At 28.1% G+C, this 72,089-nt stretch overlaps 2 protein-coding genes and 1 long non-coding RNA gene across 3 annotated transcripts; 1 reads left to right on the top strand and 2 right to left on the bottom strand.

Moving 5' to 3' along the window:
• Positions 1-21,165: 21,165 nt before the first annotated feature.
• On the bottom strand, positions 21,166-24,650 carry LOC136084633 (uncharacterized). Its single transcript, XR_010640700.1, has 2 exons — positions 21,412-24,650; positions 21,166-21,333 (listed from the first exon to the last, which is right to left on the bottom strand). It is a non-coding gene; the product is annotated as an uncharacterized LOC136084633 (long non-coding RNA).
• A 976-nt stretch (positions 24,651-25,626) lies between these two features.
• On the bottom strand, positions 25,627-63,421 carry LOC100203960 (cilia- and flagella-associated protein 36). The gene is made up of 8 exons (XM_065805008.1): positions 63,237-63,421; positions 48,094-48,158; positions 44,091-44,195; positions 39,373-39,487; positions 30,907-31,084; positions 26,489-26,576; positions 26,070-26,357; positions 25,627-25,973 (listed from the first exon to the last, which is right to left on the bottom strand). The coding sequence occupies exons 1-8, from the start codon at positions 63,334-63,336 to the stop codon at positions 25,704-25,706; spliced, it is 1,209 nt and encodes a 402-aa protein (XP_065661080.1). The 5' UTR covers positions 63,337-63,421; the 3' UTR covers positions 25,627-25,703.
• A 281-nt stretch (positions 63,422-63,702) lies between these two features.
• LOC100206590 (glycine N-methyltransferase) lies at positions 63,703-68,210 on the top strand. The gene is made up of 5 exons (XM_065805009.1): positions 63,703-63,980; positions 64,153-64,280; positions 67,032-67,288; positions 67,463-67,572; positions 67,702-68,210. Exons 1-5 carry the CDS (start codon positions 63,766-63,768, stop codon positions 67,862-67,864), a joined length of 873 nt encoding a protein of 290 aa, XP_065661081.1. The 5' UTR covers positions 63,703-63,765; the 3' UTR covers positions 67,865-68,210.
• Positions 68,211-72,089: the final 3,879 nt, after the last annotated feature.

The raw sequence follows: 72,089 nt of genomic DNA, 5'->3' as shown, positions 1-72,089 counted from the left end.
GTATTATTAATTTATGTCATTTTATAATATTTTACATATGTATATATTACTTTATATTTATAAGATAATATCATTACATACACAAACTAAATGTCGTTAAAATCTAAATTGACTTTATAAACCTGTAAAATGTGCTGGGCTATGCAAAATGCTAATTCAACAAAGGCTTCAAATATTTGGAAAATTGGTTGAGGATTATGCCATAAATGTAAATGTTACACGCCAACTTTGACCCTAATGTGAAATAAAAGTAAAAAATAAAATAATGCATTAATAGATAATGAACCTCTCCCTCCTACTTTGCCTGTTATTTTGTTAAATAAAGATCATTTACTAGATACTGCATCAAATATTGGTGAAATAGTTGTTTCATTGGAATGACAGATAGAACAGAGAAAGAGAATGATAATTAATTCTGGAGTTGCTTTAACACCAATTGAAAACCAGGTGCGTATTGGCAAAAGGTTAGGAGAAGTAGAAAAAGAAGCTAGTCTGGGAAAATGTCTTGAATCAATTTATAGTTAAACATAGAAAAGATGTAGAATTGCAGTATAGCATACAATCAAAACTTTCAGGAAAACTAGGTCTCCCGAGTGGATTCAGCATACTCCCAATTGAAATTACTGTTGAAATGAACGCAAATCCAATTACTGAAATGACACGACCAGTGGCTGTTGTTTTAAAAAATCAATGTAATAATATTGATCAAGCAACAGGTCGTCAAATAAAAATTATACAAAGAATGCCAACTTGAAAAGTTAATATACGAGAAAAAAAATTAAGAAATGTTCAATATGGCTGACATGGTAAAAGTTGAAGAGGAAGAGTGTAATCTTTATGATTCTCGTTTTGGAATTGTTCCAACACAGCGTGGAAGAAAAAAATGCGAGCAAATGGAGCAGTTACAGAAGCTGTTGCTAAAAAAGCTTTTTCTTCTGCCACAAAGTTAGCTCATATTGCAAAACAAAAAGCTCAATAAATGCAGTATGTTCCTGATATAGAATGGTGACAATTCTACTTCACCAAAAGATTTTGATAGAGAATTAATGCCTGGTGAAGAGCGCTTTATAAAAATTACTCGATTAATAGAGGACTCCTATGTTAAAGATGCTCTCTGTACCTCCAAAGACAATGTACCTATGCCTATATTTTTCACAAAGAAATAACTAAAAAAGATTTGAATGCAGCACTAATGAAGAGTGATGGGTTATTTCAACAAATGTAACTACAGATCATTATGTAATAGTAGTTGAATTGATATGTAATAACACACGTGTCAATATGTCCTATTCTTTATATTAAACTTTAGTTTAAATGGTTATATATTTAATTAGTATTTATTCCTCCATTATGATACATTCTTACTTAACAGGTTATGTGCCAAGAAGCAAATATCAAAGTTTATTATTTGATAGAAGCGAAAGAAAGTTTAAAAAGAATTTGTTACTTGAACCAAGAACGTCAACCGGGGTAACTTTGGTCAATTGCTGGTTTTTTTTTAAATTCTTAAAATTTAACAAAGATAACATATGTTTTAATTTTATTACAGATACCAGCAATATATATCATCTATTATATCAACAATTCATATCAACAATTTTGGTAAAAAAAATTTTGGTATCAAAAAATTTTGTGAATATAGCACAGTTCGTAGACTACATTGATATTATTTTGGCGTTTTTTGACATTTCTGATACATTTATTCAACTATTTGGATTCTTAGCCGGTGAAAATACCGAGGAAATATAAGCGAAAGCCTGGTTCAAGACCATATGCAACTACATACAGTCAAGAAGCGTCGTCCAATACTATTAAAGAATGTTTAACTGGAAGAATGAGCGTGCGAAAGTTTTGAATTCCATTGGGCACACATCAGAACAAGTGTAAAAATTGACATTCGAAGAAACTAGGGACACCGTTCCGTCTGAGTAATGAGACTTAAACACATCTTGTAACTCCGATCAACACCTTCTCCCACTGGAAAATTTGATTGACTTCAATAGATATCAAACTTCTAGTGAAAGATTACTCGGATCGATCCGGTGTCCATGATTCACGGTATAAAAACAACGTTTTTGGCGACGACTGGTTCAAATCTTTTATAAAACAAAACAATTTGACCCAGAGGTTGGCAGACAATGTGAAACCAGCACGTGCCGAGATCAATGCATTGAATGTCAACCTTTACTTTGATGAATTGCAACATGTAGTTGAAGATGTACCTGCTAGTCATAGATACAATTATGATGAAACAAATGTGACAAACGATCCCGGAACAAAAACAGTTGTATATCAAAGAGGTCTTAAGCGTGTTGAGCAAAAAATACAACATTTTAAGTCCGCAACAAGTATCATGTATTTTGGCAGTGCAGATGGAACTTTTATTCCACCAATGGTGGTTTATAAAGCGCAGAACTGCTAAGTCGAATGGACAACTGGTGGCCCGGCAGGCTGCATTTACAAACAAAGTCAACAATTATTAAACAAAGTCTGGCTGGTTTGACTGTAGATGTTTCGAAAAATGGTTCGTAGAAGTTTTCTTGGTGCATGTAAAGGATAAGAAAGGCATTAAAGTGGTAATTGGAGGCAACCTAGCTTCACTCTTTACAACCAAGGTTGTGCAGTTGTCCATTGAGAACAATATTCGTTTCGTATGCTTGCTGCTCAACGTTACCAATTTGCTTCAACCCCTGGACGTTGCAGTTTTTCGTCCGCTAAAGATAGAATGGCAAAGAATACTGGAAAATTGGCGAAGGGATCCGCGCATCAAAGGACCAATACTGAAAAATCAGTTCCCCGTTCTCCTTGCTCTACTGCAACGTCAATTGAAAGGCGATAATTTGATATTTCGATTCAAGGCTAGTGGAATATTTCCCCTCGATAGAGAAATGGCCATGAAGCGTTTACCACAGGGTAACAAAGACATTTGAGGAGGAACCGTTCGTACTGTTAAGGAAGTATTCAATGAAGCTATAGCAGGTCTATTAGTTAAACATTGTGGATCGGATGGGAAAACAAAGCGCACCAGGTTAAAAAAGATTACACCTGGCAAAGCGATAACATCGCAAGATCTGGTAAATAACACAACTCCTACCACATCAAAGAATAACGATAACACCAAGAATAACAAGAAAGAGGAAAGAGTTGAATAAGTGTCATCATCCTCAGATGACGATGATGACCTACTAGAAAATAACTTTTAATGATTTTTGCACAATAACAGGGAGCTAGTTGCAAAATTTTTTGTTCATTTAAATGTTTATTTCATGTTTCTTTAAGTGTTTAAGGAGTGATGATTTTTTAAAACTTCAAAAAGTGACCAATGTTACCCCATAGCAGGGGTATTATTGATCAAACATGATAAATAATAAATGACCAATGTTACCCTAAAACCTGGGGTAACATTAGTCACTTTTCGACGTTTGAAAAATATTTGTAATAAAAAAATTTAAAAAATAAATATAGAGGCCTATAGCCAAGATCTATAATGTTATTACCGCAAGAGAAAACTGTAAAAAAAATTAATAAGATTCAGAGATGTTTAAGAAAACTGACCAAAGTTATCCCAGTTGACAGTATTAATTTATGGACGTTTAACTCATTGTTTAAGCCACTATCAATTGTTTTAAATAACAACAGCAATACAATAGGAAACATTTGCGTCACGTGGAAATACCTTTATACATCAAAATGGCAATTGTGTCATCTATCCAATTAAGTAAAAAAACTTATAAAAAGTATTGTGATTATTATATTTTACTATTTTTGTTAAAAAGTATTCAGTTACCCTGGTGGTATGGTGCCCCATAAAAATCTTGGGATACGCCAGGTGGTTAGAGTTTAATATATATTTGTACCCCATTTTTATACCTATCTATTAATACCAAGCTATTAGCATTTCGATTAAAATCGATAAAGTTATGACAAGTTTAGTCAATAAAATTTTATTTTGACAACAGTTTCTTTTACAAAACTTTATATCAGTACTTAACCGTCATAACTTTTTTTAGTGAATGTTCGAATTTGATAACTCTTTTATTGATCTTCTTCCTTATGATATATAACAAAGTAATATTTATATATATTATATCTCTTTAAAATTACATATCTTTAATGCTAGATAACTATCTTTAATGTAGAAATCAATGTCACAATTAAGACGTTCTTTAATAATAGTAGAAAACTTTCCACGTAACAATTAATTGAGTTAAAAATATTTGACTTTAAAAATTCACAACAACATTAATAAGCTTTCCTCGCTTTAAAGATAACACTTTTGCTGTAAAGATAACACTTGAAGTGAAATTTTTCCACGAGCTTTCTTGATTTATAATTATTAGTTGTAAATGCTCCGACATTTGAATTTACAAGGAATGTTGACGACGCAATCAAAAACAAGAGCAATAAAAACTCGAATAAATATTAATAAATCAGCCGAACTGATTATAAACTTTTTTTTTTTTTTTAAATTTTCGTGTAATAATATTTACAATGAGATATTGTATAATAAGTAAAGTATAATTATGTACCTATAGTTAAAAAAACTAGCCAGAAGAAGATATATACTGTCTTACGGACGAGCCGCGTTTTAATTATCGCCGTTAATTAATATTACTATTAAAAATTAAAAAACAAACAAAAAATTTAAAATAAAGAAATGAAGTAAATTAAAACTAGTGTTGTTATCAACTTCGACTAAATCGACTTTAAAAAAATGGAATAGTCGATTTAATTGACTATGGATTTTCAACTAATCTAAAAGTCGATTTAGTCGAATAATATTCTTAACATCTTAAAATATCTTTATTCTATTTAATTTTTTCAATCTTTAATTTATATGTGTTTATTTGATAACTTTACTTAGGGCTGCCGAGAGCCTTTTGCATAGCGTTGAGTAGTAGGGGAAAGGCGCCTATGATGGCATAGCGCCTATGATGGCATACCGGTCATATTTCCATTAAAATTGGTTTTGGTAAAAAAATGATTAGACCTACATGACTATACTGACTTTACATTAGTTTTAGTGAAAAAACGTCCCTTGTGCACAAATATTGTTTTTATAATCAACAAAAATCGATTTTGGGATGTGCTGTTGTAGTTTTATTTCCTTCATATATTTAAGATTGTGATTTTACTATTAACTGTGCAGAAATGAAATTTTCATGCATTTTATATTCAAGTTTTGTGCATTTAGTGGAATAATTACTTTAATTTTATCTTTTGAACAAAGCAGACATGGCTTGTTTTAATGAAAATGATGACTTTCACCCATGATGGCATACTGACGAGTTGGGGGTGTTGAAATATTGACGAGTTGGGAAAACCTTTTTTTTTATAAGAAAAACTTATTTTTAAGTAAAGTTAAAAGAAAGCGATGCTCCGACATTTTTTTTTTTGGTCCAAAAAATACGTAAAACACAATATATCCTATGCGCGTGCGCAAAATTTTACAATGCTGGTGTGTAGCATGAAATGGTAAATTAGGATGGTTTCGAGTAATTTCTGGCTTTTCTGAGGGAAGACTCTAAGGTTAAATGAAATTATTAAGTTACCCTCGATCCTAACTAGCCCCATCCTCTCCTATGCCATCATAGGAGCCGTGGTTGCCTATGATGGCATACTTGTACTTTTTTTTACAATAAGAATAACTTATAAAAAAAATAAAACTGATGAAAACTCCCAGGGTAATTATTGTTTTAGATGTAACAAGGAATGTATCCATATCAAAATTTTTATTGTTGGTCTTCAGGATACTGAATAATGAAGGTTCAAAGTTAAGTATACCATCATAGGCGCCTTTCCCCTAGTAGCGTTGAGTACAACTTTAAAAAAATTCGTTTTGAAAGCGCGTGCTTTCACACGCTTTTTTAAATTCAATTGTATTTTGCATTTTTTGTGTTTTCTAAAATTCAATTGTATTCATTGTAATTGTATTTTTAATTCTCAAATGTACTCAACATAAATGCACGACGATGCAATAAAACCGCACGGGTAAAACCACAGATGTCCACTTTTTGAAAATTTCAAGTTTTATATATTTTTATGATATTTTAGTACTAAGCTATTTTAATTTGAAAATTCATAACAAAAAAACTGTCTTTAGGTTCTATGGTCATTTAAAAAAAAGGACAACTTTGTAACAACCACTGTTGTCTAATGTTAACGGCGTAAAAAACACAGTTGTCACATGACTAACTTTTATCCTTAAGAAAATACGTCGGATGAAGTAAACAACATTACGTTAAATCTGTTAATTTCATTTGAATACTTCAAGCAAATTATTTAATCTATGTAAACGAGCTTCTCAAAATAAATCTAGTAGTTTTCATTTTATATAAAATTAAATAAAAGAAACTTTTATCAATTTATATAAGCATTAAAAGTCAAACTAGTTAGTGTTACTTAAAGGGACAGAAATAAACGTTGCTTACGTAGCTTACTAATAACCATAACAAACAGATTTTTTAATATGAAAAGTTAAAGAACTATCAAATAATTTCTATACATCAGCAATACATTATATGACATATATGTCTATAGACATATATTTCTGAATATTATATCTGTATATTACATATATTGTTATGAATAAACATATTACATATTTCTAGACATGTAATATAAAAAACTTTGTGTGTTTAATATTCATCATAAGCATCAAGAAAGATAATTTGTCATCTATTTTTTTTTTCTTAGCATATACTTCTTTACTCCAATTTTATAATTAGCTGTAGCATTCTAAAATAATGATTAAAAATAAGTAAAATTCAAGTCTAAAGCCTATTATATTGTCTATCTTATATGCATCCTAATTTTATACATTTTATAAAAGTTCAAAAAACTAATTAAAAAAATGCATAAAGACCTGTATTACCATTTTTTTTTTTTTTTTTACAACTTTGATTTTTAGTGTTGTTGTTTCTGACTCAAAGGAATATCGTTTTGTTTGTAGGCAATCATCAAAAAAAGGAAAAGTAATGAAAAGTGGAAATCCCTATTACATAATATCTCTTGTAGATTTAGCTCACTGATTCTTCGATGAATATGGTCAGATAAAATTAAAGAAACTTGAAAATTTGGGTTAGTATATGAAACTACGTAATAGAAATTTTCAGCATTGTTTATAATAGCCTTTCTGGTTAAAACCTGATTAGAAGCAATTATTTTAACAACTGCTCATAAGCCATCTATAGGTCCCTTTCCATGAATAGTTTCTCTATAGTTCCATTTGATGGCAACTCCATATATTTTATGGAGCTTTTGAGTACCTGCAATAATAACTCTGTTCTAAAATTGGCTTGATGGACCATCTGTCCTAACTCTTGACTCAAAAACATCCTTTGGTAGGCTTTAAATTAATTTATCAAAATATACTAATGGTGCTTCTTTATCAGGAGTAGTAGAATCACTAACAATTGTATGACAGTTTTTCGTATTTTGAAACCAAGTCACAGAACTAAAGATAGTTACCTGCTGTTGATACCAGTGTGCATTTTGAACCTCATCTTGGGAAAGACATATGCAATTTTCTGCGTAATCCATTTGCGTCACTGCTATTCCACTTACCTCTTTTGTGCTGTTTTTTTCAGATTCTAAACTTTTGTGCTGTTGTCTTTAAATAAAAACTGTGAGTTAAAAAGCTAGGCATCAATAATCACAGATGATCGTAAAAGTGAACTACTGAAGCGCTTTGAACTTATTGCTTTATCCTTCCATTATCATCTTGCCACTGTTTCTACTCAACAATTTTTTCCGAAGTATCACTATTATACTGCAATTGATACTTTGTTCTAATCACGAATTTTGGTTACTAGTTATAAAAAAAAACTGGAAGTTTTTATTTTTTTTCTAAACATCAAGTTTTGGCTAAAAAAGGCCTAAAACTGAACACATAGATAAAACAAGAAAACTCAAAGATGAAATATATTTTTCTCACAAAACTTTGCACAAGTATTCTTGATAATATCATCTAGTTCTTGAACTAAAATGAAGCTCATTGCATGGGTAAAAAAGTCAAAATTTAAATTTTATTATCACTATTAGTACTTTTCGGGGGTATGCATGAAAATATTATGAACAATGAGCAATAACACTGTAAATATAGCACCTTATGTCTTGATTTTAGTTCATTCTCTAGATCTAAGTGATTATTGTAAATGCTGAAAACTTCAGCACAATATCTTAAACCAATCTGAAAATATCTTGTTCCCCGTAAACGTAAATAGTCTAAAAACTTCCAGAAGCGTACGATTTTTTAGCTATATGTTAAAACTCAATATAGCTGAATTTACTCCAATTTCTAAGGTACCTTTTTTCACAAATACATTTTTGGGACACTTAGACCAAATAATATTATTGATCCCTTCATTACAATTTTGTGTTTATCCATGAACACACTTTTTCAATAACTGGTCATTGCTTAAATCGTTGAAATCACTTAATATAATATCATGGACCCATATTGGTAGATTAACTTTTGGTTTATAATTGTCATTTCCCTGGTCACCTTCTAATTTTTCTTACTTACACCAACTTTCAGATCCTACACGACATAAAACATGACGACGAGATTGACTGTTGAAATTGGTACAGTGAAAAAGTACTGCTTTGATGTTCTTTTTCATTTGGTATACTTTTTGTGTATCGTCTAACTTGCCATTTTTAGCGGTTTGGCGAATAGCCATTCTAAAATAGTTTTGGATTAAGTTCACTGCCCTTTCTGTCAATTTGTATTTTCCAGTTAATTTTAGCCCTCAATGTTTCTCTTTCCGTCGATTACGGAGGCGGGTCCCAATTGTCTTCTGAATGTGCCTAATGCACTCTAACTTTTCTGGCTTGATGTTATACTTAGTATAAGGATCACTTTCTACTACATAATTAAAAGAAGATGAGTCCCCATCTCCAAAATAGTAGTTATATATAAGACCATATAATTCCAAAGAGCGCTGAAAGATATTTAGTGCAACAACTTTTTCCATAGCTCGTGACAAATTTGTGTGATTTAAAGAACAATTGTGATTTGTTTTCCAGTTTTCATAACCTGAACGTTGTTTTCTGTTTAACAAAATATGACACCCTCTGCAATACCTGCCTAATACATCTGCATCAACACATTGGCCTCCACTTATAGCAGTAACTACACCATTAAGAGAAGAATATCCTCGCTTCTGCCAAGTGCCATCAATAGAAACTTGTATTAATGGAACACCGGTAGGGGATATCTCAACAGCATTTGATTTAATTTCGTTTGCAGCAAACTTCATACCATCTTTAGCAGCAGAACCATAGGCATTTTATGATTATGTTGAAAAGCATTTCCATTCATGCAACTAATATTTGCTATATAAGCGAAACGACTTCAGTTCGTGCCCTTGACCAATCTCGCGAAAAGCAACAATCATTCTTAAGTTAATGTCAAGTGCACTCCTACCTTCATTTTGTATGTTTTTGTCCACAGTATTACTTGTAAAAGTGCACTTAAAAGAATAAGATGTGCATTTGATTTTCAAACTATGTGAAAACCCCATTCTCTTTGAATCGACATTTTTTATAGTTACTCCATTTTTACAATCTGGGCGGCTACCAACTTGCAATCAAAATTTATTTGAGAATAATCATATTAAAATTATCTGAACTCTGTTTTTCATTCAATTTAAATTTGCTAAGCTTCTTAGCACTACATGATTTTTTTAGCAAATTTGTTTCTACTATTTCGATATCACATGCTTTTTGGAACTTGTTCCTAGAGAATGTTCTCTTAACTTTTCTTACATGATTCTTCTTATTTCCCATTACTTTTTATATTAGCTAAAATTAAATAAATAAACAACTAAAATCCATAAAGACCTTCATTTATAAAGATATATTCACATATAAAGTTCTATCACTTATTTGTTTCTTATGTAACACTAAAAGTAAATGAAGTTTGCTTATTTTATTGCAAACTACGCAACAGAACAAACTTGGCTATTATACTTGAATTCATGTTTTTGAAAAATATCCGAAGTATATAAAAATAAGCCCAAAACAGAAGAGAAAAGTGTATTGCTAGGGGCCGTTGCTATGCGAAATATGATAGACCGCCTTGCTTAAATCTTAAATTAAACCTTCTTATTTTGAGCAGCCGTGGCGCAGTGGTTAGAGTTCTGGCTCAGAACCCAGAGGTCCGAGGTTTGACGCCAGCTTTAGCCAAACAAGCGACATTGGTACGCAAGGAGGCGTGAACTTCCTGTTAAATGCTCTCCCGCGGTGCTCTGTGATAAGACCGTAAGGACTTCTGGGAGCACCTAAAATAACTACAAAAAAAAAAAAAAAAAAAAAAAAATTTTGTATTTAATATACTAAAAAATAGATTTCAGGAATGAACTCAGTGGTAACTAATTGTCCTAAAACAATTTAAACTTAAAATTTGAAAAATTTGATAAATATCAACTTTATTTCCTGGTGAACTACCTTAACTTAATAGCTAGTTATTGACATACTTCAAAACTATATGATGTATCCATACTATATTAACTTATGGTTGTTTCTATACTATACAATCTATACTATACTATACAAAAATATATACAATAATATTATTTAAGTATATACTTTAACTTGCATAACTAGCGTAAAGAAAGAGACTCTGTGTGTGTGTGTGTGTGTGTGTGTGTGTGTGTGTGTGTGTGTGTGTGTGTGTGTGAGAGAGAGAGAGAGAGAGAGAGAGAGAGAGAGAGAGAGAGAGAGAGAGAGAGAAAGAGAGGAAATATGTGTGCTAATACAGATACAATATTCACAAAAATTTGTAATTAATTCATTCGTTTTTCAAATATCTTTTTTTGTTTTGTTTGTTTATAATAAGAAAAAGGCTTCAAAATACAATTAATGCTAAAATTATCTTTGAGTAATTAGGCTATTGAAGTAAAAAAGTGTTATAACCTAAATATTAAACTTACTTTGAATAATGATGCTATGTTTTTCGATGATTTTAATTATCCAGAGGTATTAACAATATTAAGGTTATTTTAAATAATAATGCTCTGTTGTTAATAATTTCAATTATCAAGAGATATTATTAATATCTTTGGATAATTTAAATTATCAAAAAAAGGAGCATTGTCTTTCAAATCCTAATTTCGTGGTTAGCAATATTGTTATTTACAAATAGTAAATATATTCTGTAATAGTTTAAATTGCTTTGGTAGATCTTTTATTTTGTATTTCTATATAAAATCTCATTGTTGTAGTTTGCTGTTGCAAAGAGCAGGAATTCATTAAAAAACTATTTCATACACCAGTTAGTCGAAATGGAGTGATATGCTTTTGTGAATGCTTTTCACAATTCAGTAGAATTATTAACTTTTGCTGTTGAAAATAGTACCACAATTCTTGAGATGATAGCATATTGTTCACACTGGTTGTAGCTATTAGATTGTACTGTATTTGGTGATTGAAAACCTACTGCAATACTAGTTGTTGTGATTTAATCAATCCTTGCTCTGTCAATGAGTCAAACTTTTCTATACTGCACGTGCCTGATTCACAGAATTAACTTTACTCTATCCATCAAATATAAGAATCATGTTTTTATTCGTGCAAAAATGATACCATAAATTCTTAACTTGAAATATCACTGAAAAAAACTAATAAAAAACAAGTGGATTTTGATTCAAACTCAACTTTTATTAATTATGTTAATACAACTGAAACTGTACGCATCAAAGTTACGAATGTAGATTTATATCGACTAGATAGTCTCACAGCAATAATATATTTTTCATAATATGTTATGGAAAAATTGTTGAACTTTTGTTTATGTTTTCAAAATGTTCCTTATATTTCTGACAATTTGAGTTTTTTTTATAAAAAGTTTTAAATAAACTAGAATACAGTCAATAGCATTTCTTGAATTTTTTGAAGCAATTCCTTTATTTAATGATTCTGTCATTCCCTATGGCAAATAAAAGTGTTGTTGATTCAAGTCAACTATGTGATAAAACAAGACCACTGAAAATTAAATTTGTCAATTATCGTGATGTTTTCTAGGGTATGAGAAGCGAGAATGTTAAAACAAGAAGTTAAAACAAAATACTTTAGTTTAGCACTTCCATTATTTTATGAATGTGAAATTTTATGCTTTCTGAAGCTATTCAAGACAAGTTGCATGATCTGAGTAGGGGTGAACCCGGACCTTTTTTGGTACCATAGGACCGGTATGGGCGCCAAAAAAATGCCTCAAAATATCAATTTCTTGTTGTTGTTTTTTTTCTTTTTGTATTAAAAATAGAAAAAAAAAGTTCTTTCAAATGCTATTTTTCTTTATATTTTAGCTAGTTTATTTAGCAAGTGATGTTTACAAATAAGGTTCGTTTTACAAATAACTTTACTACCAATAGCAATAGTTTGAAAGCAACGTGGAAGGGTATTAGAACTCTTTTAAATATACGTTCGAATGATATCTCATATACATCTTGTATATTTCCAAACAACACCATTTTCAATGATCCAGTTAAAATCTCGGAAATTTTCAACTCCTTTTTTATTTCAATCCCTGAAGAACTGCAAAAAAATATTCATTCATCTCATACTGACTTCCATAAATATTTAAAAATATCAAACCCTGGCTCTCTTTTCATTACACCTACTGAAAAAAATGAAATAATATCAGTTATTCTTTCTCTAAATGATGGCAAGGCTTCTGGTCCAAACAGCATTCCAACCTTTATTCTAAAACTTCTTGCTAATGATATTTCCTCAGTACTTGCTAAACTATTTAATCTCTCATTCACTACTGGTATATTCCCTAATATTTTAAAAACTGCATCTGTTAAACCAATCCATAAGAAGGACTCAAAACTTGACTCCAATAACTATAGACCAATATCATTATTATCAAATATCAGCATAATTCTTGAAAAATTAATGTATTATCGTATCTACCACTTTCTTGATAATTCTAAGAGTCTCTACGGCCGTCAGTTTGGATTTCGTTTAAAACACTCTACTTCCCATGCACTTATTAGCATTACTGAAATGATTCGTGGTGCAATTGATAGTGGTTCTTTTGCCTGTGGCGTTTTTATTGATTTCCAAAAAGCATTTGATACAGTTGACCATAAGATTTTAACTGAAAAATTGTATCACTATGGTATACGCGGTATCGCTAATGATTGGTTTTCATCCTATATTAACAATCGCAATCAGTTTGTCTCGATTAATGGATTTCAATCGACATGTAAAGTTATTAAGTATGGTGTACCACAGGGTTCTGTTCTAGGACCTTTATTTTTTTTAATATATATTAACGATCTGCCTCACTCTATAAATAATTCGATTGTTCATCATTTCGCTGACGACACTAATCTTCTATGCATAAATAAATCACTCGCGCAGCTTTGTAAAAAAGTGAATTCAGATCTCCATCATTTGTGTCATTGGTTAAATAGTAACCGTCTTTTCCTAAATATCAATAAAACTGATTTTATTATTTTTCACCCTCCAAAAAAAAAGATTGATAGTAATAACGTTAAAATTAGAATTAATGGTAAAAGACTTTTCCCATCTAAATATATAAAATACCTCGGAATATTTCTTGACAAAAACCTATCATGGTACTATCAACTAATTCAATTAAATAAAAAACTCTCACGTGCCAATAGTATGCTGTCATTAATACGACACTATGTTCCCCCACATGTTTTAATATCAGTTTACTATTCCTTGTTCTTCTCACATCTAAGTTATTGTTGCACTGTTTGGGGTTAAAAATTTCTATTACATCGTATAAACAGTTTACAACGCACTTCCTTAAGAATTATGACATTTTCTCCCCTACGTTCTAATATCGAAAATAGGTTTTCTGAATTAAAAATTCTAAAATTTCAAGATCTTGTAAAGCTTTATAATTGTCTCTTTGTGATTGATTTTCTTCAAAATAAGCTACCAAATTCGTTCAATAATTTTTTTATTAAAACAAGTGACACACAAATATTACACTCAAAATACTAAAAATTTTAACTTGCATACTTCCTTTTTCAGCACTATCAAATATGGCAAGCTCTCTATTAAAAATCAATGTATTTCTCACTGGAACCAAATAATACCATTTATAAAAAAAGAGATTTTAACTAAATACCCTTTTATTACTAACATTCTTCTTCTCAATTGAAACCAAATTAAGAAATTTATATTTTAGTATATATTTAATTAATATTAATTTTATATTTTATTATTATTGCTTTTTTAATATTACAGTATTTATAAAACTATTATTACTTTTATTTTATACTGTCTTTTTTAACTCTACTAATATTCCTATTATCATTAATTTATCTTTGTTTTTTAAATCTTATAAATATTATTTATAATGATAGTGATAGTGATTCAATTGTAGTAATAGTTTTTATGGTTATTGTCCTAATTTTTGCAATTGTTATGTTTATTTTATTAATTTCTGTCGTAGTTATAAACTTTGCTATAATTATTTTTACCATTAGTTATAATTTTTAGTAAAGTTATCATGATATAGTTACTAAAGGTACTTGAATTTACTAAAGAAAATAGTATCATATTGCGAAGAAAACAGTATCTTGTTATATAACTGGTATCTCTACCCATTTATTGCAACCTCATGATGTTACATTGTATGGACCTCTTTAATAGTATTAGAGGAAAATACTTGATCAATCGAAAACCTCTTGTGCCAAAAAAAGAGCAGACAATTACAAAAAATAAATCTCCTTTGTTCTTTCTTTGCTTATAAACATTACATTTTTTCAGATCAAAAGGTAATCAGCAACTTTTTAACTTAGTGGTATTGAAAGAAATATGGGATTTGCCCATTAGATATAAGCATAATCTTCAATCATTTGCCAGATGGTAGTTGTAATTTTAGTAAGCCAAGCAGTAATTAATTTACTTAACTATTGTTTTATGTTGATGTCAAAAAGCAGGCTCAAAGGGAAGAAAAAAATTACTTTTGCCCTTTTTAAAAGTTTTTTTTTTTAAGAATTTTTTGCAAAATGTAAAGATGTTCCACTTGCATTGTCTGTCAGTAAAACTGATGTAAATGAGACTTTTTTTATGTTAGTCCACTTAAAACTTACCCATTAAAATAAAATAAAATACTAAATGGGTGTTTGTTATAAAATAATATTATTTTATTTTAGCAAAAATGAATTAATGTGAAACTTGACTGTTGTTTTTATTAAATTTTATTAAATCAAAGTTACCCCATTTGTGGGGTAACTTTGATTAGGTGATTAGGCCTCTTATAAAGCACGTTACGAAACAACATTAATGATTTATGATCGCTGCATAAAAACGCAGCAATCTTCAAATATTTTGTGAGCAAAAAAGTCACGAGTTTTATCATGGCAGATAATACCGGTCAAGAGTTTATTAACGTTAGCGATGATTGCATTGAAGTTATAGAAAAAGGAATATCTGTTACAAAATGTGCTTTTTTCATTGTAGCAACTATGGCTGGCAGTGGAATTTTAGCTATCCCTAAAGCTCTAAGTGAATCTGGATGGACAGGAATCGTTTTGTTAATACTTGGTTACTGCATGTCACTTTATTGTGAAATTATTTTTGGTCAATGCTGGATGTTAACAACTAGAACATTAGAAAGCTCTAGGCAACACATACGAGATCCTCACCCTGAGATTGGAAAGTATGCTGCTGGTAAATTGGGAAAACGAATAGTTGAAAATTGTGTTCTTGTTACTTTGGTTGGAGTTTGTACTGTTTTTCTCTTACTATCAGTAAATCAAGTATCATCAATTGTGAACAAAAATATTGGTACTCTTACGCAGCAAAATGAATTTAGAGTGTTTTGATATGTGGACTAGTTCTTTTATCATTTACATGGCTTAACTCCCCCAAAGAGATTTGGCAATTTGCTTTAGCTATAAGTCTTTGCACAATAATAGCATGCATATTTATAATTATCAGAACAAGTATGTATTTGTATGAAAATGGTATTGCTCATGATGATAAAAGGACAACAGAAACATTTAAATCTTTTTTTCTGCTTTTGGAACAATTCCATTTGCATTTGGAGGTGTAACAGTTTTTCCAACATTCCAAACTGATATGAAACTTGATATAATATGAAAAAAAGAAAATTTCCTCTTGAAGCAATTTGGGCATTTATTGCTGTATGTATATACCTGTTGCAGTCTTACCTTATCTTGATTTGGTAGTTATGTAGACAGCAATATTTTAAAAACCTAAAAAGAAATGGAAATTTTATGATTACAATATCTGAAGTTGTAATTACTCTTAATTTGCTGTTTACTTTTGTTATTACAATAAATCCAATTAGTCGACAGCTAGAAAAATATTTTAAAACAGAGCATAGTAAGATAATTTTTTTGTTTGTTTGTTTGAAAATTATTTAAAGCGAGAATCTGTTATCAATTTATATAAAAAACAGTATGTTTAAAATTTATATCTGTAACAGTTAATGCTTATTTAATTGTTTTAATATATATATATATATATATATATATATATATATATATATATATATATATATATATATATATATATATATATATATATATATATATATATATATATATATTTTATAATTAAAATGCTTATTAGCTTTAAAATTAGTTGAAAAATTTAAATCTTATGGAAAAAGTTTTATTGTTTTGAAATAGATGTTTTACTACTCATAAGGGGTCGTCCATAAATTATGTCACGCTATAAGGGGGAGGGGAGGTTGGTGGTTTTGTGACGACTCATACAAAACTTGCTTCTTAAGTGTTACGATTTTGTGATGAGGGAGGAGGTCAAAAACGGTCAAAACTTGCATGACGTAATTTATGGACGACCTGTAAACAAAAAGCACAAGTTATATCTTTTTATATAAAGACATCAGCAGCGTTTGTGATGTTTTTTGAAATAGGTAACTTTCAAACATTGAATAAATAAAGTACATTTATATACATGTCAAATGATTATGCTTTACAAAAAATTGCTAAGATTGGAGCTTGGGTAAAAAAATCCTTGAAGTTTGGCCCCCATAACATAAAATTTGTGCAAACTCAACATTTGTTTAATATTCAAGTAAAATGGAGACTTAATATTTGATTAACATTTAGGGTAAGGACAGCTCAAAATGTTAAGGATTTAGTTTGTATAAGAAGAATCATGTGCCTTTAATTTTAGGGTTGTCAATCTTACACCATTTATTGACAACCCTGGGGAGAGAACTATGAAATCTTATTTAATTGAAAACTTTGTTATTTTGAGCATTTTAAATTTTTTATTTTGTAACACTTAAAAAATAGGTAAGGGATTGTCCATAACGTATGTACGCTCGGAGAGGAAGAGAAGGTCAGTAAATGGCAAATATGAGATGGCAGGGGGCGGGGGCAGTAGATCAATTATAAAAGTATGGAGATTCTAAATAAAAAAAATTATCATAAAATGTTGGGTTGGTAGGTTAAAAGTGTAGGTACTTTTAGAGAGGTATAGGGTACTCGGTAAAAAGGGTATGGCAAAATACGGGAGGGGGAGGAGGTTGAAAAAAGAAGCGTGCTTACTTTATGGGCGACCCCTAACTGCAGTTGCCTCAACTGCAACGGCCTCAACTTTTGGGGTTTGTTCAGATCTTAAGTTCTTTTCTTAGGTTTTTAGAAATTAAGTATATTAGTTATGTTATTAGATTCACTATTATCGCGACTAAACGCTGTTAAAACTCTCAGCTAATGTATATACATTTTCCTACTTGTTCTCCGAGGCACTTTCTAAAGGGTACTATACTAAATCTGCAACTAATACAACTTCTTCTTTTGGGTGTCCATTGGAGTATATGAGGCTATAGACCCGGCACATAAAATTGACCGCCAAAAAAATAGCCTTGGATCACAAAAATTCATAACCTGCTACTGCTATATAGTGTTGATAATACATTTTTTGCATTATTTTTTAATAATTTATGTTTGCTTTATATTCTTTTTCTCAATATTGGTTTAAGCTTTCTGTTTATAGGGTTAGTTTTTAATGGTGTGATTTAAGAAGACTTTTAAGACCTTTTTCTTTAAACTCGTAATGAATGGATTCGCCTCCTTGTTCGTAATTTCAAAACCCAGCACCCCATTTTTTCAAAAATGGAATACCATGATCTTCCAACATGTGTAACTTTGATAACACTGAATCGTATAACCAATTATCACAATAAAACTGTATTAAATCAGCAATAAATTTTTCTAAAGATAAATATATAGTAATAGTAAAAAGCATATCTCTTTTATTTAATATAAATTTTATTTCTCAAATATACAACAAACACTTCAATATGTATACTAATATAATACCCTATAAATTACTTATCAACCAATAATTTTTTAAGAATATCTAATCTAAAAACAAGACATTTAAAGTAATATACTTTCAAGAATGTCGTTCTAATTCTAATATCCTTTACCTTCTATCCAAAATGATCAAACGGCGTGCTCTTGTTTATCTATTAAATTGTCCATTTGTCTGGAATCGTGCACAAGTTACCCTACCTCTCTCAATCTGTTATTTCTTTACCGTTATAAAAAGTTCTTGTTATTATCTTCTATCTTTTAGTAACCTAAAATTATATATCCTAAATCATTGTTTAGTTAAGTTGGACTCATTGAGGGTTATTGTTATTATTACTTTTGGTGTTATTTTATGTAATGTAAATATTATTATAACATTGTTTTAAGATTATTCAAATCATTATTACTTATTGTTATTGTTTAATATTTAATTTTAATATTTATCAAAATTATTATTACTATTATTATTATGCAAGGATATATATATATATATATATATATATATATATATATATATATATATATATATATATATGTATATATATATATATATATATATATATATATATATATATATATATCCTTGCATGCATTTGTATGTTGCATACATACACACACATGATATATGTATGTTATTTTTTTAGCAATTGCAAGTTTCCAAATACGTGCAATGTAAAGTAAATAAAAAAAACATTACTTTTCAATTAGCTAATTTAATATTAATAAATAATTTTATTTTTATCCTTATTTTTAAAAAATCTTAGCAATTAACTATTTAAACGATAAAAATACATTTTTCTACCAAAATTAAATTTAAGCAAGAACCAAAAAGTAATCAACTATAAAGTAAAGAACATTAAAGAAGTTGAAGAAAAAATTTTCAAATTCGTACGGTTAGAAATTCTGAAAATTTATTTCAAAAAAATAAACAAGTCTCCTACAGCAAAATAGCTTTCACATTAACACAACTATATGCATCTTAATTTGTTTTTAAACTTATTTTATTCCATGCTTTATATAAGATTACTTTCTATATATATATATATATATATATATATATATATATATATATATATATATATATATATATATATATATATATATATATATATATATATATATATATATATATATATATATATATATATATATATATATATATATATATATATATATATGTTTGTGTGCCACAAAATTTGAAATCAATTTTTGAAAGCTTTTTTCTCAACCAATTTTGCTCAAACTTTGCACACTTAATCATTTTCGATGACAATACAAGGAAATGGAAAAATTTGACCAAAAAAAGTTAATTAAGTTAACAAAAATTTAATTTGTATTTTCCCATACATTTTATGTATTTGACATGAATTGCGTATTACGTCACAAAAATCATTGATTTGCAAATTATTTGCAGTTTCGAAGACATTAAAGCGCAGCGATTCAAAACCTATTGTTTTAAGTTATTAAGTAATAAGTCTTAAGTTATTAAGTTAAAAACCTATTGTTTTAAGTTATTAAGTTAATAAATCTTAAGTTATTAAGTTAAAAAACAAAAATTTAGTAAAAACAGTAATTTTTAAATTTAAAAAAAAAATAAAAACAGTAATTTTTCCTTCTACAAAAGATAACAAAAAAAGAATTTCTAGGCCCAATAGAATTCTGCTTGCATAAAGCATGGATTTGAAAAAAGAATTTTTTTTTGATTTACTAGTTTGCCTAATATTAAAAATATGACGATTTTTCTTTGACTTAAAAAAAAAAATTTATAATACTGAACAGCACACCAAAAAATGCAACTATATGGTGGTCATCTAAAATTTACTCCGTAGTTATGAACCGCTGTCACGTTAAATAAGTAGATCGTTAAATAAGTAGCCAAAATGATATTCTGCGCATGCGTTAGTTCACGGATACTTATTTAACGTATCAAGTCACGTTAAATAGGTAGACCGTTAAATAAGTAGACAAATTAAACAGTCGAGGCATTTTTTGTTAACCCAGACAAACAAATTAATAAAAACTTACGTTAAACGAACTTTAAGTCAAGCGAATTGTTATTTCACGGCATTTTTATAGCGATAATTTACTACTTTTAATAATATTTAACTCAAGTTTATATCTTTTTAGTATAGTATGGCAAGAAGAATGTTTTTAAGAAAAACTTTTTTCTTTTCTTAGTCACTTACTGGATAAGTATACTAAAATAAAAGACATACTCTAATGATATCAAATAAAATAGTAAACTCACGAGCAAATTTACTGTAATTGCTAAATAATTTAACTGCGCATTTTAGCAAAATGTTTCACGTTAAATTATATCTCACAATTGTATTTATTTTAAATTTAAATTAAAGAAAAGTTCTCACTAACAACTAAATTTTTTGATTAAAAGTAATTGTTACATGATCGCACGCACATAAATAGTAAGAAAAGTATTCTGATATTTTCACAGAAGAAAAGAAGAGGATTTATTAATTAGTGTCTAGCTTTTTTGTGTGTGTTAATTTAACTTCCCAAGGCCGAGAAAGCCACTACAGTCGAGGAGGCAACTTTAGTTGAGGTTACAACCCTCTCTGAACTTTATAACACCGAAACACAAACCATGACGGACAAGGCTGTTTTGCGGAAAAACAAGTTGAGTATGGTACTACTAGGGGCGTGGTGGTAATCGAACTTGGAACTTCTCCATCATGAGGCGAGCGCTCTACCACTACACCACTATTGCACTACTGTTTAATAACAACCTAGACGGTTGTTATTCGACGATTTTAGCGGTGTTATGTATATAGCACAATAATTTAGTATTTCTTACTTATGTGATGTTTTAAGTTAAAAAGATATTAAAGAAACAACACACTTCATGCTAAACTAAAACTTTATTTTGAAAAAAAGATCAAAAAATTCTTACACAATATAAATAACAAAATAAAATAACATGGTTTCTGTGTCCTTTTGAAAAAATTTAACTTGGTTGAAACTTGGACATTTTGGGAAGAAATTCGATTTTTCACATGGAATTACAAGCCTATATAATATAGAAATATAGTATGACATAAATTGTATAATAAAAATGCAGTGAAAAAAAAAATTAAATAATAAATACCTGCTTTTGTGAAAAGTACTTAACAACTGCATTGATCAATATATGTTAATGAATTTATTTACAAAATGAACTCTAAATTTGTGCCATAAAAATTTAAATCTTTGAAATGTATAAATGTTAAAAATGCTAAAACAGTCACGCCATTTACAAGCCAGAATAGTCTAAACTATTACAATATTCTATAATAAATTGATCAAATATCTCATTAAAATTAGAAATAAAATAAGCATATTTTTAAACATTACTCTTGTCGTAGTAGAAGAACTTATAGTTAACTGCTACAAAAACAAACACTTGTAAGTAAAGAGTTTAATAACAGTAGCTATTAACTATATATCAATAATCCTAATTGATATAATAAATAACTGATAAGAATAAAAAATAAACTACAAAGTAAGCAAAACAAATCGAAATAAAGAAGAAGCAATAGTTGACCTAAATTAACCAATTATATAAGTTTAAACGACTATAAGACATATACAAACATAAAATAAATAATTAACTTATTAACTAAAGATTTAAATATATTAAATAACAAAAATAAACTAAATTATTAACTAAAACATAAGATACATAAACAAACTGACGATAGAAAACAAAAAAACTTTTTTATGTGTATTATGTCATAAAAATTATACTATCAGATTTAACACTTTCTACAACACTATCAACTGGCTTCTCTTCTTTAACTGATAAAATTTTGTTACTATAAATATAGTTACTATTACTATAGTTATTATTAGTATTATAATTGCTAGGAGACGTAGGAAAATCACTTCACTAACTTTTATTTTCTTTCTTTCTAAATCATACATTAATGTGGATGTAATCTTTAACGCTGTGGAAGTAGAGTTTGTATTTTCATCACATGGTTTTTCGTTTATTTGCAAACAATAATTGTGTACTTTTAAAATATTTGAAGAGATAAAGCTTAGATTTTCTTCGAAGTAAGGCTTCATATTGGGGATAGCTACAGCTGATTTCCAAACTTTACCATTAAGAGACACAACAGCTTCAGTTGGCTTAAAGTCGGTAATTATAGCAGGTCCGAGCCAATCATGCTCCATATAGTTACCTTTGCGGCCTATCTTTTTGTAATTTTTCACTAAAACCTTGCCACCTATTTTAAAATTAAATGACTTAAAACCTTTTAAATGTGTTTTATCATTGTACTATTGCATTTTTTTTTTTGTGCAATATAGATATTATTCACTATGACATGAACTGCAATACTGGAATCAATTATTTCTTGAATCTGTGATTCAGTTGCATTACTTTCTGCAATGTCCTACCAAACATTAAAAATGGAGTGAACTTAGTTGAAGATTGTACACATGTATGGAGACCAAATAATACTGGTTCTAATAAAGTATCCCAATTATCTTAGGATTCTTTAGCTACTTTTGAAAGATCTCGCTTAATTAATCTGATTTGTTCTCTCATCCTGTCCATTTGTTTGTGGATGATAAGCAGGTGTTATTAAATGCCTTACATTGAAAGTAGAAAATAAAAATTCATTCAAGCTATTTAAAAATTCATTCAAGCTATTTAAAAATTCTCTACCTTGGTCTGATAGTACTTTTTTTGGAGGGCCAAATTGATAAAACAAAGTAACAAGACACTTAGAAACAAAAAAAGCAGATTTTTCTGGTATTGAAAATACGCTGACATGCTTACTCCAAAGGTCAGTAACAGTTAAAATGTATTTATTACCTTGTGTTGTAAGCGGAAGAGGACCAATGAGGTCTATACCTAAAAACTCCCACAATTAGATGACCTTAATTGGTTTCAGTACCGGAGCACAAATTTTAATCTTCTCCATGCACTGGCACTTGTCACATTTATTCACCCATTTTGTAATATCACTAACCATAGCTAGATAACATTATGCAAACAATATGATAAGCATTTTGTACTGGAAAAATTTACTATTATAATTACAATTACATTAAGTTAGAAAATGAACCATGTTGAAAATCATTTTTAATGCAAAGAAGACAATTATTATATAAGAAAATTTGATAAAAAATATATCAATTGAAATATTTAACCCTGTTACCTAGTTAATAAAATACACTTTTTAGCTTAAGTTTTGTGTTATTAAGGCCAAAATAAGCTCCATGATTAGAGTTGTGCACAAATCGAAAACTTTTAGAGATGTGCACGACTCTAATCACGGAGCTTATTTTGGACGAAGAAAAAAAACATGCAACAGACATGAACAGACGAAGAAAAAAAACATGCTTTTAAGTTAAAAGCATGTTTTTTTTCTTCGTCTGTTAAAAGAAATTGCAGCTTACTAGAAGCAGTTACATAGTACAGCCTTCCATCTAAGTGAAAAATATAAAAAACAAATGTTTCCACAAACTATCAAACTATTTCAATAAATGTTCATTTGAAGACTAGTTTGCAGAATTTTGTTTGCATTGTTTACATTTGCATGCCAAAGGTGTATGCAATGGTTACTTTTGAGTATTTGTAGAAGTTTATGCAATATTATTCATTGCATAACTATTTCTGTAATGTTTAGAATCGTATATAAATTGTATGCCAACGTTTACAACACATGTAAACATTGGTAAACACATGTGACATGTGTATGCAAAACGTGTATGCAACGGTTATTTTTGTATATGTTCATTTGAAGATTATTCATTTGCAGAATTATAACTGCAACCTTTACAATCGTATATAAATTATACGCAAATGTTTACATTTGTATACTATGTTTATATTTTATCTCAGATTAAATTCTAAATCTTCAAAAAAAGTTGAAGTCCAAATACAAAATTACTCTTAATATTAATACATACCAGTAAACTGAAAGTTTTTAGCATATTTTAGAAATGATTTACGCTGTTTTAAACTCATACATTTCTTAATTGTTCCATCATAAAGATATTTTTAACATCTTCAACAGAGTAATCGTGGTCAGCCATCTTTTTTGTTTATAAGCAATGTTACTTATTTAACGCTGGGTTTTAGGATCCCAGTTTTAAGTGTTTTAGCGTTTTTACGCATGCGCAGAACTGTTTGTCTACTTATTTAACGAGCTACTTATTTAACGCGACACCGCAACCATTTTAAATGCTCTGAACTTTTTGCTAAAAACTAGCGCATGCGTACCTAAACATAACGCTTTTACCTAATATCTAAACGACCGTGCCTCGTGGCAAAATCGCAGTCTAAATCGTTAAGGCGGATTTCCACAAGACAAAAATATTCGCGCGAAGCAAATTTTTTCGTTGATAAGCATGCGCAGATTAAACATTACTGTCAAAATTAACAGAAATGTTTTATCTACGCATGCTTATCGACGAAAAAATTCGTTTCGTGCGAATATTTTCGGCTTGTGTGAATTATTTCAAAGTATCGGATAGACTAGTTTGTTCTAACAGAATATTATTTTTGAAACACGGAGGGTTAAAAAAAATTAAAATTACATTAAAAAAGGTTTTAGAGGAAAGTTGAAGTTAAAAAGAGAGTATTTAAATCTTGACTACATAATCAATGTAATTCTATTTTACACATAACTATGTCAAATTTTGATTTCTCTCACCCCAACTCCACTATTTTATGTAAATGAAAGAGGCGTAATCATGGTATATATTTGCGATGCGTTATCAATTTATCGGTCATTCAAGAACCATTTATACATTTTGATTGATTTAGACTACGAGTGTTTATATATATTATATAACTTTCTTTTCTTTGCGTGGATGCAAGTGTGTGACCCCTCATGAAGCTCTTAATGATACGTTTGCTTATATTACAAAGGCTAAAAATTTTCTTTAACACTCTCTCTCTCTCTCTCTCTCTCTCTCTCTCTCTCTCTCTATCTATATATATATATATATATATATATATATATATATATATATATATATATATATATATTACAAAGTTTTTATTTTAAAACTACCCAGCAAACATTGTTTTAGTGGATTTGCACTGAACCTATATAGGCATTTTTTAGCAGTTCATTGGAGTTTTGGTCATCGGTTACTTAGTGAACCAATGCTATAAATGGCTAGCCGATGGCTTTCCGACAAGTTAAAAGTGGTTAGTCATCAGCTAGCCACTTTTGGCAGCTGCAACTAATAGTCCAATAAGTAACCGCAAATTTACTGTAGTTCGCTCAAAATGCCTATTTTGGTACACTGAAATTCCGCTATAGAATGTTTGCTTGTTATTAGTAGTTATCAAAAAACTAAATTAAAAAAAAAAATTTTTATTACTAAAGTACTCATTACTAGTATTTTTAACTTAACTAAAAAACTAAGGTCACAAAATCATTTGTTTATAACTTCTTTTTTAAGTTTCTCAGCTAACGCCCGTCGTATCGCAATTTTCTTTTCATCTTCTTCCGAAAACTGCTTCTCAAAATGACCAGATACAGCATTGTTTGCCGCTTTAGACGTAATTGGATGTTCTGATTGTGAATTGCTAGTATAAAGAGAAAGTTGCTTCTTGCGTTCTTCATTTTTCATCGCTAACAATCTATCACGTTGTTGTTTTAAGTACAACTCTCGCTTTTTCATATCTTCATTAGATTTCTCATGCTAGTAAATAAGTTTATGTATATGTATAAACAAATATAAAAATTAATCCACACGTTCAAGAAAAAAACTTGAATTAAATTAAAAAAGAAAACAAACATTTATATTTAATGGAGTTTGGGTAATGAGTTCAGATTCTTGCTTAGCATTTGAAATCCACAGAGCAGCAGCACTTTCAGGGGTTTCACATTTTTTAGACGTAGACTCTGCAAATAATAGAGATTGTGGTGTTGAAACAGGTAATGTTATAGTTGTAGGTATTAAAGTTGTTGTTGATGAAGATCCTAGTGTAGAAGTTGTTGATGTTGAAGTAACTGTGTTCAAAGTTGTTGGTATCGATGCACTTTGATTTAGACATGACGTATTTGTTACTTTAAAGGGAAGTTTCTGGAATAAATAAATCTTTTTATAACTTTTAAAAACAAATTGATTTCGATTTTACCCGTATAATATAAATATAAAAGCAATTTTTCTGTTTATTAGAAAAAAAGATTACAACAACATTACTACATTATTACCGATTCTTTTATTACTAATTGACTACCAACTTCATCACCAGATCCTGATTTATCACAGTCATTATTAATTTCTATGATATTATCAACTCTGAAATTAAAAAGTAAAGGACAAAACTTAATTATGGAGATTTCTTGATTCTTACGTCATAATATAATTAAATAACATTATAATATAGTTAAATAACATATTATAGTTAAATAAAATCATAATATAATTAAATAAAATAATATAAGGGGTCGTCCATAAATTACGTCACGCAATTTTTTACCATTTTAGACCCCCCTTCCTTCCTTGTCACTACATTGTAACACTTTAGTAACAATTTCCATATAAGTAGCCACTAAACCATTTACCCCTCCCCCCCCTAAAGCGTGACGTAATTTATGGACGACCCCTAATTAAATACCATAACAAATAATGGTAACTTAATCTGATTTTAATTTGACATTTATCAATTTTCGCATTGATTTTGACATTTATTAGAGCAATAGCTGTAACCTCTCCACCTCTATCTAATGGACGATAAAACCTATCGGTTATTATTGTTAGCAAATCAGCTGTAGAACGAGAAGGTCGAAATCCATATTGAGGATCAGAAAGTGAGTTATAAGATTCAAGATTCAAGATTAGGTGTTTGTTAATTAAAGATTCAAAAACCTTGCTTATGATAGGAAGAAGACTAATGGGACGATAGTTTGAGGAGTCAGATCGCTCTCCAGAATTAATGAAAATAGGGAAAACAGATGCCGCTTTCCAACAAGATGAGATAGCTGAACTCAAACTAGTCTCACAAAGAGCAAGTAGATCTTCCTGAACTTTGCAAGAGATAAGACTCAACAGGAGAAAAATTACTTCGAAGACCATGAATATTAGTGAATGATAGGTTTATAGAACTTGGTGATGACGATGGTTTTTTGTGTTTTATAGTTGTTGATACTTTAGTTATTTTTAAATTTGTTAAAGAACTTAACTTAAAGCACAGATAGTACTCAGTACACTATTTAATAGTCCAAGCAATTGCCTCATTACTATTAATAAACCTATTAATAAATATTAATAAGTTTTGTAACAATTGGAAATTTTTAGACAGAGCAGAAATTTGCAAATTTGTAGGCTTATATATTTTAAATTCCCTGAATAAAATAGTTCATTTTTATCATTTAGGCTTATATCGCGATGATGGTTTAATAATAATGCAAAAAAAAAATCAGGGCCTCAACTTGACAAAGTCAGAAAAAATATTATAAAAATATTATAAAAACATTGGCTTCCAAATCAAAATAAACATTAATTTAAAAATTGTGAATTTTCTTTTGTTGATGTCACATTTAACTATTCGGAAAATTCTTAAAGGCCTTATAAAAATACTAATGATGAATTATCGTATATTAATATAAATTCAAATTATCCCCCTCAAATCTGAAAACAAATTCCTATTTCAATTAACAACAACGACTAAATCAAAACTCTTCTAATGAAAATATTTTTAACTATTCTAAACGTGTGTATGCAGATGCTCCTAAAAAAAGCAGATTTAAAAATTTCGAGCTAAAAAAATTTGAAGCAAATTGCAAAAAAGCAAAAATAAAAATAGAAATATAATTTAGTTCAATCCTCTGTACAACAAAAATGTTTCAACAAACATTAGAAAAACGTTTTGATAATTAATTCCCTCTTTCCCCCAATAATATTTTAAAGTTAATTTTAATGTTACGTGTCAATCGGGTTTTTTTTTAAGTTTTTAAAGTCTAACCAACGGAGACGTAACGTAAAGTAACTAAATCTAGATTTGAGATGTAACTAAAATACATCCCAAACAAAGATTTTTTTAACATTACATTTTGTCTCAATTTGTTTCGGTTACGCAAAAATAACCAACATTTTGCACATAGCGTTACAGTGTTACATATTGTTATGCTATATGTTAAGTCTGGATTATTTTATTTTTTTAAATTTTGTTATTTAGGTGCCCCAAGAAGACCTAACGGTCATGTTACAGAGCACTGCGGAAGTGCATTTAAATAAATAAAAAGTTCACGTTTTGTTATTAGTAGTTATCAAAAAACTAAATTAAAAAAAAAAATTTTATTACTAAAGTACTCATTACTAGTATTTTTAACTTAACTAAAAAACTAAGGTCACAAAATCATTTGTTTATAACTATATAATGATGCTACATTTTATTGTTAAAAAAATTAGTTGGTAGTTTTATTTATTGAACTCACTGCTTTTAAAATTTACTATAAGACAATATATTTAGCTATATAAATGCAATTTATTTGTATCTCAATTTGATTTTTTATCTTTAATGTTTATAGTTTGGCTCCTTGAAGCATTTGTTAATTTGCTTTTTAATTAAAATATTTTAAATATATTGTGATGTCTTTTGAATTAAACTAAAGTTTACTAAAAGCCAACACAAAAAAGTTCACGCCTCCTTCCTTACCACGACGCAAAAATATGTCCAGAGTTTGTTTCGAACCTGGATCTCCTGCTTCTAAAGTAAGCGCTCTAACCACTGCAACACAGCCACTTTAATTCTTTTAAGATCGACTAACACATGTCCAACTGTTGTTCACATGGAACTTTAAAATTACGTAAAAATTTTGCATGTAACATAATCAATCTTGTTTATGTTATAATACATAACGTAAATTTAAAATGTTATAGGGGTTCTAACAAATTGCACAAAATTTTAAACAGAAGCACTATTAAAGTAAGCTATAGCTGTACGAAAAATATTGAATGAATTATAAAAGGCCACAATTTTGCATTGATTTATAAAAATAAATTTCTTAAAGAAAAAAATACTGAAAATTGTAATTGCAAGCCGTTAATTGACTGCCCTATGAATGGCAAATGCTTATCAAAATATATTATTTACAAATGCATCGTTTCCTCAAAAAATAACTCTGATAAACAATATATTGGCGTAACCAAGGTTGAATGGAAAAAATGTTATGCCAACCACAAACAATATTTTAAACAAAAAATACTCAAAAGAGACTATGCTGTCAAAATATAATTGGCAACTAAAATAAAAAAATATCAACTTTAAATTAAACTAGTCTATTATAAAAAAAAATTTCTTATTAGGAGTGGTGCATAAATGCTGTTATTAAATGTAAACAATTAAATTTCTTCCCCTCTATTTAGCAGAAATTGGTTTGTTTTTCTGCATGCACTAGAAGCCCTAATTTTGAAATGTACCATAAAATAGTGTTTACATTGGGGTGAAGTGGGACAGAAAAAAGAAATATTTATGCCCTGCTTCTTCTTGTCGCCATTTGATTATTTCAATTGGTGAAAGCTCTTGAACATTTTTATGTCAATTAGCTGATTTTATCAGTTTCTATTTAATAATTTGTGTTAAAATATTATTTTAAATTTATTTGCCCCACTTATACTCACACTTGTCCCACTTTACCACAATGGCACGGTTTCTCTAAAAGGAAAAATTTATATACTTAGTTATAATTGGCTGGAAACCTAAGGGGATTGAATCGGTGCCTAAAAAGAAGGTTTATTTGTAAAAACTTGTCTGGTTCAGTTTATACATCAAATAAAAAAGATATTGCAATTACCCTAAAAAAAAATTTAAGTGTCCCACTTCTCCCCACTCTCCCATATACTATGTTTACAAGAAAAAATCGAAATTGTTACCCATTTAGATCAAGAAAATTTACTAAACAAAAAATCTGAATTAATTTCTAACTGCAGACATAAAAAACCTTTTAAAAAATTATAAAAACAAATAACCAGAGTAAACCTAAAAGAATTCTTTTCATGATTTTTTAATTATAATGTAGTTGATGCAACTTCCTGATTGCAAAATAAATACAGTTATTACATAATTAATTATAACAATTCCCAAAATCCTGTGAACTATTTTTTTTATAATTTGAATTTTTTGATGTTTAGACGTTCTTCCTGATGACCCTACTGATGGAGAAACAAATTGTTGAAGAAAAAATTAGATAGCGTTTTAATAATATATATATATATATATATATATATATATATATATATATATATATATATATATATATATATATATATATATATATATATATATATATGTACATATATATATATAGTATATATATATATATATGTACATATATATATATAGTATATATATATATATATGTCAGTGCCAAGGTTGTTAAACTCCATATTTAACTGGGGCCAGAGCCAGGGTCCACATTACTTACTTATCACATATCAACCTACTGAAAAAAGTGGTTTAATAAAACCTAAAGTAAAAATAACTTCTGAATTTTTCAATTAATAACAGTGTTTAAACTTACTTAAAACAGGTAACAAAAATATTTTCTGCGCTGTCTAGTAATAATAACTAGCAATAACAGCTTTGTCTTATTAAAAAAAAATTTATATAAAAATTTTTTTTCCTAACTTTGTCCCTATGGTCTCTATTTTTGATAATATCTCTTCCATTGATATATCAAATTCTGCATCATCTTCTTTTTTTTTTTGAGATTCTTCATATTCTAATAATGATTTCTGCATCACATTTTTTAGTATTTCATCTTCTGAAGAAAGCTGAGAACTTTGTGCTTTTCTAACATCTTTGCCTAAATATATTCTTATATTTTTTAATGTAAAACAAAATACGCAATAAATAAAATTAAAACATAAAAGTAACATATAATTAAAAATATATAATAGTAACTAAACATATATTAAATATTTAAATATGTTAATTCATTTCAAGTATGGTGAAATTGTCACTCTCAACAAGGCTGCAAGCAGCCACCAGGTTTGAACCAAAATAAAAAATGTTTGGAAGTTATCAAATGAAGAAATCAATTGAAGTCAAATTAAGAAAAATCAAATAATCAGAAATCCAAAAAGTAATAAAATGGATGACAAAAGACTTCAAAATGGTTGACAAAAAACTTTGAAATCTTTGAATTGCATGAATCAGGAAAACATGAAAATGGGAGAATACTCATAAATTAATGAACAAAGAAAAAAACTAGATCAATAAAAGTTTTAAAAAAATTAGTGTTGTTATCAACTTTAACTAAATTAACTAAAAAGTCGTAAATCAAAATTAGTAGACTTATGAAAAATCGAATCGTCAATTTAATCAACTATGGACTTCCTACTAATTGACTAAAAGTCAATTTAGTTGAGTGAAAATCTTAAAATCCTTTTATCTTTTCATTCGATTTCCAATCTTTAGTTTTTGTTTGTTTATTTAATAATAATAGTATGTAATATTATCACTATTACCTTGTTTTTTATTTACTCAACAGGGGTGGTCCAAGCTGGCTTGGGGCCTTAGAGTAAAACCAAATTGTGAAGCTCCTAAATCTAAATGTCATCTATACAATCACATTGTAAGTATGATTGTAATGACTTTTTGATATATAGCCACTGTGTCATCATCGTCCATGAAAGAAAAATTGATTTGAATTTTCAATTTTATTGTTCTGAACAAATGAGTTACATTTTCTAATAAAAACATTTGAAACATGTTCTAACTTATTTATTTTATAAATAAGTAGTGTACTTACAACTTAGAAACAACAACAAACAAAAAGCATTCAATTTCTTCAGAAAATAAGAAAAAAAATCAGATTCTAGCTTAACAGATCAGGTAATTTAAAAAAAAAGATTTTTGTTATTAAATGTAGTTCTTAAAAATTAATGTTGAAAGGTAATTTCTTACATATCATATGTATAAATACAGTATTCTTTACAAAGAAACTTAAAAAAATGCTTGCTGTTTAATTCATCAAACAGTTTAAAAGACTCTTAGGGTAGTCAGTAATCTGGACGATTACTGGACCTTTTGAACTGTTGCCAATGATGGTTAAGTAATGATGGAGTGATTCTGTTGCTTACTCTTAATAGATGCCCAGTAAGTGGTTGTGGCAATCAATAAAATTTATCATATAAAAAAAGACAGCATGTGCTTTGGGATCGACACTCCTGTTTGGAAGCTTGAGGTAGGAATCCTTAAATTCTTCAATAAAGAGGTGATAAATGTCTTAAGGAACATTTTCAATGGAGGCATGAATAACTGTATCAATCTTTTTGAATGTGTCAATGAATGGAAATGCTAAGAAACAATCATGCTTTTCTGCAAGTTGTTGAAGCAAGTCAACATTTCATAAAAGCTTTCTGCACTCATTGCCTGCAAATTGCTCTCTGTAAAAAGGTTGTTGTTGAAAGTTCATCATTTTTGGCCACTCTGGTACATTTTTCCACTGCAGACACAGACTCTTGAAGAGGTGGTTAACAACACCAAAAAAGAAAGTGAATTTCCATAGATGGAATGAAGTCTAACATGAGTGTTCCTTCAGGTTACTTAATAACTGACTTATGCACAGCATTCTGAAACTACCTGGCTTTTTTTTGTTTGGGCACCTGCTTGGAAGCCTTTATAATCAATTTAGGCATCTGCTTCGAAGCCAATCAATTTGATTGGAGCGAAATGTTTGGAGCTCACTACTCTGATGAAGATTCTTTGACTCGATGTCACACCAGGTACAAGGTTGAACACTTGAGTGAGACTGCAAACCACAAATAATGTTTGCAAGCTTTATGCCACATGACAATACAAAAGACATCTCTCAAGGCTCAATTTGTTCATGATCTACTTTACATTGTCATAATTTTCAGAGCGGTTTTCTGCAATAGCTACCTGAAGTTGATGCTTCACTACTGAGTCCTTGAAGAGAGGTTTCTTAGTTGGGGGAGAAGCATTTGGTTTTAAGTTAAGAACCCCTAGAGACACTTTCAGGAACCCTCCCCTCCCCATTCTCCATCAATTCCCGATTTGATAAGTTCATTTGACTGAGGATCTCTGATCTAAACTAAAGTGTTTCCTAGAGCTTTAACTTCTTTATATTTTCAGTGCAACAATAGATGTTTGGATTATTCTCTAATAGACGTTTGGATGTGTCTGAGATTTCTGAGATGACAAACAAGTCAGGAAGATGCTTTCCAAGAGAATCAAATTTTTCACTTAATTTTTTTTAACTACTCGCTGGGGAGCTACTTTGTTAAGTGTTTGAAAGCCCAGTCTGGTTTTGAACTTGAAGAAAACAGGAGCCTTGTTAGTTATAACAGAAGCAGCTACTCTTCTGCTGCTTGTATGTCTTTTGCTGCAACTTCAAGCAAGTTCTGTCAAAACATTCCTTTTGTACAATTATATGGAATCCCTCTTCCAATCAGTAAAAAGCATTCTGAACAACATTTCTCCACAACTGGCTGTTCTTTTTCGCTGAGTGGAAGTTCTTTTCGGCTCACTGTTTATATTTAACTAATGTGAAGTGCTCGCTTTAAGTTAAAATAAATTAATTTATGCACACACTTTAATATTTATTATGTTATTACATTACTATACTTAATAAATAACATATTTATTATATTTGTTATGTTTTGAATTGTAAAGTAAAAATATAATAAATTTTTGAATTTAACAGTGTGTGATAAATTCTTTTATTTTAACTTTACCATTATAATTAAATTACTCCATTATAAGCAAGTAAGTTTGACTGGCGATAGAAATAATGCATTACATCTTTCAGATAGATCAGATGAAGAAAGCTTTTTTTAAATTACAGTTTATAAGTAATAATATATGCTGCCTTGTTCTATATAAATGTTACCAACATACAGGTAACATTTATATATGTGCATAAATCTTTTTATTTTAACTTTATCATTTTATTTAAATTACTACATTATCACCAGGCAGGTTTGACTGAGAATGTAAATAATGTTGTACATCATGCAGAAAGTCAAATTTTAATATTTTAGGTGCATTATAGCTATTATTTTTCAAAGATTTGTATGGTTCAGCAAGATTTAAATTTTATTTTGTTTTATGATTTTATTCCGCTAAAGAGATCCCATAGATTAAAAGAACTCAATAATATTAGCGAGTTATGTGATAAAATTTGCTGTTTATGGTTTAATATGACAATTGAAATAACATTAGATCAAAAAAACTTAAAAACAAAACATGCTACTTTACCACGGAAAATTATTTTTCCATGGAAAACTCATGGATTTTCCTTGGAAAAATAATGGGTTTTCCATGGGGAACTCATGGTTTTTCCATGAAAACCTGTTCCAAATACCCATGGAAATTCCATGGTTTTCCCATGGGTTTTTTCATAGATTTTCCATGGAAATTTTCCGTAAGGGTTCTTTTGGCATAATTTTAGTTTAAAGAGAACTTAACTTTTTCATAGATAGAGCACGATCTTCTCAGCAATGAGCTATGCAATTGTCTCAGTCCTGTTAGTTAACCCTAAGTCATAACATAGGACTCCTTATGTGACATCAACAATGTGCACCAAAAGCATTAACAGGGACTTCATCCATGCGCAACATGGCACTGTAAACACTCTGATATTTTGCAGCTGTTGATGAAAGCTGCCTCTATGAGAGCTACCACATAATTTGAGAAACCTTACTACCAATCGGCCTCAGAATCATTAAACTGAGTTTTAGACCTGTACCCTCATTAGAAGATAACAGGGAGAGTTGCATAACCACTATCAAGGAGGCACAAGCAAAAACCTATGAGAAGAGTCAAAAAGATCCAGCATTCATCATTCTAGGCAAGAAACAATGTAAAAAAATTTTATGCCAGCCTGATAGATGAAGAAGGAGTTAGCAGTATTTTTCTGCTTACTCCTAAAGTCTTTGTCTAGGAGGCCTCCTACAAGAAAGTAGCTGGATTCAGTTAATGTCTTTGCCTAAAAAGCACACCCTACAAGGCAGCAGGGCATAGGGCAGGTAGTACTGGGTTACATAATACCAGTAGCAGGGTAATCATGATGATCCTGAACCTGACCTCACCTGGAATAATCAAAAGGAGCTACTTCCTGCAAACAGCACCTTAAAACAGACATGATATTTTGGAAATGCATTAAAATATTACATCTAACATAATATTAGAGGTTAAAGTGAGCATAGGTTGGAGTAACTAGTTAGTTAATGAGCTCACACTGCATCGAAACAGATTTAAACATTTAAACAGAACACAAACATACATATATAAAGTACTTATGGGTGAACCAACACCGAGCCAGAGGTTCAGACAGAACACAAACATACATATAAACATAAACAGACAGAACAAAAATATGTATAAATAAACATAAAGTATAAATAAAAAAAATACACGAAAAAAATAAATTATTAATTATAAAAAATTATATATTACTATAGGCATGACCAATTTTAAATAGTACTGATGACAGGAAGCAAACTTCTTCCACCCTTTGCTTAGAAAGAGAATCCCACAAGGCAACAGGACATAGAACAGGTTGCACTGGGTTACATGTTAGTTACAATGAGAGTTAGTAGGAAGAAAAAAAAGAGTATAGAGCAAGGAAACAGTTGACAAAAGATTTGAAAAGTTGTATGAGTCAGGAAAACATGAAGATGGAGAGAGTTCCAAAGAGTTGTAGTGCAGGGAAAAAAAACTAGACAAACAAAAGTTTTTAGAGCATGCAGGGAGAGATACAGCAAACGAATGAGACTTTGCTGAATGAAAAGTCAAATGAGAATAAGTTTTAGTTGATCGAGAAATTTTAGTTGATTAGAGGTGGTAACTTTTTGAGCAGCAATCATGATAGTATTTGTAGAAAATAGAGAGAGATACAACTCTGCAACAATGGGAAAGAAGCTCAAGTTTAGCAGATAGAGTAGGTTCAACTACATTTACAATCCAACTACGTTTATAATGCGTTTTTGGACCTTGCCAAGAAAAGAAAGAGCATCATTAGAAGAACCAACTCTAATATGACAAAAGTATTCCTTACAGAGACAAATAAGAGATTTGTAGAATCTAAAGTAAAAAAATGATAAGCACAATAAAGAGAAGCAACCTTAACAAATGCTAATTTAGCAATCAATTGTATATACGGTTTATAGGTCAATAGTAAATGATAATAGTAAAGAAGAGGACTCATTGAGAGAGTTGACTGAGCTTGATCTCCAATTAGAACATCCCAAGCATCTCCTTGATTATGACGCTTTGTAAAACTACAGGCAATTTGAGCCAGTTTCCAACAAGAGATTGTTAGGTTTTTACATATTAAAAAAAGTCTCCACTATGTTTTTGAATTTCAATATCTAGTAACTTTGGAATAATATTGCCACACTTCTATCTAAACTTTTTATTTTTGTTTCTAAATAGTTGCAAACCCAACACTTGTGCAGTATTATATTCTTCTGGCTCAATTGTTAAAAATTCATACCATTATGAATGGTTTACAACATTTTAAATGTAGAGTAGGTGATCTAGAGTTGCTTCACTAATACCTGCATCAAGACTCAGCACTCTACCTAAGATTGAAGACATTACTTTTGGTGCAGATTTAACTCAAAACTTAGACATATAAGGTGATACTGCAACTCTTTGTAGACTATTCTCAGATGCTTCCACAAAACCGGATTAATGTGTATTTGCATGTAGGCACATCTGAGATCAAAAATTGAAAATTTATCACCAATTTTTCTCCATCTCCTCGCTGCATCATCAAATTTATCACTCGAGGCATTACGCACATTAACATACTGATTCAACTCATAAAACTCCATATCAAACATTATGTTTGGTATGGAATACCAAACATATCTTTCTATTCACCTCCTATTCCATAAAAAAAAAAAGTTTTAAAAATTGCCTATGTATTCAAAAAAACATGATCCCTTACACATAAGAATACAAACTACAAAAAAAATAGAAAAAAATATTTTTGAGTGCTGCCGCATTTTATTTGATTGTTTTCATTTTTAGCCTAAAATATTTTGATATTGTAGGAACGTCAAAAAAGATTATATAGATATTTATGATAAATATTTATGATATTTATGTAAATAGCAAATATTTGTTATGAACAATATTTTTTTTCAGTAAAATAATTGTTTTGTTACTCATGCTATTCATCCTATAAAAGAGGGTTATAAAAGCAGTTATTATTTGCTGAATCAGCGAATAACCACTACTTATTATAATTTTTGACCACTTTCAAAACTTTGTTTTGCGTATCCTCGTCCTGAAGATAAGTTATTTTATTTGAATTTGATCTAAATGTTTATTTTTATGTATACATTTCAAATTATCTTCTTAACTAATTTTTATGAATTGATATTACCATAAAGGTTTAAAAACAGCTTCATTTTAAATAAATTAAATTGTCTTCCCATTCCTATGAATGAAATTTAAAACATTTCAAATCATCTTCTAAATTATAAAAAACATCACTACCTGTAGGAAGATTAATAAAACTCTGCAACACCTTATAAACTTCCTATACTTTTAAATTGTAATTTTTTAAAGTAAAAATGTAGAAAAAAATTGTATTTATAAATACAATTTTCATTTGCATTTTTTTAAGAAAGATTTTTCGATATCAAGGGACCTACTGGAAATTGAAGAGGAAAGCTTCTCTAGTGAAGCAATGATTTCAATAGTTGTAAAATGTATAAAATCAGTTGTTGTCTGTTTTTGAAATAATTTTTTTTTAAATGATCCAAAGAATAATTTAAAAAATACAATCATGGCATGTGAGCCAGAGAGGAGTTTTTTGAATTTGCTTGGCAAGTGTTCATAGATTTCGAATCTCCAAATCTCAAGTGAAAATAAATTTTTACAAATTATCTATCCTGCCTATTCAACTAGTTTCTGCCCATTCAACTGCCTATTCAACTCTAAGTTTCAACCCATCATGTTTCTGGTTGTACCCCACTTAAATTGTTTTTTTAGGAAGCCATCTTATTTAAGAAGGTTATAATTATAATTTAAAAAAAGAAAAGAAAAAGTCTCCTTTACTCCAGTGGCCTTCTTGACCTTGGGGAGGAAAATTCATTTAAAAAAAAAATTATATAAAAGTATTAAAATATAAAACATGTTGAATTTTCAAACAAATGCAAAAATTAAATAATTGTTGGAACAATAAGTTTTATTTACAACTTTATTTAATTTAATCCATAAAAACTTTGTGTTGTAACTTTTACATTTTAAGCAATGCTTGAAAAGAAAAAAAAACATAGTGGGATGGCTTTCAATATTTTCAAAATACTATCTTATAATTGCTATATATTTTATACTTTAAATAATGACAGGCTGGCATATCACCCTGTCCTGTCTTAAATAGTGACAGGCTGGCATATCACCCTGCCCTGTCTTACTTGGAATACTGCTTTTAAGTATTTAGTAAAAACTATTGTTTGATGAAAATATAGCAGAAAAACAATTAAAAAAATACAACACATTAAAAAACAAAATGCAGTAAACACTACACAGTAAATTGGTATTCTAGTTCTCTAGTGTAAACAGGATATAAAAATGTGTTTAAAAATAATGATTGCATAAGAATTAAATCTTAAAAAGTATAAAAAGAAAATTACCACCTCAATAACCCAATCAACAAATTTTTATCATTGAATCTACTCCCCCATGGCTGTTCAAACCTTCCCTGCAATTAGGTAGGTGAGAATAGATTTTGTTAAAAAAAATTCATTAAAAAATTAGTATAATATTTAGTCTTACTCAGCATTTTAAACATGTTTTTTGAAAAAATACACTGCATTGGGAAGTCATTGCAAAACAAATTTCTTTATGTTTAGATGCATTCTTCTTCTTATTATCTTAATATAATCTTTTAAGTAGATCTCTTGTTGTAAAATATTGTTTTTAATCTAAGCTGGTGGTCTCCTGAGAGTTCGAGATATCAAGAGTCAACTGTATATATATATATATATATATATATATATATATATATATATATATATATATATATATATATATATATATATATATATATATATTTAATATAAACTAAAATAAATAATATGAATAAACAAAATATAGTCACATGCTGACCTTGTCGTTGCTTGATTAAATCAAGGGCTTGAATTTGCAGTTCCAGATTTTTTTCTATCATCATTTTTTTAAATACCTCGAAATCATCGCCTGCTAGTAAATGATGAAGCACCATCTATTAATAAAATCTTTTTAAACAACAACAAAAAAATAATCCAATGCATTTTTACAAAAAAAACTTTTTTCCTAAAATATAGATTGAAAATTTGTTTTCAAAAACATGTTTGCATGCAAAAACTATAAGTTTACGCATGCAAACATTTGAGAATGGTCTTAAATTTAAAACCTTATTTAAAATTTACTATTTATATCTCCTTCAAGATTTATCACAAAAATATGTATATACAGCTGCAAAATCTGAAGGACTTCAGAGCTGTATAAGAGTGCCATACTTAAACGATGTCAGGTCGGAAAAATTTTGTTTTTAATTTTTTGCATCCTGTTACAAGAGTTAATGATTAATTGGTTATAAAATCATTAAAAAAAAAAAGCATTGCTTTATAAGAGCTTTAAAAAATGTAGCAATTAAACTAGCAATTAAATTAATGCATGTTTTTTATTTTATTTTATGATTCACTCCCAATAAGGCTGCAAGTAACCACTATTAAGTTGGGAGTCACTAGAAGAAAAAAAAAATTGAGTCCTAGCTTCTTTTTCTGATAGCTCCTTTGAGTAGCAACCATGATTTGTAGAAAAGAGAAAGAGATGTAACTTTACAACAATGGGAAAGAAGCTCAAGCTTAGCAGATAGAACAAGTCTAACTACATTTACAATGCATTTTTTGGTACTTGTCTAGAAGAAAAAGAGCATCATTTGAAGAACCAGCCCGAATATGACCACAGTATTCCATACAGGGACAAATAAGAGATTTGTAGAGGTGCAACCTTAAGGGATGTTAATTTAGCAATCAATTGTATATATAGTTTCCATGAAAGATCAGTCGTAAACAATAATCCAAGAAGATGTAAAGAAGAGGACTCAGTGAAAGGGTTGCCATTCATTAATATACGAATGTCAATAATATTGTGATAGCTGTTTGCAGTAAATAACTGAGTTTTGTTAGAGTTAAAATTTACAAGCCAGAGCGAGCCCCATACTGTTACAGAAGTGAGATCAGATTCAAGATCGACTGCCTGTTCTATGCGATCGAAAAGAGAAGAATTTGTATCAAGACAGGAGTATAAAGTTGAGTTATCAGTAAAACAAGCTAATTTAGATTTAAGGTTGTCAGGAAGATCATTAATAGAGATAAGAAACAAAACAGAACCAAGGATAGAACCTTGAAGTACCCCAGAAGTTTGCTGGAAGTGAAGAAGAATATTGGGCTTCAAGGATGACTTTAATAAAGCAGTTAAAAAGAAAAACTTGATAATCTCAAAAACTTTCCCAGATACACCATACAAAGCAAGCTTATGGAGAAGAACAGCATGCCAAACTTTATTAAAAACCTTAGATATGTCTAGATCAATACCCTAGCCTCTCTACCTCTATTTAATGCACAATAAAATCCTTCAGTCAGAAGATATGACTTTAGCAACAGAAGCTGGAGTGATTTGAATATCTAACAATTGGTCAACCTGTTTAATTGGAATGGAAAGAAGAGAATGAACATAAGATTCAAGAGTCAAATTAGAAGAAAAGTTCATTGAAAATAGTTATACCTTATCCTTGAGAGAGGTAATAAGATTAGTCCCATGAATGAGAGATGGAATGTTAGACCTACCTTTGTTAATGATGCTGTTGAAGATTTTCCTAACTTCTGAGATAAGGTACAAGATTTAGTGAACTGAGAATAATGGAGCTTGGCATCAGACAGCATTTTTTACATCAATTTCTCATAATTCTAATAAATAGCCGTTTTTTTTTAAGAGAGTTCTTTTGAAAAAGATAAAAAAAATGATTACAATTAGATATATTGATTAGATAAATTTGCACAATACAAATATTTAGAAAATTTATAAATTTTTTAACTTTGACATATTTATTACATTTGTGTTGGTTTTTTAGAGTGATCATAGAAAGAAAGTTGTTTAGAAATGCAAATTTAGTTTATCGGCAGTAGGTGAAGATTTAGTTTAACGCAAATTATTTAAAAAGAAAGGAAGAATTGGCAGCACATTTTTTCTTGAAACTGATAGTATCATAAGTTTTTATTTTAGTTTCACTCAATTTTAAGACAGCTGTTACATGCATATCAGAACTTAAAATATGGTCTAATAAAGTTATTCTTATTTATGGATGATGTTCCACTTACAAACACTTTTGTTGCTATTATAGCACAGCCTTAATTTTTATTGAGACAATTTTTCAAATGCTCTGAATATTCTCTGCAAATTTTACACCAAATTAAAGCAAATTCTTCTAAATGATTTGTTTGAAAGCCGCAGGATTTCCTCCAAATCCTCCATATTTCAATACAGTTCTGTTAGGCATATTACAACTTGTTTAGAGTTTACTTTGTGGAACACATAGTTTTTGGTATTTTTAATTGCTTTAATAAAAAACCTTAAATTGTTGCAAATTTAAAAAAAGTTAAATATGTTTCTTAATTAAATTTTTTTAAATATTATGTTTTTTCTCTACATTTAAGGGGTAAATAGATTCTATCTGTTGACCAGCTTTGAACCCCTTTTTCATCTATTAGGCTGGCATAGATGTATTTATAATACATTGTTTCCAGTTAAGGATGTTGAATGATGGATCTTCTTGACTCATTGCATGGTTTTGCTTGTATCTCTGTTTTTATGAATAGGCAACTCATTCTATTAAATGAAAAGAAATGATTTAATCTTAAAACCTTTATATAAAGAAACTAATAATAGAAAGAAAACTTATCATCGGATAGTTAAAGAGGTAAGAGTGTTTTCTTAAGATTTAAAAATTGGAACCACTTATTTATATTAACCACTTTATTTATATCTATTTATTTAGAAAACATTAATAGTTTAGAAGAACCGAGGAGAGAACACTTTTGTAAGACTATGATGGAAATATTGTCTGAACCACAAGCTGTAAAAGAGTTTAATTGAGAAAACACTTTGGGTTAACCTGATTAACTGGAGTGGCAGAAAGAGTAAAGCCATTAGATTCAAGAGTGGAATTTGAGGATAAGTGCTTTGGAAATAGTTCTGCCTTATCCTTGGGAACTAACCTTGAGGTTAGTTCAGACCCATAATTTAGTAATAAAATGTTAGATTGACTTTAGTTAATAACAATTCAATAAGTTCACTTCCATAAGTTCCATTTTGCCATAGTTCATTCCATTCCATAGTTCATTCCATTCCATAGTTCATTCCATAGTTCATTCCATAGTTCATCCCACAGTTCATTCCATTCCATAGTTCCACTTCCATAAGTCTTTAGAACCTAACATCTGCAATGATTAATACAAGATGATTGTTCTTGTAAAAAATTTGATTATGGTTTAATATAGCAACTGCACAAGTGAATAAGGCTTGACTTAAAACTGATGAAAAGGAATAAAAGATTCCATACCTGCTTGGATCCAGGAGGTTAGGTGAGTTTATGAATACATAATATAGATATTATATTTATGAATAGTAATACTTTCAATACAATCTTTTTGGAAACCATATATCTGGAAACCATATGTATTTTGCAATGGTATATATTTATATATATATATATATATATATATATATATATATATATATATATATATATATATATATATATATATATATATATATATATAAAAGTGGAGCACAATAAATAGATTCAACCTTAGAATAAAAAAAAGAAAAAGTGGAGCACAATAAATAGATTCAACCTTAGCATCTGCTAAGGTTGAATCTATTTATTGTGCTCCACTTTTTTAATCTGGATTCTATTTTTTATCTCTATAAATCTTAAATACGTCCTTGTATGGAATACTGTTACCATATCCAAAGAGGATCTTTGAATGATTCTCTTTCTCTTTTAGACAAGATGCAAAAATGCATTGTAAACATAGTTGAACCTGCTCTTGCAGCCAACCTTTAGCCATTATCATATCGTCGTAATGTTGCTTCTCTTTCTCTTTTTTATAAATGCTATAATGGTCACTGCTCTAAAGAGCTAGCGTCTCTTGTGACATCTACTAAAATTCATTCCTGTGTTACTCGTCATTCAATTAAGTTACATCCTTTTACTGTGACTGTTCCTAAGTACTCTGAAAATTCTTATTTCTCTAGTTTTTTTACTTTAAAATCAGTTCTTTGGAGTTCACTCCCTTTATCTTGTTTTCCTGATTCATATAACTTGCGATCTTTCGAGTTGTCTGTTAATCATTATTTAACTTTATAAATTTCATCTTTTCTCTTCCAGTAACTGTAATAGTGGTTGCTTGCAGTTTTGTTAGAAGTAAAGATGTTTAAAAAAAAAAATAAGGTAAGTTTATGTTTTCTTTATTTTAGGTATTATGTAACAGTTGCAATAAAAAACTTTTTTATTGATTAAACCCAAGTTATATCAAGTCACATATTTGTTGAACAAGAAGAAATGCATTTCAGTGCCAAAGGTTTGTTTTTTAAGGTTTCTGTTTCGCAATTATATGGTTAGAAGAGAGGCTTAAGGGACAGAAAGAGAGGGAAATAAAAGAAATTAAAATTATAAACAACAATTAAAAAAATAAAAACAACAACTGCCTGAATTTTTATGACTTGAGTTTTTAACTCATAGTTGAGATAAAACTAAAAAAAAAATAAAATAGAATTACCTGAACTTGAGGATCATTTTTTGCAGGCGGAGATGTGCATGCATGCAAAAACTGATCTTCTGTTATCCCAACATCTTTTAAATAACCACCAAGTAGACTTTCAACCTAAAAAATTACTCTGACTTTGAATTATTCCAAAACTAAAAACTAAATTGTTATGGAATATTATATTATAAAAACTTTGTTTAATTTATCAACATAAAAATGTTGATGAACTAAACAACAATTTAGCAAAAAAATGAGAAATATAAAATTGACTTGGACAGAATCTTTAACATTATTTAATGTTGTGGACAACACCTAACCAATGAAAAAACAGATTTTTATTATGATAATAGGGATTATGATGATGCACTTTAGAAAAATATGTAAGGCAAACAACTTGTATAGGTAAGACAAATAAATACTTTGGTATTGACAATATTCTGTAAATAGTCTATAATTTTTATCCTTGATTTATGAAATTTACATAGATCATAAACAAACATAAAACAAAAAAAACTGTAAGGAAGTAATCAATTAAAAGAAAATCTTTTTTTATTTTTAAATGTGTTGTCAAGTTCCCATTATGTTTATCTAACTTTTTTATAATAATAACTATCAGAGTTTCTCCAAAGCTGTCGTCTATACTTTCAAAACTTTTTAACAAGTGCTTATCAGTCTTGTTTTCCAGCCTGCTGGAAAGCAGCATCTGTTATCCCTATTTTCATAAATTCTGGAGAACAATCTGACTCGTCTAATTACCGTCCCATTAGTCTTCTAACTATCATAAGCAATCTTTTGAGTCTTTAACTACAAACACTTACTCTCTGATCTTGAATCTAATAACTTACTTTCTGATCATCAATATGGATTTTGATCTTCTTGTTCTACTGCTGATTTGTTAACGGTAATAACTGATAGGTTTTATTGTGCATTAAATAGATGTGGAAAGTTTAAGGTTATCACTCTCAACATTTCTAAAGCTTTTAATAAAGTTTGGCATGCTGATCTTCTCCATATTCTATCTTCTTACAATGTAGTCTTTAAGATTATTGAATCTTTTCTTACCAATCATAGTATAAAAATTGTCCTCGACAGCACTCTTCTTCATATCCTCGACAGCACTCTTCTTCATATCCTGTAACTTCAGGGGTTCCTCAAGGTTCTATCCTTGGCACTATACTCTTTTTAATCTACATTAATAATTTCCTATAAATTCTCACACCTAAGGTGGCATTATTCGCTGATGATGCTACCATTTATTCTTGACTTGATAAGAAGCCGACAATCTCTGATTGCTTGGAGGGGCCATTTGAGCTTGAAAAAGATCTCACCTCTGCTACAGCATGAGGCTCTAAGTAGCTGGTGAACTTTAACCCAGATAAAACTCAATTGTTTTCAGCTAACCGTTATCACAATAATCTAGATCTTCCTGTATTTATGAAGGGTAATATACCTAATGAGTCATCTACCCTTCATCTTCTAGAATTAACTTTTACTTCCAATCTTTCTTGCACACCATATATCAAATCTCCTAAGGTTGCATCTCTTTATTGTGCTTGGCACTTTCTTACTCAGGATTCCATTCTTTATCTCTATAAATCTCAAATCCGCCCTTGTATGGAATACTGTTGCCATATCTGGGGTAGACCCTCTAATAATGCCCATTCTCTTTTAGACAAGGTGCAAAAACACATTGTAAACATAGTTAGACCTGCTCTTGCAGCCAATCTTCAACCACTATCACATTGTTGTAATTTTGCTTCTCTTTCTCTTTTCTATAAATACTATAATGGGCACTGCTCCAAAGAGCTAGTGTTTCTTGTGCCATCTACTAAAATTCATTCTCATGTTACTCATCATTCAATTTAGTCTTATCCTTTTACTGTGATAATTTAGAATTTTTAGAGCACATAGTTTTTAAGAATTTTTCCTTGAACATCAGTTCTTTGGAATTCACTTTCTTCATCTTGTTTTCCTGATTTATATAGTTTGCAACCTTTTAAGTTGTCTGTTAATTGTTACCTTGCTCTATAAACTTTGTCTTTTCTTTTTCAGTAACTTCAAACTCTAATAGTAGTTACTCGCAACCTTGTTGGAAGTGAAGATATTAAAAAGTAAAAAATTGATTAAATTGTAGCTTTAAGTCATTTTTTGCAAATTATTTTTTTTTTGCAATTATATCAAATAAAAAGACCAGAACAAAAATCATCAAAATATTAAAGGATAATAACAGACTAAAAAATTAATAAAAATATGGATTATTCCTTTACTATTCTTTTGTTTGTTTATGCAACACAATGGTCGCAAAAAGTGACCAACGGAGCTGTCCATGTAGACCTAGGAGATGTGAAAATAGAAGTAGATTGTAGATGATGTCATTGGGTGAGAATCATAAATGAATGTAAAGACTATTTTGTAGGAGGAATAAAATTTTAGGACTCAGGGATAGGGTGAACAATAACTCATGCTCTAGTCATCCTAAACAAATGATAAAACAATGGTCTATGAATAAACAAGTCGATATAGATCGGCTGGTTTATTAATGGCAACCATGGCTAAAATTATCGCACCATACAAAAACAATAAAATAAAATAAGTAGATAACAAAATATTAAGTAAAATGATAAAAAATGATAGTTCGGGCAATATAAAAAGAAAAAATAGGCTAATAAATGTGGTACTATTTATGGTCTAAACTCTAGATAATAAATTGAAAACTGATAATTACCTGTGACACAAAAGTATATAAATGTTGTTAATGTAACAAATTCATAATATAAAGTTCACAAAGCGCTATAATACATGGGCATAAGAGGTAAAAAAATGTTGGTAACATGATAACCAATCAGAATTAAGTAGTGGATAATGGTGATCCCCCTCCTCAGGAATGCACTGTGATCACCAATGATGTTTTGGAGAGCCCGAGACCTACACTAATGCCACTTGTTAGGGGCATGTCCTTGCAACAGATCTCACCACCTGCACAGGAAACTAACATACTTTACTAAGTATAAGGTACATTCTTTATTAGAGATTAAAGCAACTGCAAAACAGCAGATCAATGCAGGTATCAAATAAATGCATGTACACCCATTAATTATATGAAATATGGTACAATATGAACCACTTAAATCTGGCAGGTCTAAAAAAATATTTTATTTAAAAAGTCAGAAGTTAAGGCTAATCTATCATTATGCAATTTAAATGAACCATAAACACAGATAAACAGTTAGAAAGTTTATACAAGTGTAAAACTGACTCATATATTGCTGAAAGAAAGCCTTTATTAAATGAGTCAAATGTATCTAACAGACATATATTTTATGATATAGCAGAAAACTATTTTTTTTAGTAGGAAAATAATGTCACTGATGATAATTGCAATGATAACGATGACAGTGGTGATGGTAATAATAACTGCATTTATTAAATATTATTCTCTAATAGTATAACAGTTTTACTTCAATAATGTTATGCATTGATATAAGTGATGTATGTGATGCAGTTGTGATGTAGAGTATTCGCTTTATATGCAAGAAGTACAGAGGTCAATCCCCAAACATGTCTCTGATAGTACCATACTTAACTTGTTTCTCCAAGTAGAGGCTTTGTTTATCAAGATTTGTGTTTCAGAGTTAAAGGATTGAGAGACATAGAGAGTTATAACAACAATAAAAAAATGTAACTTGTTTGACTGAAGTTACCTCCTGGGTTTTAAGAAAGTTAAAACATTAAAAAATAGTTTATTAAAATTTTTTCCAATAGTTAAGCTTGAACTTACTTTTAACAAATGCAATAATATACATTAAATAGTTTATATGTTTTATAGTTTATATGTTATATTTGTTATATTCATTCATAGTTTACATTTTTTATAGTTCACATCTTTCAAACACATGTGTAGGTAAATTTAATAATTTTTTTTTTCTAAATGTAAAAATTAAATTTAAAGGTTAAATTAAATTTTAAATTTAATTTGTTTAATTTTAAATTATATTAAAAAATACAAAATGTATACCAGAGTTTTATATTTATTGTGGATTTCTGTCCAGTTCAAATGATTCTCCTCAGTTTCTTCAAAGACTAGAAAATAGATTAATGAAACTTTACATGTTAAATGCAAAACAAAAATATAAATAATATCATAAAAATATAAATATAAAATTTTTAAAAATAATTTTAAAGCAATTACAACCTAAATATTTATGCTTTAGATTTTTTAATTTAATTTTTTAGAACAAAATTGAAATAAAATATTAAATCTTTTTTATTTTAATTTTTTTAATTAAATTAATGTTACTAAATTTTAGATTAGACTACATAATAAAAATAAACAAAATAAAATAATATAAATAAAACATGCATTTATATTAGTACATAAATTAAATTAATAATGTACTCAAAATCAAAAAATCAACTTTTGCAAAATAATAATAATGGATGACAAAACTATATACAAAAAACTAATAACAATTAATATACAACTGTCAAATGTCAAAAAAAAAGAAAAGAAAGATTATATTACACACTTATTCAATGCAACTCAAAATTCAAAAAACATATATACATATGTTAACTTACATTGATAAATTGTTTAAAAAAAACAAGCAAAATATTAATAACTGACATTTTTCTAACTTTACAGCAAGTTAGTTTTTTATTTTCAAAAAATAAACAGAAGCATAAATAAAAATGTGTATTTGTATCTACATAAATTTAAACTTATTAAGTAGAGGTAGCAAAAATATCAAACATTCTGAATCTTGAAATTTCAGGATTGAGAAATTTGTCCTTGCGAAACCCCAGAATATTCTAGAGTAAGAAAGTTTTAGAATATTCTACAACTGCATATCATAGCTGATGAAGCAAATGAAAAATAATTTTTAAAAACATTAAACACGACTTAATGATAATATAACTAATTATTTATTACCAAGCATTTTACAAATTTTTCATAATTACTCATAATTAATGTTTTCATAATTATTCATAAGTAATGTGGTATTACTTATAAATAATAATCTTTTCATAATTATTCATAAATAATGTTTTCATAATTATTCATAAGTAATGTTTCATAATTATTCATAAGCAATGTTTTCATAATTATTCATAAGTAATGTTTCATAATTATTCATAAGTAATGTTTTCATAATTATTCATAAGTAATGTGGTATTACTTATGAATAATAATCTTTTCATAATTATTCATAAGTAATGTTTTCACAATTATTCATAAGTAGATTAGTATTAGAAAACTTGGCTTTTAATAAAGAAGTTTGAGATTCAAAACCTCAAAAACCTCTGAAGTATTTCTCAACCTGTTTCTCCATGTAACTTTGGTCTTGTTAAATAAGGTTCAACGTATAAAAAACCTCTGAAGTATTTCTCAACCTGTTTCTCCATGTATCTTTGGTCTTGTTAAATAAGGTTCAACGTATAAAAAACCTCTGAAGTATTTCTCAACCTGTTTCTCCATGTAACTTTGGTCTTGTTAAATAAGGTTCAACGTATAAAAAACCTCTGAAGTATTTCTCAACCTGTTTCTCCATGTATCTTTGGTCTTGTTAAATAAGGTTCAACGTATAAAAAACCTCTGAAGTATTTCTCAACCTGTTTCTCCATGAAACTTTGATCTTTGGTCAACGTATAAGGTTGAGAGAGTTACAAATAAAATAACAATTTTAAAAATTAAAAAGGAGTCATCCTCAACTCTTGAACCTTGGGAAGGTGAGTTTAATAAAAAAAAAATTATAAAATAATTTTCTTAATGGATAATATAATATAAAAATAACTATAGAATAATAAAAAAGAATAAATTCAATGAATAGATAGATAATATAGTATAAAAAAAATATTAAAGAAAAATTATTTGATACTAACCATGCATGATTTATATATTTATTTTTGAAAATGCCACCTTAAGAAACTCAAGCATCGTTTTATTGTTTAATTATGTTTTTTATGTTTAAATACAGTTTAATTATGGTTGTTATGCTCAAAACATATTTTGAGCATAAAAACCAAGCTTCTAATAAGCTTGTTTAGACTCACTTGTTGGCTGTATAAACATACTAAACAACTATATGCTTGAAGGTGATCACTTCTTGTGTATCCACTTTTAAATAAGAATATATCCTTTTGAATCTCTAAAGTTATACTTTCTACTTATAAAAGTGTTTTTTTTTGCTGCCATCTTTTTTCCATATCTTCATTAAACTGTTCACTAAAGGTTTTAATGTTATTATCACAATCATTGCTTGGTAAAGTCTGGTCCCACTGAACATTACAAACTACATCTATGGGTGTTATTGTGCCTCTTTAAAACCCTTAATCATAATTCTTTTATTTTGAGTTATTGTATTTGGCGTGAAACCATCTGGAATAAAGATAGTAAATTAAGCTACTTTGTTATAACCTGCTTGCTTTAATTTGATGACTCAAAGTAAAATACTCCCTGATTTTTTTAAGTTGTTTTATTTTGGTCAACATTACCTCTACTGCAATCAAAGCTGTAATTACAATTGTGTCTCATCAACATAGTATTTCCATAGCAGCTTTGACTGGATTCAAATGTATACTAAATCAGATTTGGTTCTATATTCACTTTTTCATCTTAATTTAATTGTCAATATTAAAATCCAATTGTAAACTTAGCCTTTTAAACATAATACTTCAAATTGTTGAATCCTTAACAAACTGCACCATTGGGTTTTTCAATACTTGTTTAAATGAAAGACCTTTCTGTTCATAACTTTTACAAACTTTTGTAAATAATTTTTTTGATAATATTGCACAAGTTCAGAGCATTTTTATATTCTTGCGAAACCTACTCATGTACCAATAGAAATACAAATTGAACTAAATATTATCTTTTGCTACATTCAAACACTTCATATTTTATTCTTTTTTCAATAGTGTTGAAAAATATTTTGTGACTTTTGGTTTTATACTGAGAGGTTACGTTTGTTATTACTTTAAAGTATATATTGTGCAGTATATTATTGCATGTTATTGCTTTAAAGTATATATTGTGGGGTATACATTGTGCGGTAGTTGCACAGAGAAACAAGTTATGTGCTCGATCCTGGTAGTACCGCACTTGACTGCAGCGGCAAAAAAAAAAATATATATATATATACATGTGTGTGTGTGCGTGTGTGTTAACATATATATTAAAAGTATATATTTTAAAGCATATATTTATATATTCTAAAGTATTTATTTATATACTTAAAGTATATTTATATATTAACAATTTGCTTTGTTTTATTTTTTTCATTACAATCCTTAAATCCTTACTAACATTTTTTAACTAATTCCAAGTTTTTGTGATCAACAACTTGTATGGAATCTCTGGATTGGAGAACTCAAGCATTGCCACCCTTATTTTCAAGCTCTTTAGCTTTTTTTTCTAAATCGTACTGCTAGTCTACAAGGCTTTAGCTTAGTTTTAATTCTTCAGTGATTTTTTTATTTTTATTTTGCAAAAACTGTTTGTCTCTCTTTGTTTTTTTTTCTTGTTCCTTCCTTTCTTTTAACTTATGTTTTGCTTCCATTTCATCTTTCTAATACAAGTAGGCTAATTTAGCATATTGCAAAAAAATATTTTTGTAATGGGAATGTGATGTATGATACTGGCAATATATTAAGTAATGGATTAAATATTGTGGAGCAATCAATCATAAAATATTGAGCAACCATATATTATCAGCAACCTAGTGGGCACAGACTTAGCTGTAAGACATCTAAACAATTGTTTTAAGACATCACAAGCCTGTAGGACGCTCTTCAGACATCCAACAAACGTTTTCACTGGGAATGGATTATATAATACAAAAAGATTATATTATGAGCTATACACTGTTTAATATTAGACAATATTAAATAATGGAAAGTTTGATGTTTTATAATTTACATACCTCATAAATTTAATTGTATAAACTTAGAGTTTGTGCAAAGGTTCAATTTTGTTTGTATAAAGACACAAAATGTTTGTATAAAGATTATTATTATAATCATCATTATTGTTATTATTATTATTATTATTATTTTTATCATTATCTTTATTATTCTTATTACTATCTACGGCTATGTACTATAATAAGCCTGTACGATAATAAGACAAAATGCTGTTTGTATAAAAATGAAATATAAAAAAACTAATAAAAAATTTATGAAATGGATAATGTTTTAAAAAAAACATAAACTGCTTTTCAAAACCTTGTTCTCAAAGGAACTGATATCACTTTATATACTTTGTATCACTGATATACACTTTATAACTGATATATGTGTATCAATATTAAAACTGTAATCTGATATGCACAACCAGCAGGTCAAAAATCTTTTTTTTTAAGAAAGAAACTTGATGCCTGCTAATTTAAATTAATTCTTCAGAGCATTTTTAACATCTGGAAACAATTCCATTTAATACGCTATCAATTTGATGTTCGGCTTTTTTGTTTTTTTTATCCTATGAAAGTAAACAGTGACAAATCTTTAACATTTTTCTTATATAAGGTTGCCAGACATCCAGCTTTTACAGGGAGAATACAGTGCCAAGCCTAAAAAAAATTATTTTTATAGGCTTGGCACTGTATTCTCCCTGTAAAAGCTGGATGTCAGGCAACCTTATATAAGAAAAATGTTTAAGATTTGTCACTGTTTACTTTCATAGGATAAAAAAAAACCCAGGAAAACTAAGTGAATAAAATTATAAAATAAAAATAAAATTAAGTTAATAAAATAAATTAAAACCATTGTCTTTATAAAAGCTCACATTTTGATTTATTTGATTAAAATAGTTTTAAGAAAATCAAAACTAAAATATAAAAAAACTATTTAAATAAAATAACTTAATTTAGGTAACTTGCTTTAAAACCAATAAAATTCATTGACATTAAAATCAATAAAAGTATGAATATAAAAATATAAATATAAAATATAAATACAATAACAATAAAAGTAAACAAAATATGAGACATGTTGTTGTTATATTTATTGCATTCATTTTCATTTCAGTGACATCAACATATATTATATATATTTTTATAATATATAAAAATCAGTATATATATACTAATTTTTCTTCTAATTTAAAACTTAAAATTTTAATTTTTCTTTTAATTTAATAATTACTTGCAAAACTCAGCCACTAAAGACTTTTGAAATCGATTTACTCATCAAATTGACTCACCTACAACTTGAAAGATTTTGGAGTTTAGGATCTTATCCAAAGTATTATTTTCAAAATGCTACATTTAAGGTCATATTAAATATAGAAATGACACTCAACAGAATTTTTATATATCAGTGAATGGAAATTCCAAAATTCTAAATGGGAGATAACAACATTTTGCCAGAACTCACTCAACATCTCTTAACAAAAGTATTCTTTTTATATATCAGTAATAGAATCAATTTACTCATTGATAATAGCTTTGAGCACTCAATGAGAAAACTCAACCTAAGAAAGAAACAAAACAATAATTAACAAATTTTAGTGTTAAAAGTGTTGGCACATGTGATGACTTATGTACAAATTGAGACTATTTAAAATTAGGACCTGTTTTGCAGTCTTTTAACAAGCTGCTAGAGATTAGAAGATATTGATATTTACCTTTATTATAAATGACATTTTTTTCAACCTACCTTACTAAGTAGGCCATATGTTACAAGTATTCCGAAATTTCTATCTTTAGATGATAATATAGCATTTAACTTTCTAAATTTTATGAACAATATATCAGATGCTTTATTTGTTTTCTGTGTGTGAATTGTGTATGTACTGTGTGTGAACTGTGTATGCACTGAATTGTGAATTTCTTATAAAAAGGCTAATAATTGATAAACTGGTGTCACCTTAAATAAAGAAAAAAAATTTAAAAAGTAAAAAAAAATGACAAAAATTATTTAATCAATTTTTATTTACTTTCTGATTTCAAATAAACGATTTCATTTTTAACTCATAATATAAACTCAAGTATAAAAAATGAATTTCAGTTAGCATTTCTTTTGTTTGCTTTGTGGTCTTTCCTTGTATTTTATCTTGTTTGGTGTCAATAATTTAAGTGCAGAAAAAACTGACACAATACTAATTTGATTAATTTGGAGTTTAAAACTAAATAACATTTGTCTTAAATGATTGTCTAAAAAAGTCAAAATGTGATTTTTAGCCTTTTACATTAGTTTGATCCATCACAGTTAGTTTACCTAAGTAAGTCTATTCAGGTAGAATGCCTTTATTCTAAAACTTTTCTTTTCTGCTTTACCATTAAAATACAAGTTAAATGGTCTCAAAGAACAAATGAAATATAAACAAAAACTCTGAAAAAAAAAGAAAATGAAATGAATAAATATAAAAACTAATGACAAGTGTTAGAACAAACTAAATAAAAAATTTAAAGAAAGAACGTAAAGTAGACAATGCTCATTACTCAAAGTCAAAGAAGTAATTTGTAGCTTTGTGGAAGAAGTAATTCGTACCTTCGTGGAAGAAATAATTTGTAGCTTCGTGGAAGAAGTAATTTGTAGCTTCGTGGAAGAAGTAATTTGTAGCTTCGTGGAAGAAGTATGAAAAAGTTATTGCTCACTTTTTTATTGATTAATGCGGATGCATAGTTGACTACTCTTTCTTCTTCACCAAGAAAATAAGTGCATTTTAGGAGTACTTAAAGTATTGAAAAGAAATTATTTTTTTAATACTAATTTCTTTGAAGGAAAAAAAAAAAAATCATATTAGCGCTTGTTATAAATTAATATTGCTATAAAAACAAATTAAAACAATTACAAATAGTTCAAATGAATTTTAAATGATAATATTCATATAATATTTATGATAATAATATTACTTGATATAATAGTGTTATTCATAATACTTCATTTGAACCAAAAATAAATTTTTCAATTTATTAACCAAAAAGTTAGAGCGTGACGTAACTAATGGACAACCCCATAAGTATTTATTTATTTTATTTATATAACTTTAGTAAGAATAAACTATTTCACACTATTTTTTTTATCATTTGCTTCCATCATTCTTGTGTTTTGAATTGGTTTTCCACTTAAGTAATCAATTCATTTAATTTCAGAATCTTGCATAGAAATAATAACTGTAAGTGTTTCCTTGTGGCATTTATTCACTACTAAAAAAACTTTTTAATTAAAAAAAAATTTCTTATATTTAGGCCATGCTAAAAAAATTTTAATTAGACTTAATCAATTTTTAAAAAAAAAAATTTTAATACTAATAAAAATAATTAAAAAAAAACTACTAATACACTGTAAAAACTATTAATGAGTCATAAAAACTATTAATGTAACATAAAACTATTAATGTAACATAAAACTATTATTACTATTAATACTATTAAAAGAAATCATTGTAAAAAGGTGCTGTCAGATGCTAAGCTCCATTATTCTCAGTTCACTAAATCTTGTATCTTATCTCAGAAGTTACACTCTAGAGATTTTCGGAAAATCTGCAACAGCGTTGTTAACAAAAGAAGGTCTAACATTCCATCTCTCATTCATGGGACTGATCTTATAACTTCTCCCATTCATGGGACTGATCTTATAACTTCTCTCATTCATGGGACTGATCTTATAAATTTTCCTCTAATTCGACTCTCAAATCTTATGGCCATTCTCTTCCTTCCATTCCAATTAAACAGGTTAACCCATTGTTAGACATTCAAATCACTCCAGCTTCCATTGCTAAAGTCATATCTCGATTAAAATTATCTACGGCTTGTGGTCCAGACAACATTTCTGTCACAGTGTTACAAAATTATTTGCCAGAACTCTCTTTAATTTTGTTTAAACTATTTAATAATTGCTTGACTGAGTTTTGTTTTCTTGCCTGCTGGAAAATGACATCTGTTGTTCCAATTTTCAAAAACTCTGGTGAACATTTTGACTCCTCCAATTAACGCCCAATCAGTCTTCTTTCTGTTATTAGCAAGGTCTTTGAATCTTTGATAAACAAATTTCTCACATCCCATCTTGAGTCAAATAACTTGCTCTCAGACAGTCAATATGGTTTTTGATCCTCTTGCTCTACAGCTGACTTGCTAACTACTGTGACTGAAGGATTCTATTGTGCATTAAATGGTGGTGGAGAAGCTAGGGCTAATGCTCTAGACATAATTAAGGTTTTTGATAAAGTTTGGCATGCTGGTTTCTCCATAAGCTTGCTTTGTATGGTGTATCTGGGAAAGTTTTTGAGATTATCAAATCTTTTCTTTCTAACTGTTTTATTAGTCATCCTCAAAGGCCAACACTCTTCTTCATTTCTAGTAACTTCTGGGACACCTCAAGGTTCTATCCTTGGTCCTATCTTATTTCTTATCTGTATTAATGATTTTTTCAACAACCTTACATCTAAAGTAACTCTTTTTGTTGATGTCTCAACTTTATACTCCTGTCTTGAAAAAAGTCTTTTTGATTGTTTAGAACAGGCAGACAATCTTGAATCTGATCTCACTTCTGCAACAGATTGGGGCTCACAGTAGCTTGTAAATTTTAACTCCAACAAAACTCAGTTATTTACTGCAAACAACTATCATAGTACTGTCGACATTCCTATATGAATGGCAACCCTCTCACTGAGTCCTCTTCTTTACGTATTTTTGGATTATCATTTACTACTGACCTTTCACGGAAACCATATATACAATCAATTTCTAAATTAGCATCTGCTAAGGTTTGCTCTCTATATCGTGCTTGCCATTTTCTCTCTCCTGATTCCATAATCTACCTCTACAAATCTCTTATTTGTCCCTGTATGGAATATTGTTGTCATATTTAGGCTGGTTCTTCTAATGATGCACTTTCTCTTCTAGAAAAGGTCCAAAAATGCATTGTAAAAATTTACATCTCTTTCACTTTTCTACAAATACTATCATGGTTGCTGCTCAAAGGAGCTATCATCTCTAGTTACATCAAATAAAACTCATTCTTGCTTGATTCATCATTCATCAGTCTCATTCTTTTACTGTAGAATAGATAAAATATTCTTATCTATTTATTTCTGAAAAGCACCCATTTTGGATTTCTAGAAAATAATCCTTAAATATTTAAACAGTGGGTAGTATGTATCAATTGAAAGTTATGTTAACTTATGAATCGAAAGTTAAACCCCCAGTAAAAATTCAACTTTTTGTGCTTAACATTTTAAAGAGAAATATTTGAAAATTGGAAAAAGAGTAACATTAGTTTGGGACTTGAATCTCGTTCCAATTATTTATTGCTGAAAATAACTGAAAAAATACCATCATCTGTATAAAAAACTACATCGAAAGGTAGCCACCCTCTGTCCGTCGTCCATCAAAAATAATCAGAATAAATCCAGTATATTTATAGAAAAAGATGAAATTCACAATTTAAATAATTTTAACCGTAAAGGGTATCAGCTCAAAATATATAATAACAAATAGATATTTTTTAAGTTAGAAATTAATCAACACTTTGGTATTTTAGAAGTTGCAGAAACAATTGTAGTTGATGAACTTATGGATGTTTCATTGTTGAATTTAAAAGCATTTTATCCTGGAGATAATAAACAAAGTGTACCATTTGCTCTTGCAATATTTGATCCCACAATTTCTACAGCTATTAAAAGTTATTTTCCAGATAAGACTGATGCCTCAAGCTTTTTAAAGTTGATAAATATGTGGTGGACAATAAGTAACAGTAAACAAAAATACAACAACAATTTTTGTATTGGAAATGCAGCTGTTTTTGGTGACATGAAACTTTTATATTTGAGGAATTTAGCCAGATGGATTGAAGATTGGCAATCATCTTAAGTTTCAAACTCTCATTTTAAAATTTTATTAGCTGAATCTGGTAGAGTAGAATGCTGTTATTTAGAAAAATGTTATTGTTGAGGATTGATTTTACCAGCTATTGATCTTACAGATTAAGTTGCAAAAGCATTTAGAATATTAGATACTACCATCTTACTTATAAGAAACTCAACTCTTTGTGATCAATATGCTGCAGAACAGGTGCTTCGATTAAATGATTGTGCTACTTCATTATTGTGCGATGATCATCTTATGGGATTATCTTATATCATGATTATCAAATTATTGGTGTAAAATTTGTAAATCATGTTACTACAAATATCTATTTTAACAAAAAACAGAACTAATTTTCTGATGAAATTTGAAAGAACAGTTAAAAGGATTTTAAATGCAGACAAGGAAAAATATTAGAGCTGAATTAGTTGAAATAATCAATCAAGCTAAAATGAAATGAAGTAATCAATGCTTAAAATATACAGCTGAACTATTATACCTTTAATGTACATACATACATACATACATGCATACATACATGTATGTATGTATGCATGTATGTATGTATGTATGTATGTATGTATGTATGTATGTATGTATGTATGTATGTATGTATGTATGTATGTATGTATGTATGTATGTATGTATGTATGTATGTATGTATGTATGTATATATGTATGTATGTATGTATGTATGTATGTATGTATGTATGTATGTATGTATGTATGTATGTATGTATGTATATACATACATACATGCAATATGAGGTACATTTTTAAGTTAATAAAGTCATCACAAATTTTAATATTTTATTGTTTAATAAAGTTATTACAGTTTTTATTGATGAACAAAGTACCATTTAATATTCTCTTATTTCAATAGTGTAAGTTTTTTATAGAAATAAAATGCAGGCAAAGGAGAGTGTCTTATTTATCAGACTTTTATCATACTTGTCAAAGAAATTTTAAACTTTATACACACTTCCGTACACAAAAATCTGTTTAAAAACAGTTTTTATTGAGGTAAGTGTGGTCAATCGTGTTATACGATATATGTTTTGAAAAGTTACTCTTCTAATTTTTTGCTCCGAAAAGCAAGATATCACACTGTGTAATAATAGTAGGCCATGTTACACATCATCATCTTTTCGTCATTTGAATTATTTTAATTTGTTTCTTTATTACTTTTATTACTTTTTCTTTATTACTTTTTCTTTATTAACAGTTTATCTGTTAGAGCTTATTATGTTTTCATCTGCAGACAAAATGTTGTAGCTGTACCCTGCATAAAAATTATTAGGTTTTTCAATCTGATATGGAGATCTTAAAAAGACTCATACTCTTCATTTAACATAACAGATAACTGCTTATCTTATAAAACTCCTACTTTTGCAAATAAATAAATGATAATGGAGGTATCCTATAGTTGGAGTTTTATGGAAAATTTTAACTGTAAGGATGATAAAGAATTTATCTTGCAAGAAAATCTTGGTAATGCTATAACGGTTTTTTCAGAGAAGATAATTTACTCTCACAAGTTCTGCAACAAAATACTATCAAATTTACTTTAGAATTAGAAGTGTTATAAAAACCCTTATTCTGTAACACAAACAATTTATGAATGTTTGGTTTTGATATTTAATTTAATTTATAGTTTATTCTAGTGTAAATTAGAATATTAAACATCTATGTTTACACTAAACATCTGACATGTTTACACTTGAAACATTTGATATGTTTACATTTGAAACATTTGATAAGTTTAACTTAAAACATCAGATAATTACACTTGAAACATCAGATATGTTTACACTTTAAACATCAAATATATTTACACTTTAAACACCCGATGTGTTTACACTTTAAACATCTGATGTGATTACACTTGAAATGTTTGTTTAAAAACTAGCTTTAATAGAGTAGTTAGACATTTAAAAAAAGGAAAGTCTGGGGATTTTGCAAACATCAATATTTATAATTTAAAAAACCACCCAGAAGCAAACTGTACAGCTAAAGTAACTGGTAAAAGGTTTTATGCTGGTGAAGATTTATAAATTTCCTATCTTGCAATTTGCAATTTACTAGAATAAAAAAGTTTATATCGGTTTTGAAAGAATTATATAATTTATACCTATAAAAAAAAGAAGAAACTTATTAATAAATATTCACTAAAATTATGTTTTAACTTTTCCCTCTAAATTTCCCTCTAATTATTAGTAAAGGGGGTAAATTGTTTTCTTGCTAATCAGTCAGCATAATTAGTAAATAACTTTCAACCAAAAAAAAGAGATATTTCTTTTATAATTATAACTTATTATAACTTAAATGTTTTTTTTGTTTTTTTCAATAAAAATAATAATTTTAATTAAACTTTAAAACAAAAATTTTTTACAAATCATTTTAAGAAACTTTAATAAGACAGTATTTTTTACTTTCAGTTATAAGTTGCAACAACTACCATTTATTTGTACTGAAACTGAAATTTTTAGAAAAAACAATAAGTATGAATTTTTTATTATCATTTTTTAATTAATGTTTTTAATTTTATCAATATCATTGTATAGTTCATTTTTTACAATGATATTGATAAAATTATTTTTTATATTTTAATTGAAATATAACTTTAAGCATGTCAATTTTAAGCATATTATAATATTCTTTTTTTTTTTATTACATTTTCTTAGTTTGACATGTTTTATTGCAAAATGGTATGGCTATCTTTTATATACTAATTTAAATAAAAATTTAAAATCAATTTATATTATAGTCTTTCTTACACTTATAAACTTTCTAATTTAATTTCTTTAAATTAAAAAGCATCTTCATTATAAATTATTTGAATCAGCAGTCTTTAAAATAAATTTTATATAATTATAGATAAGTTATTCATCACATACACATACTTTATGTTCTTCATTTTTGTCTGCCTAAAGTCATACTAATACTTAAAGTTAAAAAAGAGATTATTGTTTTTAGTATGTAAATGTTGAAAATAAGTTATTAGAATGTTAAGATAAATAAAACAAGATAAAATAAGTCTTACATTTTATTTCTATGAAACTGTCTTTGCTTATTGTCTTGCTTATTATCACCTTTATTGTCTTGCTTATTAACTCAATTGTTGTCATGCTAATATATCTTTATTTGCTAATATATCTTTATTTTAATTGAATATAAAATTCCAAGGTTTGAAACTCTACAACTTAAAAATAAACTTAAAGAAAAACCGAAATATAAACTTAAAGATATAGCTCAGAAATTAAAACTCTATAACTCAGAGATTTATGTTTCAAATGCCTTAATATTTAATTTAATATATTTAATAAAATATTTAATTAAATAACATTTTATTGCTCTTAAAAGTTATAGTATTTACTTTTTTTATGCATTTTTCTAAAAGCTTTTTTTTGTTGTTACATTAAAATGAGAGAAAGTTTTGCCTCCATTTTCACTGTTTGAGCAAGTGTTATTTACATTTAAATTATTTAAATATTTTAAATAAAATTATAGATTTAAATCATTTACAGGGATCTGAGTATTTATGTAGATTTAGATGTCAATATGAACTTTTTAACATATAGTTATAATACCTGCCTTTTCTTTTGCTTTAACTGCAACTGGTGTAGTTTACCTCATGAATGATAGGCTGCGATATTTGAGTACATTTAATCAAGTTATTTATTTCAATGGTAATTATAAACCAAATCAAAATACTCCGCCAATATATTATCAATTAAATATTCATGACGGACTTGACTGTAGGGTTAGAGAACCAAAGCCTTGAGCCAAGGTGTCATATATTTCCCCTAGAGCTAAGCTGATCATTTTATAGAATATGAAACAATTAAAACTTTGTTATGCAATTTGTTACCAAAAGTCGTATATCTATATATAAATTAAACATTTTTACACAATTTAATAATATATGAGAGCAGTATAAAAATTGCATTAATGAAAAGTCATAAGTGATTTTTTAAAGCACCAGGACAAGGAAAAAAATTAAATACGCAGTGTTAACAGTTAAGGGGAAATTCATGTTAAGGGGAAAAAACAATTAGGCACAAAGCACTATGAGCATCTGAGAAAAGAATATTTATATTAGGACTTGTGGATGAATAAAAATAAACTACAATTAAGCTTATTTTCCCATACTTTAACATTTTTCAGAATTTTTTCAGAACAAATATAAATAGCTTTTTTCAAGTATAACTGTTTATTTTCAGATAAACTGTTATCCTTGAAAAAAACTATTTATATTTGTTAGTTAATAAGTTTAGTGATATTTATTTTTGTTTATGGCACACGATTAAAACTATATAAACTCTTATTTATCTAAAAAATTTATTTTAACAGTTCAAGTATTGTACTTTTATTATATATCATCATACACTACATTATATTACATACACTACATTATATTATATACACTACATTATATTACATACACTACGTCATATTACATACACTACATTATATTACATACAATACATTATATTACATACACTACGTTATATAACATACACTACATTATATTACATACACTACATTATATTACATACAATACATTATATTACATACACTATGTTATATAACATACACTACATTATATTACATACACTACATTATATTACATACACTACATTATATTACATACACTACGTTATATTACATACTACATTATATACACACTACGCTATATTACATACACTACATAATAAGTATAACATATTCATCATACACTACATTATATTACAGTACAACATATTTATCATACACTACATTATATTACAGTATAACATATTTGAAAAAACTATGAAACTAAACATTCTTTCAAGTCTCAAACAATATTCTATATAAAAATAGCTTTTCTAATTATTTTAGAGATTTAGATAGATATGTATCTTTCTAAACCTGGACATAAGTCAAGCATTGAAAGTATTTTTAATTTTCAAGTTTTTCCCTAGCCTGTATTCTTGTGAAAGTAGACTGTATTAGGTCTGAAACACCATTGTATTTCATTTTTCTTGCTAAAAGTATGATAGAACATTGTTTTTCAACTTTGTGTTTCAAAAAACAGAAAAATTATAATTTATCTTTTTTTTAAAGTTACTGAAACTAGGCTATAAAGTTGTTTTTAATTTAAAAAGTAATATGAAACCTTCACTTATCAAACATCTGTAAAGCTACATTTTACTCCTTAAAGCAAATATATAGTTAAAGTTCTATAAAACTAAAAACTTTGTAAAACAATAGCTGCTACAGTTTTAGAATTCTTGGTTAATAAGCTTTCGATTTTTTAACAAATAAATAAAAAGAAATCTAATTAACAAAGATTTTGCAGTAAAAAAATACATACCAACTGACTGAGATTCTATAAAAGACAAAATAGGTACATTCCAAAGAGGAGAATTTATAAAACCAAAAATTCCATCAAAAATAAATTCCCAATCAGACATGCTATTTACTTTAATCAGGTTCAAAAAAATCGATTTGTTTGGGTAATCAAAGTCGGAATTTCAGTGTTTAGTAAAAACAACATCTTATTTAAACGGCATACGGATAAAAAGGATTAAAAATTTTCATAATTTTAGGGGGCAAGCTTTTATTTTAACAAACAAGTTAAATATGTTTAAAAAAAATTGGGCTATAAAAAAATAAGTACATGGTTGATCAATAATATAAATTTTGTATTATTGTATTTATTTGAATAAATATATTTATTTTTTGGTTGTTGTAGAGCGACTTATTTTAGAACTTTAACATATATAGCTCCTAAACTTTCCGAAGTTGTTCTAGCGTTGCAAATTTTTTTATTAGGCTTGGGTTTCTTTTTCATCGATAAATTGTTATTAAAAATAAAGTAGGTTTTAAACATACAAGCAAAAATGGATGAAAAAATTGACGGAGTTTTTCGCACAAGAACCCTCGGGATAGGTGCGAGAGGAATACCTGATCAATACGCAGACGGAAAAGCAGCTAGGGTATGGCATAAATATATTGGAGATGAGCAACAAAGAACAGGGTATTATAAAGATCAGCTAGTTTCTATTTTAAAAGAGCACAATTGCCAACATGTTCTTGATGTGGCTTGTGGAACTGGGTACGCATTTTTTTCACACTTCTTTTTAGTAAAGTAAAAATGATTATTAACTCATTAAAACATAAATGGTTATACATTAATGTTTGATAACTATTTGTATTTAGTAAATTTTGTTGCATTAAATAAATAAAAGTTTTAAATTATACTATGTTTTATTTTAACCTTAATTCAGTATTGATTCAGTTCTACTGCTTGAAGAAGGATTCAAAGTAACTAGTGTTGATGCATCTGACAAGATGCTTAAGTATGCACTTAAGAAACGCTGGGATAGAAGAAAAGAACCTGCATTTGATAACTGGGGTATTTATAATTTTCTTCATGATAAGATTTTTTTAACAATGAGAATAGTCATATCTGCTTTTATACTGTCTTAAATCTTTCATAATATCATATTTAAAAAAAAATGGCATTATGAAAACTAGGGCCATTGAAATTCTTGAAAATTCCGTTTGAGGAATGGGCGAGTAAAAATTATTTTTTACTTATCTAAATTTTTAAAATGTTCTTATTGCAATTATTTTAAAATTAAAGTATAAAGTAAAAATAACAATAACTAAAAACTGAAAATTATATATAGTTTGGGTGCTACTGCAGTTTCTTCCCCCCACCCCCTTTTTTTTATTGTTGATTATGATAGAGAATTTTATGCTGATTAAGAATTGTATAAAAACATAGGTCTGAAAATCAGCAGAAAGTGCACTAATTCAATATTGAAGTTTGCAAAAATGTATTAGAAATGCTAATATGTGCCATCTATTTCATACTTGGTTATGAATAAATTCCTTTTCAAAGATAACTTTAAAAAAGTTTCTATTGACACTTTAAAACAAAACTGTTTAAAAATGCATAGTGCATCAATTTCTAATTGAGCTTTTACCCTAACGCTGACCCAAACCATGTACATGCCAATCCCTATTTGTCAGTCAACCATGTACATGCCAATCCCTATTTTTCAGTCAACCATGTACATGCCAATCCCTATTTGTCAGTCAATGCATGTGCATTTAGTTGCGTCAATCCCTATTTGACAGTCGATGCATGTACATTTAATTGCGCCAAATTTTTAAACTTCAACATCAAATTAAAGCACTTTCTGTTGATTTTAAGACCTATGTCTTTAAATGTTTCATAATTAGCATAAAATTCTTTATCATAATCAACAATAAAACAAGGGGGTGGGGGAAGAAACTGCAGTAGCACCCAAATTATATATAAATAGTTTTCAGTTTCAGGAGATACTGTAGTAGCACCATAATTTGCTCTACTGAAACTTGAATTTCTTTGAATGAACTTAAAAATATTTATATTTTCCATCTTTCAGGTTATGAAAGAGTTTTGTCTGAGAGACAAACTAATAAACAAGTTCAAGGAGTTCAGAAACTCAAAAGACTGTTCTGTTCTGTTGTTTTTTTTAAAGAATTTTTATAAGAGCTTTGATAAGAAGTTTAAACTTATTACATAACCGGTAGTTGTTGTTTCATAAGTTTAAAATAACTTATCAAATGATGTGTAACCATCATTTGATAAAGCTACTGGATGCCCAGATACCCGTCAACAGCCTTAATGAATATCCATCCAAACTAAACAATTATAAAGTGAGCTTTCAAGCTCACTTTACTCACTTTACAATGACTAATGAGCTGTCAAGCTGAGAAATGAATATTTTTTGTTGGTAGATGTCTATTCATTAGTTGTAAATGAAATGGATGAAGCATCAGCTCATTTTGTATTTGTTGTCTTACTTGTATATATTTGTATTATATAAAATATAGAGTTTTTCATTTATTTCCTACTTGGAATGCAGTAGTTAGGACATATATGGTATAGCAGTTTTTGAAATCCAAGAACTTGTACTATCAAAAATATTTGAAAATCAACTGCAATCATTTCTGCAATATAGTAATGAATTAGTTTTGACCTGTGATCATTAATGTCTTTTCCTCTCAAGTGTTTTTGATAAAGTTTTTCGAGGCTGTTTTGAGCAAGTTACCTTATTTGACTGTGTTTTTTTATTGTTTAAATTTTCTGCTTTCCTTTTGTTTTCTTCGTTTTAACTCTTTTGCTACTTCATTTTGTATTAATGACATAATGACATAATGACACAATGACATAATGACACAACATATTTGTTGCATTGAAGAATTTAGAATTTTTTCTACCTCTTGTAATCTTGTAATACACACTTTTTTACCTCTTGTAATCTAAGTTTGCATGTACTACTTATTGCAATTAAGGCAATCTTCAGAAAGATTGGTAAAAATTTCCACACCCAACCACACTATTTCAAAGGAATATCTTTTTTAATAAAGCTCCTGCCATTCTGAATGTTTTTTTGATTAAATAACTTTATTTATAAGTAATTTAGATATTATTCTAAAAAGTAATCACACAAAAATATAGAAAGCACTATAAACATATGTTAGCCATAAGTCTTGGGATATCTACATAAATACATATGGAAAAAATTAAAGTAAAATATTTGGTCAGCAAAATCAAATTGTATTTTAGAAATAGTATTTCTAAAATACAATTTGATTTTCTGCCAAATCTTACTATTCTCATTTAAAGAGGGTAAAATAAACTTCAATGTAATTGAAATAAATTAAAATGAACATTTGAGGGGGTGAAAAGTCAAGGGGAACAAATAACATTTTCATAGATTTGAAAAAAAAATAATTTAAAGTTCAAACAATTTAGTGAAATAACCAAGAGGCGAAGCACAATAAACTAATATATAATTAATAAATAATAATTAATAAATTAATATATAAAGTTAGTAATATATAAAGTTAGACAAAGCTAATGCTGGTGCAGATTAATTGGTACCTGTTTGTGTCAGCTACACTGAAATCACTGATTTTAATGTGGCTGACACAAACACTAAATTATTGTGTTCTGATATTGGGTTTCACTAAATAATTTAATTTTTAAGATTGTGGTTTAGTATGTAGTTTAATTTATGTTGTATAACTGTAAATATTGCAGTTGTACTTTTTTTATAAACCATTGTGGTTGTATATTGTTGTTTTTATAACTTTTAAAATGTTTTAGTAATTGAGGAGGGAAATTGGTTGCGCTTAAAGGAAGCTGATATTAAAGTTCCAGGAAATGGTTTTGATGCAATTATTTGTATGGGAAATTCATTTGCTCATTTGCCTGACTTTGATGGAACACAGAAATCACATCGAACAGCTATTACTAATTTCTATGATCTGTTACGACCTGGTGGGATATTATTGATTGATCACAGGAATTATGATACTATTGTAAAAGGACACAAAGCACCAATGAAAAATATATATTACCAGGTATAAATATATGTGAATCTGAATATTGTTTTAAATACTTCTCAAAATATGCATCATATCAGATAAATATAATTTATGTATATAATTTATGCTTTTTTCTTTGTGGTTATATTTTTTTTATAACCAATGTTGGTTTAGTTTTTTTTGTTTTTTTATGTGTGGTTTTGCTTATAGAGTAAGAGTCGCGTGGATTGCAAAACTTCTGTTCTAATGGTGGATGGTAGCTATCACATGGTTACTTTAGATTATATTGTTTACGAGGATGACAATGACAATGAAGGATGGTATAGAATAAATATAGTTTAAATTTTTAAACTACTCATTTATTTTTGTATATATTGTTATAATTTGTTGTTTATACTTTTTGTTTTCTATTTTTATTTGACTTACATTTATACTTGTTTCTTATCTAGTAAGTTCCGCTTATCGTATTATCCTCACTTGCTATCTAAGTTTGACAATCTTATTGACGAAATATTTGGAGAAGGTCGTCAAACTGTACTCGCTGATTTTAAAAAATTGGACGAAGTTGACAACCCTTCTTACTTCATCCACATTTGCAAAAAGAAAGAATAGTTCTTTAGAATATGAAATCTTTTTGAACGTTTGAATAATTGTGGCATTACATTATATTCATTATATTTGTTGTGTCTCTTTTTATAATTCTTTTTTTTCTTTTTTTTTTTTCAAAAATTGTGTTTTTTCTATTTCTATAAATATTTCTTATCACAAATTATAATATATACAATTTTATATTTATCGTCACAATATATTTTGTAAAAAACAACTGTTTCACTAATGTATGTATTGTTATATATTGTCACCTTTTTTTTATAAAAAAATTAACAGATTTTTTTTTCAATTGTATTTTTATAAATGCGAAATTAATATTATATATCTAAATAAATATCTATATATAGTATTTATCAGTTTTAATTTAAGTTGTATATTTAGCTAACCATGCAAAACTGGTTAAGTGTGCAGAAGTTTTAAAAAAAGACGTTTTAATAGAACCAAGCCTGTAGTGAGGGGTTTCCAAGGCACAAAGCGTTATTTTTGTAGAGGGAGCGATTTTCCAAAATCTTGTCACGAATAGGTTATTATTTTGTTCACTGTTCAAGTTAAATTTTTTTCTCGGTCAACAAATTGTGTAATACTAACACTCAAAAGTTAAGTCTAGACTAAGCTTTTAAACATGATAATATTGATTACTAAAGAACCAGAAGTTAATATACATTCTAAAAAGATAAACTCGTCTTTAAAGATTGTACACAATTAAACTTTCAGTTTAAATACCCTGTCACAAAATACAGATAGAATGAGGTGTTATTTAATCGAACATGAACCTGAGCTAAAAACTCTAGAAAGTTAAGTTTTATTCCGAATAAATCTTGTTTTGACTAAAATTAATGCAAAACTTCACAATTTGCTTTAAGAGGTGTTGACGAACTGTTTGAGCTTAAGGCTTTACTTTATTCATAATCATACTAACAAGATTACAAAACAAAGTTTCTTGTACTAAAAAAAAAGTAAAACATTACAGTGGCTTAAAACATTGTCGGTGAGCTTGAATTGAAAGAGTTCAAGTTAAACTTAAAAAAGTATTCTCGTGTTGTAATGATTTTTATCTATATTTCAAACTATGTCTATAATTGCTTCGATGACTCAAGAGTCTTTTTAGTTTATTGTAAGTCATGTTGAACACATTTGTGCTGATCTCTAAAAATGCCCGTGTTCTCCTAATACCGATAAGTTTTATTTTGTCTTTATTGCGCAAGCATTTTATTCAGGGTTATAACGCAAGTCTTGTAGTCTCTAATGTAAGTTAATTGTTTGAGCGAAAATAAGTTCTCAAAGCAAATCTAAATTCCTTAAAAGTATAAGTGACATAAATGTTTTTTTTTATAATGATTGCTTTTTATTATAAAGTTGCTACAGCAGAATCCCGTTAACTCGGACTCTGAAGGGGTATATATATTTTGTCCGACTTAGCAAATGTCCAAATTAAGCGAAGCTCTCGTTATGTCGGACTTTCTGAAAATGTCCGTGTGAGTAAAAATCCAACTTATCCAGGGTTCGAGTTCGGTATTCTACTGTATTGTTTTTTTTTTAACATGAAGTTGAAAAATTTTAGTGACTATTATAAAATAATAATATTTAAATTTGTTTGTGAAACTCATCTAACTTGAAAACTTATCTGTGTAATGTCACAGAATAGATTTACGAGTCTTGGTTTAACGCATCATGATATCAAAATTAATATAAATGAAAGGGTTATTTGTTTTACCTGGAAAAGTCTTTGCTAGAAAAAATTTAATTGGGTTATAGCGTTTATGTAATTGTTCAAATTATTTGGATCATAGCATTTATATAACGATTCAAATAAATAGGATCATTGAGTTGAGTATGTAACAATCCAAATTGATTGGATCATAGCGTTTATTTAATGATCCGAATTTATTGGATCATAGCGTGTATGTGCATTATAAAAAAGTTATTCAAATATTTTATGCAGCTTTTATTTTATAAACTAGTGACTGGAAACACTTTCTGAAATCCTCCAGTTTTTGTTGCATATTTTTAGTTGTTTTGTTATTTGTTTGACATTTAAATATACAATTTTTTTAATTGCCCCTCACAAATCACATCTATTCAAAAACTATTTTAGACTCACCCTTATTTATATAATCATAATGTCTACTTTTTATACTACTTATATTACTTTATAACTCATAAATAATTTATGTAGATTTATAGCATTCATTCAATAGGTAATATCTGATAAGTTTTATTATATTTTGTTTCTAAGGTTTCTAATCATAATACAACATTTATCAATAATGTGATATTTTTCTCAATAGATATAGTTACTAAACAAAAATAATTAGATTAAAAATAAATAAAGTATACTTTATTTTCAATCTAGTTATTTTTGTTTTCGCATCTATTTTATTTATTTCTTCTAAGTATTGTGACGTTGTAAAGCGTCATTTCTGTTTATCAATTTAATCTATTATCTATATATGACGGAAAAAAACATTAGTTTTAAAATAATCCCTGTATATTAAGTCCGTGTGGTTTAAAATCGACACACCATTCAAATATTCTTAGAAAATTGCAACATACAATAAATATCTGATATTGGCTATGGTAACCTGATTGCCAAAAGAAGTTGCTATGGGAACCTAGTCGCCGATCAAAAGTTGCTGACTTTAAAAATCCTGACTTATGTTTACTTGAAAGATAAATAAAAAGACCAGAGGTAAATAAAAAGTTGACTAGTTAATAAACACTCTTACAGTGAAAGACTAAACTACCAATAAACTAAAAAAATAAAAATAAAAACCAATAACAACCGGTATTAAATGCAAGATAAAAATAGCAATATTCTGTGCAAAATTTATGTTGCTAAATTATATCAAGTATCACAAATGCTATTACTAAAGAATTTCAGACATTTGTTGCAGCAGTTATCAAAATCAATAAATACAAAATAAACCGGAAAACTAACATTTTAACTTGTGGAATTAATCGTGTTCATTTTAAGTTGTAACAAATAATGAAAAGGCTACACTTAATCTTACAATCAGTGAAGACCAAGTTGAAATCAGTTTTTAAAAAGCGACAACCAAACACCGACCAACATAATTATCATAATTATCATAATTATGATATAAATAACATAATTATGATAATAACAATTTAATTATGAAGATTAAATTTGGCGAAAACAGTTACTAACTTTACAAAGGCTAAATATCTAAAATATAATTTGCCAAGAGTTTTTTATTAACAAAAACTAAATACAAAATAAAAGAACTTATGACAAAAAACTTAGAACAAAACAAAATGAACCTGACGACATTTAAATACACAATAATTATCTTCATTTAGCTAAGATTTGGCATCGGTGTTAACAATGAAATTTAAAAACCCGACTTCGGCACTAGAGATCAACGAGTGAAAAAAACTTTTTGTAAAGAACAGTGACATTTTTTGCCAATTAATAATTTTTCAAATTAGTTTAACAATTATAATGCAAACTTAACTAATAATACCACTGCTGAAGACACTTTGCAACTCGAATAACAATATATGACAATAAAAATTATTTTTCGCTTTTAACTTGAAATCTTTGATACAACCAAGGTGATCCCTGTTAAAAAAGTTTTAAACAAAAAAAAACAATGTTTATATAATTTGCAATCTTGACATTTTTATTTACACTTTTGATTTTTCAAAGAATAAAATGCTGTCAATTTTGCATTTAAATATAAAACTCAATTAAATCAAATTACATCAATAAAAATCAAGCCAATATCAGATTTAGATTTTAGAGAGATAACAATGTTAAATGTAACAAAGAGATTTTAGAGAGATAACAATGTTAAATGTAACAAAACTCAACGACGCAAATAAAACAAAAGAATTTCATTATAATAATACTCAGTGTAGAGACAGGAAAGACAGCATTACAGAAGGAAGTATTCTTATTTATATCAAATGCAAATTTTGATTTTACAAATTTAACAAATGCAAATTTTGATTTATTCATAAGTAATGCATTATAGTTTACATTAAGTTTATTTTTAATGAATGAAATTATTTTCATACCTAATGCATAAAATTATTTTTAATGCATAATTAATGCATAAAATTATTTTCATAACAAATGCATAAAGTTGTTTTTAAAGCATAATTAATGTATTAATGCAGAAAGTTTATTTTTAACAAATTGAAAAACTATTTTATCAGTTGCTACTAGCAACCTAATAATAATTTTCATGGTTTTAACAACTAA

Source organism: Hydra vulgaris, chromosome 09 (assembly GCF_038396675.1).
Source record: "Hydra vulgaris chromosome 09, alternate assembly HydraT2T_AEP".
Taxonomy (NCBI): Eukaryota; Metazoa; Cnidaria; class Hydrozoa; order Anthoathecata; family Hydridae; genus Hydra; species Hydra vulgaris.
This window is presented reverse-complemented; position numbering and strand designations above follow the sequence as displayed.

Excerpts from the sequence above, each read along its gene's own strand:
- LOC100203960 (XM_065805008.1), bottom strand. The coding sequence starts at position 63,336 with ATGTCTGATTGGGAATTTATTTTTGATGGAATTTTTGGTTTTATAAAT. Across the intron at positions 31,085-39,372 it reads TTTAATCAAGCAACGACAAG|GCAAAGATGTTAGAAAAGCA; the intron begins GTCAGCATGTGA and ends GAATATATTTAG. Across the intron at positions 26,577-30,906 it reads ATAGAGACCATAGGGACAAA|AGTTGATAATATCATAGAAA; the intron begins GTTAGGAAAAAA and ends TTTTAATTTCAG.
- LOC100206590 (XM_065805009.1), top strand. The coding sequence starts at position 63,766 with ATGGATGAAAAAATTGACGGAGTTTTTCGCACAAGAACCCTCGGGATA. Across the intron at positions 63,981-64,152 it reads GATGTGGCTTGTGGAACTGG|TATTGATTCAGTTCTACTGC; the intron begins GTACGCATTTTT and ends ACCTTAATTCAG. Across the intron at positions 67,573-67,701 it reads GACAATGACAATGAAGGATG|TAAGTTCCGCTTATCGTATT; the intron begins GTATAGAATAAA and ends TTTCTTATCTAG.